The 72,089-nt window shown below is 39.2% G+C and overlaps 2 long non-coding RNA genes, 7 other non-coding genes and 6 pseudogenes across 10 annotated transcripts; all 15 read right to left on the bottom strand.

Annotated features, from left to right (window-relative positions):
• Positions 1 to 21,746: 21,746 nt before the first annotated feature.
• LOC126004984 (uncharacterized) lies at positions 21,747 to 21,815 on the bottom strand (annotated as a pseudogene).
• A 962-nt stretch (positions 21,816 to 22,777) lies between these two features.
• On the bottom strand, positions 22,778 to 26,616 carry LOC126003648 (uncharacterized). The gene is made up of 2 exons (XR_007493817.1): positions 25,134 to 26,616; positions 22,778 to 24,287 (listed from the first exon to the last, which is right to left on the bottom strand). It is a non-coding gene; the product is annotated as an uncharacterized LOC126003648 (long non-coding RNA).
• LOC126004975 (uncharacterized) lies at positions 25,815 to 25,882 on the bottom strand (annotated as a pseudogene).
• LOC126004976 (uncharacterized) lies at positions 26,492 to 26,560 on the bottom strand (annotated as a pseudogene).
• A 2,492-nt stretch (positions 26,617 to 29,108) lies between the features above and the next one.
• Positions 29,109 to 40,116, bottom strand: LOC126003647 (uncharacterized). Of its 2 annotated transcripts, none has more exons than XR_007493815.1 (5): positions 39,528 to 40,116; positions 38,496 to 38,599; positions 35,885 to 35,979; positions 34,311 to 34,398; positions 29,109 to 29,150 (listed from the first exon to the last, which is right to left on the bottom strand). It is a non-coding gene; the product is annotated as an uncharacterized LOC126003647 (long non-coding RNA). The 2 variants fall into 2 exon arrangements; XR_007493816.1 differs by lacking the exon at positions 29,109 to 29,150 and adding an exon at positions 33,416 to 33,522.
• On the bottom strand, positions 32,362 to 32,427 carry LOC126004986 (uncharacterized; annotated as a pseudogene).
• LOC126004977 (uncharacterized) lies at positions 35,687 to 35,757 on the bottom strand (annotated as a pseudogene).
• Positions 40,117 to 41,523: 1,407 nt separating the features above from the next.
• On the bottom strand, positions 41,524 to 41,591 carry LOC126004974 (uncharacterized; annotated as a pseudogene).
• Positions 41,592 to 42,317: 726 nt separating this feature from the next.
• On the bottom strand, positions 42,318 to 42,391 carry LOC126004982 (small nucleolar RNA SNORD113/SNORD114 family). The gene has a single exon (XR_007494172.1). It is a non-coding gene; the product is annotated as a small nucleolar RNA SNORD113/SNORD114 family (small nucleolar RNA).
• A 2,004-nt stretch (positions 42,392 to 44,395) lies between these two features.
• On the bottom strand, positions 44,396 to 44,470 carry LOC126004973 (small nucleolar RNA SNORD113/SNORD114 family). The gene has a single exon (XR_007494168.1). It is a non-coding gene; the product is annotated as a small nucleolar RNA SNORD113/SNORD114 family (small nucleolar RNA).
• A 1,136-nt stretch (positions 44,471 to 45,606) lies between these two features.
• Positions 45,607 to 45,679, bottom strand: LOC126004987 (small nucleolar RNA SNORD113/SNORD114 family). The gene has a single exon (XR_007494175.1). It is a non-coding gene; the product is annotated as a small nucleolar RNA SNORD113/SNORD114 family (small nucleolar RNA).
• A 3,370-nt stretch (positions 45,680 to 49,049) lies between these two features.
• Positions 49,050 to 49,123, bottom strand: LOC126004979 (small nucleolar RNA SNORD113/SNORD114 family). The gene has a single exon (XR_007494169.1). It is a non-coding gene; the product is annotated as a small nucleolar RNA SNORD113/SNORD114 family (small nucleolar RNA).
• A 4,120-nt stretch (positions 49,124 to 53,243) lies between these two features.
• On the bottom strand, positions 53,244 to 53,318 carry LOC126004981 (small nucleolar RNA SNORD113/SNORD114 family). The gene has a single exon (XR_007494171.1). It is a non-coding gene; the product is annotated as a small nucleolar RNA SNORD113/SNORD114 family (small nucleolar RNA).
• A 3,308-nt stretch (positions 53,319 to 56,626) lies between these two features.
• Positions 56,627 to 56,701, bottom strand: LOC126004980 (small nucleolar RNA SNORD113/SNORD114 family). Its single transcript, XR_007494170.1, has one exon. It is a non-coding gene; the product is annotated as a small nucleolar RNA SNORD113/SNORD114 family (small nucleolar RNA).
• A 7,578-nt stretch (positions 56,702 to 64,279) lies between these two features.
• LOC126004985 (small nucleolar RNA SNORD113/SNORD114 family) lies at positions 64,280 to 64,351 on the bottom strand. The gene has a single exon (XR_007494174.1). It is a non-coding gene; the product is annotated as a small nucleolar RNA SNORD113/SNORD114 family (small nucleolar RNA).
• Positions 64,352 to 72,089: the final 7,738 nt, after the last annotated feature.

Below are 72,089 nucleotides of genomic sequence, written 5' to 3'. Positions count from 1 at the left end.
CCCCAGCCCCTGGCACGCAGCTAGCATCAATGCACCCCTCCCCACATGTTAGCTTGTGCGCACACAGAAAGCTGGTTTGCCAGGCGGGTTAGATACTGCAGAGAGGTTGACCGTGTAATGTGCGCCATGAATGCAGCGGACGCGCCACGGACCACCTCTCCCCAGGTACCAAGCGGCAGCGGGCTCAGTGCGGACAGCAGCTCCTCCTCACAGCCCGGGCGCTTCCCAGTCTTGTGGGGTGAAGGGTGGTACCGAGAAGGAGCAGCCCGTGGGTCCTACATCACGAATAAAGCGGATACACTATGGTCAACCGCCTCTGAGATTCCCAGGTCGGGGCATCACCACATCTGGCCTCCCGCTTTCACTCCCAAAGTCTGCTCAGGTCTCCTGGGCTTGGATAGGACACAGATAACCCCAATGAGCAGCCAAGTCCTTCACCGTCTCCCAGAGGCCAGGGATGGCAGAGCTGGGTAGAGAGACAGGGACCAGGGCTGGCCTGGATGGGCATGGTAGGGTAGGGGTTAGAGAGAGGGAGCATGCATGCCCTGGGCCCACCGCCTGGTCCTGTCTCTCGAAGGCTGTGCCAGGACGCTGAAGCCAGACTGAGGGTGTCCCTCGTTGGTGACGGGGCCCGTGGCCGCCCTCCATGACTGCATTTGATATTGAGAAGACGTGGACCGTATTACATACGGCATAGAGACAGCGCATGTCCTACGGTCAACCATCTTTTCAGGTACCGTGGGGAGGGCGGGCCTGGCCGCAGATCCATCCGTCCGCCTCGAGGGCCCTGGACGCAGGACTGAGGGTGGCTGCGAGCACTCGGACTTCAGAACGCCACGAGAGACATCGCTGCCCCCACCCATTCTACCTTAATCCTCCCCACCACCCAGGGTCGCACAGCTGAGGCCTCAGTTTCCCTCCCCAGTGGAAGACGCCCGAATTGTGCTGGCTTGTTAGACAGAGGGGACATGCGTGGTGAGCAGGACACAAAGCAGGGTGTCTGTGGGGTGGACAGGAGGTGCTGGGTGGGGGCACCCTCGAGGGTGCCTTCTCAGGGACCGCTGGGTGGCAGCATCACACAGAAGCATGCTGGGCCGTGGGACGTGTGCGGTTAGTCACAGACATGCAGGTGCTGGCCTCTCTCTCTCAGGTACCGTGAGGCCGGCGCTGAGGCCAGATCCTGGACTTGGTTGGACTCAAGCACTTCACCGACAGGAGCACGGGGAGTGGTAGGGGGCATCAGCGTCTTCATAGAGCATCGAGGCAGCCCCCAGAAAGCCTTGCTCCCCCGAGAGTCCAACCCTAGACAGCACCCACCGCCAGCAACACGATCCAGGCATTGGTGGGCATTGGTGTGGGCACCCACATCAGCCTTCACAGTGTGTTTGGCCTTGGGGTTCTGGCTGCAGGGAGCCTTCCTTGAGTGCTGTTCTGTCTGCCTTCTGGAACATTCCGCCTCTTCTTCAGGGTGGCTGCCTTCCCCCCATATCCACGCGGTCCCTGGAGTTGCCCTGGACAGCTGAGACCACAGACACCTAGACATGGATGCCACGGGGCAGGGGGGTAGGTGAGGGCAGAAGTGCCCACGTTGCCCCTGACCCACTGGTCCAGACGGCTGGGCTAGATACCAAGAAGCGGGTTACCGTCCCACATCCATACTGGGAATGTATGTGGGACGGTAAACCATTTCTTCAAGTACCGCACAGGGCAGTGAGGGCACAGGGCTCACATCGGGGCTCCTGGCCCCTCTCGGGGCTGCGCGAGGCACTGGGTGGGTCACAGATGTGGAGGGACGGGCTGTCTCATTGCTCCAACAGGTAGATCCCAGTAGGGGCGATGAGGTGAGGTGAGGTGAGTTGAGGTGAGGTGAGGAGAGGTGAGATGAGGTGAGGCGGCTGGCGAGGCTCCTCGTGGTGGGAGAAGGTGGGTGGAAAGCATCTCGGGGACGGCCGTGCCCAGCTCTGCTACCTGGTCCCTGGTACCGCGGGCGTCAGGTCACGTCCGGGGGCCCTCGAAGGTGGATTTGGTACTGAGGGTTAGTGGACCGTGTTACATACGTCACGGATAAAGCGTACGCTGTACGGTCTACTATCTCTCTGAGTACCACACAGGGTGCCGACGGCAGCCAGGGGGTCGCGTCCAGAGTTGGGGGTTAGGAGAGGGAGCTGCTGCTGCTGGGTCCACATGCCTTTTCCTCCAAGAAGTCCTCCAGGGCTGCATAGGCTGCACGGGCACCACCGCGAAGCAGACACAGATGGTGAAGCGCATTTCATCTGTCCAGAAATTCTGGTTAAGTTCCCAGCAGGGCCTGGAACGCCACCTTGATGCCAAGTTATAGGCTAGATTGTTTTGGGGGGGGGTGTGAGGAAGGGAGAGGGAAGTATAGGTTGGAGCTGAGGGAGTATGGCTGTGGGAATACTCATGTGGCTGATAGGTGAGTGAGGCAGAGTGAGTAGGATGAGAAGGTCCAAGTGTAATTCCAAGAATGCTGTCCTAGTTATGGGGGACAGAGAGGCTAGTGGTGTTCCAGGAAAGCTAAAGATCACTGCAGGGACAGTGGGACCCACAGGACTGAGGGTTAGGGAGTGGGAACCACAAGGAGACCCTCCATAATAAATAAAACCAACCCAGCACGAATCAGTGGATGTGAAGACAGAATCACACATGGAGTATAAAGAAGTTCTTCAAGAAATGTCAGCCCCCAAAACCCTCTAAGAAATGTCACCCCCAAAGATCCCCAAGAAATGTTGGCCCCTCAAGACCCTCCAAGAAATATCAGCTGCCCAAGATCCAAGAAATGTTAGTCCCCAAGACCCCAGAGCCCTCCAAGAAATGTCAGCTTCTCATGACCCACCAGACTCCCCAAGACTTCCCAGAGTGAACTGAGCTCCTGAGACGAGAGGCTACGCCATCCTGTCCCCAGCGCGTGGCGGTATCTCTCCAAGAGCCGCGGCCGGGGCAAGGCTGATGTCGCCCCCCTCCCATCTGCAACACGACTGGAAGCCCCAAGAGGATGTGTGTAAGGGGGACCCCTTCATCCCCGGAAGAGGGGGCGTCGCACGTGCCCGCCGAGGACGGAGTGGGTCCCGAGAGCCAGTGGACCATGTGACATAGGTCGAAGCATAAAGCCTACGTTCCATAGTCTACCACCTCGCAGGAACCACGCAGGGCACTTCCAGAAAGTTCTCTGGGGCGTGGGGTGGGGGCGCTAGGAGACAGGTAGGGGTGAGGAGAGAAGGGCTGCAGGGAAAGTCCCTCCTGCAAGAACAACCTCTAGGAAAGGTGGGGATGAGGCTTCCTCGATCAAGGGGATGAGCAGAGACCAGAAGTTGAGCCCTGGCTCCACATCACCCTCTCCTCTAAACAGTCTTCCAGGAATGTTAGTTCCCTTCTCATCTTAAAGCCCAAATACTGTAAGATGTCACTGGCCAGAGGGCTGGGGTGAGCTGCTCTGAGGATGACCTGTGTTTGAGGAAGACTACAGGGGGACATGGCTCCCCTCCAGGGCCCTGAAGCTTGTGCCATCGCATCTCCCTCCCCACACCCATTCCCCCAGCAGCTAGAAGTCAAGTCTTTGCAATGGATGATGAATCTGGGGGCTCAGGTGTCACCTAGCCCCCAGGTCTGCCCCCCCCAGCCCACACCAGTCACCCTCACCTTCCTCCAGAACACAGGGCCGTCCTCACCTCCTGCCCAGTCACTGTCCACACGTCCAGACACTGGCTCAGTTCCCACAAAGGACTGGCATTGGCTTCGGCCTCAACAAGGCAACCTGGGGAGACCCATGTGTGGGCAGGAACAGGGGGCAGCTGAGAGGGGGCACTGCCCTGTCAGAGGGGTAAAATGAAGAGGAAGGAGGAAGAGGAGGAAGTGGTGGTGGAGGAGGAAGAGAAGGAGGAGGAGCTTGGGCAGGAAGCAAGAGACCAAGTGTGGGGCGGGCCAAAGCCTGGCTGGCAGGACAGAAAGACGGAAGAGCAGGAAGAGAAAGGAAGACGGGCCAGCTGCAGGCAGGAAGTGAACAGTGAGATTCTCTGACCTGGTCAGAGAGGGGGCATGGGCCCTGCACCCTGAAAGTGCTAGAGATGCACAATGGGAGGAGAAAGATCGCAGACTGGGAGACGTTTAGGGGCCCGCAGTGAAGCAGAGCAAGAGACGGAAATCAAGAGAGCCCAGACCCAGAGCCAGAGATGATTCAAAGAGCCATAGCACATGCTTCACTTGGGTCCTGATCCACAACCCCAGTTTGCACCCACTGAGTATCACTGGGTGCAGCCACTGAACACTGAGCTGGGAGTAGGCTCAGCACACGGCTGGGTGTTGAGCTCTGAGACTTCTCGCTCTTCCCAAAGATGCTGGATGATTCATCAAGAATTTAAACTTCCTATTTGGATAAGCCATAGCAACAGCAGCTGGGAGCAAGAGGAACGTGCAAGATGAGGTGGTGCCCCAGAACGCAGAGGGCACAGGGCAGATGGGCAGATGCCTGCAGAGGAAGAAGGGGTGAGGAAGTGGAGCAAGGCACGAGGCCTAGAAGAACAGACACCCTGGTAGGACACTAGATTGGTGTTAAGGCTGCATGTTCCAATGTTGGGGTGCAGGGGAGGATGCCTGACAATGCTGCAGCAGCCAGCACGAAGATTATTTAGTTTATATTAAAACAATAACTCACATCACCCCGAGCCAGGCCGGGTCCCCTGGAATGGCATCTTTTACCCAGTGCACTGGAGTCTGCAGCAGTGGCAAATGAAAGCAAAGGCAGGCCTAAAAGGCAGGATGAACCCCAAGAATGCTTTACGCCCCCATGATCTTGGGGAGGGGAGTAAGGCTCCCACCCAGCCTCCCTGAACAATCCCCATCTTCTCCCATGGTCTGCTCCCAGGGATTCAGCCATGCCTGGGCTGGCCTTAGTCCATGCAAATCCACCTCTCAGGTGGGTTTGGACGTGGGTCAAACAGCTCAGCCTGGAATCCACTCATGGTGAACCCCAGGGTGTACTGCAGTCAGGATCTCAGAGCCCAGCCTGGGAGGGAGGACATGATGTACCCAGAGAAAGAAGGCATCAAGGGGCAGCCGTCCAGGTAACACAGAGAGGGTCCAGAACCCTGGATGGGCTGTGGGTAGGAGAAGAGCCTGGCTGGAGCCCATAGTCAGGAGGATGTCGGCAGGAGGCCCACGAGGATGCATGCACACTGGATGTCATCATGTCACCAGGAGGATCAAGTCAGGAGAACACGAGCACACTGGTATGAAAACTAAAAAAACACGAAAGCCAGGGATGATCAAAGAAGAGAAGGATGGGGAGGAGGGTATGAGGGTCAATTTCATGTTCTTATGTTCAAACAAATGAAAAAGAAAGAACAAATTATTTATATGCCCTTCAAAATGGGAATTTGTTTTGTTTTGGTCTAGGTCCAAAGCCAACAAGCTCAGCTCTACATTGTCTATTTGATGCATACATTGACTTAGTTAACTGAAAAGAGTTTTTGCCAATGGGTGGACATGGATGCCTTAAAAGAGTCTTAGTTTCCATGCACCTAACTTTGGTCTGCACACACAATTGAACACTCAGACCCGCACATCCTGCAATCACTCATGAACAACAATCTGATTAGCTCCCTATCAGATGGCCTGTGCACCCCAGTTTTGCCTATATCAACCATTGATTGCATTTATCTCCAATAGCTTCACATTCTCTCTACAAAGGCTTCAAAAGGTTGCTGTCTGGACGTATCCACAGCTCCACAGCAGGCTATTCTGTGGAACACCACTTCCATACCACCTACCACCACCTTTTTTACTCAGGGGAACCTCAGAGCAATATGTTTCTGAAGGAAGGACTTGGCCATATGTGAGAACTAGCACTTAATTATATTTTTCTCCTACAGTGATTCAAAAAACTAGAAAATGGGAAAAAAGGTGATGGTAGAGATCTTATTTCTTCTTAAGAAATTAAGACTGTGATAAAAAAACAACTGTGAACAACCTTGTAAACTACAGTAATTGTTAAAAATCTGAAGAAAAAAAAACATAAAAAGATTAACATGAAAATCATTAAGCCAATCCAATGGGCCCATCTATAGCCTAAATAATTGAATTTAGGGAACCATGTACCTAAAAGGACATTAAAGTATACTTGTGGACTTCTAGAAATGGCCTGGAAAGATGCCAAATATTGAATTCTTGAGAAGAATTATTTGGAACTTGCTAGTCTCTGGTTTAACTTTCAAACAACACTCTGAACAGGGCCTCACAGAAAATGATAAAAGGGTGCTGACCTCAACAACACAAGGGACAAGACAGTACTGTGAAAATTTCACAAAAGTGTGAGCAAGATCTTGAAATAAGTTCATAAAAAGCATTAGATAACTTCATTCATAAACAAGACCATGAAATAAACTCTTACCATTCTGAGATGGGATAAATAATCCCATAAAGATAGAATACTCAAGAACATTTAGAGTAGGAATAAAATAGAATTCCTATCATTTTATTTATAGAAAGATAGATAAATATAGTTTGCAGAAATCTCTCAATTCTAAAGACAACAAATAATGAACAAACCACAAAACTTGAAGCAAGTAAAATCATACTGAAGATAAAATGAAAATAAGGGGAAAAGGTGCATTTTCAGTATTTGACCACTGTATTCCAAAGATTTAACCAATGTATAAATCAAAAAATTAAACTATTCAAAATAAAGTTAAATTATAGTTATTTGTAAATAGATTTGTGAAAAAGACTAAAAGAATCAACTGGGGGAAGCATAAATCAAAATGTCCTTACATTAAAATCTGTATTCTATAATTATGATTCAAGCTTATTTTTAAAGACCCAGGAACCCTTACAAAGCAGAATATCTATACAAGAGGGCCCATTAAATGCCCTGACAGTAGAATTTGTAGCACCAAAATTCCTTAGCCACAACAAGATATAACTGTAATTGAAAGAAAGTATACACAATGAAACACAATGCAAACAAGGGTTAAATTAAAAAAATAAGCAACACTTTTAATGCATATAATTCAGATCATCATTTAAAAGCAAGAAAAATGGAAAACATAATTACAATCAAATATTTAAAAAACACTACATATCAAAATAGTGTTGCTGTCAAAGCCACAGCTAGAGGCAAATATATAGCATGAAATAATTTTGTATTTAAACAGGAAAATATAGGGCTATTTTATGAATAGATCAATAAAATAAGTGTAAGGAAAGCAGAATGATGAAATAAAGAATAAAGACAGTGTCAAAGTTGAGCATACACACACACAAAGTGATTGAATTGACAAAGCAGTCCAAGAACTGATTCTTTTAAAATTCCTAAAAAAAAAACCACAACACATTCAAGTTCATCTATTTAAAAAAAGAGGTAAAGGACATATACATACATAAAGTTGAGAATTACAAAGGTGATATAATTATGAAAATATACAGGTTGTAGAGATTGTACAAGGGTAAATGATGGTGTTTGCCTCACATGTGGTTGAACCCTGTTTAATCCCTGACACTACATTGTTTCCCAAGTACCACTAAGATTGACCACAGCCACTCCTAGCAGAGTCATAGTATCTATCAAACTCCACCAAGGGTGACTCAAACTCCAAATATATTTAAATTATCATTATTAATATTATAATCATTTAATAAAATGTTATACTTCAAGATATTATTTCCTGAGGTAATAACTTGAAAACTTGCTACCAGGCAGAATGCAAGGTACTATGACTTTCAACCTCAAACTAGTTCTCTGAGCTATAGCTTTCATTTTAACCATTTACAAATGGGGAATCTAAGAATTAGGAAAAGACACCATTTTCCCAAGGTCAGAAAGGAACTGAGTGATAATTTTTTTTTTTTTTGGTTTTTGGTCACACCCGGCAGTGCTCAGGGGTTATTCCTGGCTCCAGGCTCAGAAATTGCTCCTGGCAGGCACGGGGGACCATATGGGACGCTGGAATTCGAACCAATGACCTCCTGCATGAAAGGCAAACGCCTTACCTCCATGCTATCTCTCCGGCCCCACTGAGTGAGAATTTTAACCAAGATTCTCGACTACAGTACCTATACATATAAACAGTTACTATATTAGAACAAGAAGCAAAAAATAACGCTAATTATTTAGAAATCAAAGGAATCTACTAATTACAGAAGAAATAGAAAAGAAAGTTGTCAAAGAAATGTTCTAGGAAAGATAATCTAGGTTCATTAACACTTCCATGGAAAAGACCAATTTATGTATAATATATGTTAATATTATATATAGATATACATATATGCAATTATACATAATTGTATTAAGAATTAAAGAAAATATTTTACATTTTAATTTAAAATATTAAAATATCTGTAATTCTTTTAACAAACAGCATAACTTTGATGTAGAAACCAATGAAAACTAATATGAAATTTTCTACATGAAATTCTAGTACAGCAAGGCATGTAATGTTTAAAAAAACAATACCATAATCAGACAGAATAACTCAAAATGCTTCAAAGTTATGAAAAATACATCAACAGATAAACAAAGAAAAATAACATGAATAGAGTAAAACAGCACAACATGAATAGAGAAGAACAGAATGAATATTTCTACAAGTATAAAAAAGCATTTATTTTTATAAATTTGTAAACTCAGTCTGATTTAAGTTGTTTGTACTAAATATTTAATTAGCAATAAAACCCTCCTTTAGTAACTTTTTATCATATGAGCATTAACCAGTAATCAGACAAGATTTTTATTAAGTAGATAATGTTTTAGAATATCTAATAGCCAATGCTATATGGCAAGAAAAAAAAACAGAAGAATAAAATTTTGAACAAGTGGCAAAATTTGCATTTAAAAATTATATTAATGACTCTACATGGAAATTCTAAAACATTTGTCTAAAAACCTGAATTATAAAATAATTCAATGAGAAAGCCAGTAACAATATTTCATCTTTTCTATATGCCAGTTAGAAAAATTTAAGAAAAGAGAACTAATTCATAATAAAAATCATTTGTAATTCCTTGAACTAAACTTAATGAAAAACCATTAATTTACCCAATTTGACAAATTGGGAAAACACATTCAACTACAAAATATTATACAAAGCCTAAGTATCAAAAATACAAATATGTTTAAAATTTGTAATTCTAAAGAACAAAAAGGTTTTTGTGTCAGGAAAAAAATCACTAATTTTAATATGATAAAACATGAAAATACTGAAAATAAATGAAGATTACTGTTACCAAATAGTAACATTTACTATAACAACATAATATATAAAAACAAATAATTACTAGAAATATGAATAGGTAAAGCTTATTTGAAATGGAAAGTAAAAGAAAAGCATAAGAAACAAAAAATTTAAAGAATCAAGCAAGCAGTAAGTGTAGAATTAAACTTCAAATTAGTCCTCAGAACAGTTGAAGGAGTAAAGGCAAAATATAAATAATAAAATCATGTGAGAACTAGAAAAACATTAACTATGGGAAAATACTTCCTAAATAAGAAGAAACAATAAGGAATACATACATGTTTAAAATAAAAACATTTTTTTCACTTGAAAACATTTTTTAAATCTGTGAAAAAAATGTGTTGATAAATGAAATATGGGCAGAAGCATTGATAGTACATAATATAATAAGTTATATTCTTTATTTTTCTTTTGGTCTGGGGGTCACACCTGGTGGTGCTCAGGGCTTACTACTGGCTCTGTGCTCAGAAATCGCTCCTGGCAGGCTTGGCGGACCCTATAGAATGCCAGGGATTGAATGCCCTCCCCACTGTACTATTGCTCCAGCCACTATTCATTATCTTTCTAAATCTCCATCTTTCTTTCTCTAGTCCTATTTCTACCTATCTCTATCTTTTTATTTCTATCTTTCTGTATCAATATTTTAATATATAATGTGTTAATAGATTTCTTTTTTTTTTTTTTGGTTTTTGGGCCACACCCGGTAACGCTCAGGGGTTACTCCTGGCTATGCGCTCAGAAGTTGCTCCTGGCTTGGGGGACCATATGGGACACCGGGGGATCAAACCGCGGTCCGTCCAAGCTAGCGCAGGCAAGGCAGGCACCTTACCTTTAGCGCCACCGCCCGGCCCAATAGATTTCTATAATACCTGATTAATAAAGAAACTAGTGTGAAAATTAAATACACTTAATAATAAAACAAGAGCTTGAAAGCTGCCAGGAGAAGAAAACTACAGAATATTATAAATTATTTTATTATGAATATTAATATATATATGAAAGAATTGCATCCTTGAAACATAATGCTATATTTAAGAGCACAGGAGGAAATATCTTAAAGAGATATAAAAATAAAACTGTTAAAGAATGAGATAGATTTTTCTCAAAAAAGTGTCAACTAGTGAAAAAACTACAGGAATATTTGGTCACCAATTAAAGCCAACCAACTTCCATAATTTTATGAACAGTGTAACTTATATAAACTGAAAACAAATGGGAGGAAATTATCCAAGACATTATCCTGGGAATCCCTGGGAAGAGATAAAGATCAGGGCAAGAAGCCTAAATAGAAAAAAAAATATATATATATATATTCAACAAAAAGATAAAAAGGAATCACATATTTTACACATAGGAGCTCTAAATTGGATCCCAGCACTGTTCCCTGAGCTCTTCTGAGGAATCCCTGAGCAAAAAGCCAGGAATCAATCTCTCTCTCTCTCTCTCTCTCTCTCTCTCTCTCTCTCTCTCTCTCTCTCTCTCTCACACACACACACACACACACACACACTCACACACACACACACACATTAATAAAGAGCATAATTGTTTATACCAAAATGCATGGTAAAATATATAGACACAGATTCATCCAACAATACATGCGCATGTAATTAAAATCACCAGAAGACAGTGAGCAAAGCCTACACATTCTAAAAAGGGAGAAAAATAAGTAGAAGATCACATAACAGGGAAGCAAGGAGGTCAAGGTAAGTCTGGATGTGCATGCCATCCAGGGAAAGAGGGATGTGGGGAGGGCGGTTAGTTCTGCAGAGCTGAGGCTGAGCAGGATCCTGGGATACAGAGAGAAGGGGTCCCCTTCAAAAGGATGGAGAGAGTTGTGTGGCAGTGGTGAGGAAACAGAAGCTAGTTGCAATATAAAAATGGTCTAAGCTTTCTCTCAAATGCAAAGAGCCAATACTGGGGTGAGGATCAAATTCTTATGATGATGTGTAATTGAAGAAGGAAATTCAAAAGGCAGGTGACCAAAAGGTGACAAGTGCCATGGGATGGAGAATCCCTGACCAACAGACTCAGCATTGACCAGAAATTGGACCAACATGGGGTTGATGTGAACCTTGTTTAGGATGACCTTTCTATTTGTCCAGATATGACAAATTATCTGCATGGACTATTTTCGAACCTTTATAATAAATATGTAAAGTCACTGAAAAGCCAAGGGGAAAGCGCAGGATCTAGAGTCGGGTTAAGAGAAACAGATGGGGGGCCGGGAAGGTGGCGCTAGAGGTAAGGTGTCTGCCTTACAAGCGCTAGCCAAGGAACGGACCGCGGTTCGATCCCCCGGCGTCCCATATGGTCCCCCCAAGCCAGGGGCGATTTCTGAGCACATAGCCAGGAGTAACCCCTGAGCATCAAACGGGTGTGGCCCAAAAACAAACAAACAAAAAAAAAAAAAAAAAAAAAAGAGAAACAGATGGACACGGAAGATTCAGGTGACAGCTAAGCCTTAATTTTATTACCTTTACATATCCCCATGCATACACACCTATCTAAGCTGGGTAAGTGAGAACATGAGGGTTTTAACATGGTGGAGAGAATTAGTCCTCTCTAATTAATCTCCAAGTTCAGCTTTGCTGGTTTTCACATTCTATAGCATTTTACAATGAACCTTACTTTTTTTTTTTTTATAAGGAGAGAATTGTTTTTGAGTACATCTTGTTTTGGTGGGAAGGCCACTCACAGCTGTGCCCAGGGCTTATCCCTGACTCTATGCTCAAGGATCACTCCTGGCAGAACTGAGAGGTGGACACTAGGCAGTGCTGGGGATGGAACTGGTCATCCACATGTAAGACAACTGCCCTTCACACTGAACTGTCTCTCAGCCTTTCGTTTAGTTTTGTCTCCTGAGACACAGAGCAAAATTCTCGCATCTTGGCCTCTGTGTCCCTGTTGGAGGTTCAGCAAATGTGTCCTGCCTGAGTGTTTTTTGGGGATTCAGCAAATGTGCCCTGCCTGAGTTGTTTTAGGAGTCCCCCAAAAAATCAGACCTTCAGACAAGGCTAACAGAGGGGTATGAAGCCCACCCCAGTTGCTATAAAGAAAGGCGAGGTGCAAACAAGGACACAAGCATGCCCTCAACCCCCAGAAGCAGCTGCTTGAAATAATCCAGGCTCTCAGAGGGAACCCTTTTGTGCATGGCTACTCTACCTTAAACCTTTCCTCGAAGAAGCATGAGAAGTGGGGTTCACCCAGGAGACAGAGACTCCTGCAGAGAAATCCGGGGCAGGGTTTCTTGGAATGGTCAGCTCCCCGCTGCAGAACCACCTACCAAAATAGAAACAGACCAGCAGTGCATCTATGACCATAAGAAGACTCAACAAATGGGGACGCGGAGACTGGGGGAACCCTGAATGTAGTGGATACACACGAGAGCAAGGCAGACACCCAGGAAGTTCAGGAGAATGTCAGGGACCCCCTTTCCAAGAGACAGAGGAGGTGAAGAGAGATGGAAATGGGGCAGGCAGAACCTAGGCAAGATAGAAAAACCTCAGCACCACTCTAGGCTGCAGGGCCACAGAGGACAAGTGGGTGTGTGGGTGGGGCCTGTGAATATTGGGATGCTCAAAACATGAGGGTGCAGTTGTCTATGGTCGAGTGAGCACTCCTGCCAGGCCCATCCCCTGTGTTCCTCCAGACTCTGCTGGCCCATGACTGCTTATCTGGTAACACCATCATTGTGCTATTGTCACTCCAGGTGTATACCCACTACTCCTAACCTGCTCTAGGATAACTCAGGACTTTCAGGGGGCAGGATATGGGGATTAGACTTGAGCAGAAGCATGGAGAGGGGTGGGGCATGGACAGGGATGGGAGATCACAGGGATAGAATGTAAGAATAAGGACTATGGGGCCCGGAGAGATAGCACAGCGCGTTTGCCTTGCAAGCAGCCGATCCAGGACCAAAGGTGGTTGGTTCGAATCCCGGTGTCCCATATGGTCCCCCGTGCCTGCCAGGAGCTATTTCTGAGCAGACAGCCAGGAGTAACCCCTGAGCACCGCTGGGTGTGGCCCAAAAACCAAAAAAAAAAAAAAAAAAAAAGAATAAGGACTATGGGCCCATTGTTGGACAAATGAGTCAAGGTCCAGGGCAGTGGCTAGGAGGGACACTAGATCAGACAGAGGACTGGGGACATGGGATCCATGTAAACCTTAGACACTTCCCTCAACCTCTAATTGGTGCTCTAACCCCCTGCTTGAGAGGGTCTGGCTCAGCCAGCAGGATGGCCCTTTGATTTTATCAAAATTAAATTATAAATACTAAATACAATTATAATTTTAGGAAAATGAAGCCAAAAGAGGAGCACAAGCTCCAGGGAGCAGCAAACAGAGACAAGTGGCCCCACATGAGCACTGAAGGTCACTTGGGTGAGTGGAAAGGGAGAGGGACCCTGTCTCCTTCATGATCCAAGAGGGGCCTGAAAGACATCCTTGGTGTACTTGCCAGCCCCTGTATGTCACCCTGGGGAAACAGGCCACACAAGGCAATCGCAGACTGACTGCCCAGCATGAAACTATTGCTGAAGGAGTGAATGAGTGAGTGAAAGAATGAATGAGTGAAGGAGTGAAGGACTAAATGAAGGAATGAGTGAAGGAACAAATGAGTGAAGGAATGAAGGAATGAGTGAAGGAACAAATTGTGAATGAATTGATGAGTATATGAATAAAGGAATTAGCAAATGAAGAAAATGAGTGAATGAAGAAGTGAATGAATGAGTGAATGAGTAAATGAAGGACTGAGTGAGTGAATAAATCAACAGGACTCCCCTTATTCCTTCCAGTCATGGGTTGAAGGAGGTTCCATTGACTTCTCCAAAGGCACAAGTGGCTTTTTCCTGGCAGGGAAGGGAAAAAAAGTCAAGAGAACATGGACCCTACTTGTCCTGCTCTGGACAGGGCCAGGGTCACTCATGGAGAGGGAGAAGCATATGTGTCAGCACAGCAGGGAGGGAGATAGTCTTGTATGAGGCCACCCCAGGTTTAAAACCAGCACCCCACATGGTCCCCAGAGCACAGTCACTTTAGGTAGATATGTGGAAGACTTGTTCATGATTCCTCCTAGAAAGCCCTTTCCTGCCAGGTGCCACATGTGACCATGACAGGCACCATGCCATGTGGCAGTCAGGCTACCCGCTCTTATTGAACCAACTCAATATCCACAATCATCCAGTGAGGCCATCTAAACCTTTCTCTGGGCATGGTCCCCTCTGACTTTTACTTCCTTCAAATGAGCCCCTCTCCTACCAGTTGGACCCCTAGTCTCATGCCATTGTTTCCTGGTCACCCTTGGAACGATTCACAGGTGCCTGGTAAACCCATGCAACAGCTAGAACCAAGAGGGTTGAGTGTGGCAGGGACACAGGGTGAGTTGCAAGACCACAGCTGGGTTATTTTTGAGCCTTCATCTTGGCAGAGGTAAGGGTAGCTTTTGGGAAGACCTACAGGCTTCCATCCCACCATGCCAAACCAATGTTGCCCAAGCATGGGCCCATGCCCAAGGCAGGCAGAACTGGCAGCATTTGGCATCCCTGTTGGCACAGTCCACAGGAAACTGGATGCTGGGGAGAATGTTCTTTCGATTGCGTAAAAGGAGGCCACAGACCAGTGCCACACAACACACGGTTCTTAGAGAGGTGCCAGGTTGGCTCCCAAGGGCCACCCAGATTTCCACAAAAGCACACAACTTTGTCCATTCATTCATTCATTCATAAACTCGGAGTCAGGAAGACACAGAGAGAATTTGAGCCAGTTCCAGGCTCTCAGGCACTTGCATTGGGTAATGACAAGTCAGACCATGCCTAAGGGGTTCTGGTGGCTGTTTTGAGAATGCCAGGAGGTTGGGCGTGGCGACATCCTGATTGTGGTAGTGGAAGGCATCCAGGCCGAGTTCATTCACCCAATGCTTCCCTGACTCGCTGTAGTGTTGACTGACTCACAGGCTGACTCACCCATTCATCCCCAGAGCACTTAATTTATTCCTGGATCATGTACTCACTGATGGGCTCAACGACCGTCCTCACTCTCCAATTCACTCTCCTGTTTATCCACTCCCCCTAATAGACTCATTCATGCCTCCAGTGGCTCATTCATTTGATCCTTAATTTGTCTCATTTGCTCGCTTATTTACTCATTAGTGAGTTTCTCCCATTTTTCTTCTCATTGCGTACCTCATCTATTGGCTCTCTTTCTTTCACTTAATTGGTAATTAAGTCACTCAGCAACTCTTTCACGCATTCAGCTCTAAATTCCTACATGAATTCCCTAACCAACTTATGGTCCCTCTTTACCAATAAGTTTTCACTTAAGCATTGATGGACTGCAGATTTAGGGCGCGATCAACTCTGTTATTCACATGTTCATTGGCTAGTTTTGCCTTCATTTACTGGCCGATTTCTTCTTTACCCATTCATTTCCTTGTTGGGATTTATCCATGGACATGTCTATTCTCCTTAACTCTTCTGCCTCAATACACTGGCCTTGGGATCCATGAAGCTTGCTCACTCATTTCTATACTCTTTCACATTACTTTCTTTCAAGCCTTAGTTAACTCAAAGATTCATTTACTCAAACATTGAAGAAAGATTTCCTATAGTGCTCTTATGTGCTAGGCATCAGGGGCAGAGCAGAAAACTCAAGGAACAATGATTTCTCCTTCATACAGCTTACAGTGCTCCATTAGCTTAGGACTCACTGAGAGGCAGAGTGAGCCAGACACCTACCATCTTTGGTTCTGGAAAGTTCATCTACTGGCTCTATCTAAAGTGATCATGTCAGCAGACCTTATTTTACTCCTTAACAATAAAACAATTATTTTAACAATAAAACATTATTTTACTCCGTAAAAATCCTGGTCCAGAAAACTATAAAAATGAGTAGTAAAGATATCACCACCTCCAGAGAAACTGGGTCAATAATGGCTGTGCCCAAGGTAAGGAAAAAATTTTGGATTTAAAAAAATCCAAAATATTTCAATAGTCCGTGCATAGCAGTATAAAGTATATGGAATTAAAGTAAAGGTTGAAAATAAAAGATAAATGTTCTATTTGGAGGGAAAAACTGTACTCATTTTTAATCCTCTCAAAACATATTTTCAATGGTGACAAATAGACTTATCGATGTCAACCACAACTGTAAGATATGTAATATCTAATATGCAATGCAATGATATATGTCTAATATACATATATACATATAATAATATATAATACCACAAATAATAATTTCAGAGCCATAAATGCACCCCAAATAATCACAAAAACACTGAATAACATCTGATATTGTCCCTGTTTCGCATAAGAGAACAGCTTAAAAACCGTCTACACAAATGGGTCTTTAAGAAGTAAACTAGATTGATCATATTTCATGTTTTGTAACTTTTAAGAATTCACTGCAAGCTTCTTGGTCATTTTCTTTAATATAGATTTTTCTTTTGTTATGCATTTAACTTAACTAACTTCTGAAATAGAGTTAATTGCCTAGAATGTGCCTCCAAACAAGTGGACCATTTTTTAAAAAATAAGTCATTTTATGGACCCCTCGGAGTGCTGAAAGACTTAACATCAATTTTTTTTTCATAGTCACCACTTTCTCATGGATGGCTGCTGTAACTTTACAAGTATATTTACTTTTAATTTTTAATTAAAATTTATTCAACAAAATAAGAACAAGATCTGATCAGGACTACAATGTCTTTAGAATCTAGGAAATAACTTTTTTCAATTAAGTAAAACAAATGAACCCCAAACTTTGTCAAAGCAAGTTCTTCATTTTGGGGAGTAAAGGGTCAAAACCCTTGGTGTTCACCTGGAACCAGAGTCAGTTGCAAGCAAGTCAAGTGCCTTATTCTTGTACAATTTCTAAGATCCAAGACAAACTTTTATTATTGATGCAGGCATCCATGGTGTATGATTGGACATATGATTGCCTGAAACTATTTATTCTTTTTACAGGATATATTGCTATAAGCCATAAACAAAAGGACCAAAGCAAGAGTAAAAAACCATAAAATTTTTACTTACTCTGATCAGCAGGTATGTTCTTACACCTCAGTCAAAATCTTCACAATTAAAGACCGATTCACAGCTACCAGGAAACCACTCTGGGATACAAAGCAAAGAGAGAAAAAAGACACCCCTCTTTAGCTTATGTGTCATCCCTTTCACAGAGTAAAACACTGTAATTTTCACAATTCCTTCCTAAGTATCCCACAAGAGCCCAGTGCCAATGAGGACCAAGCGGGTAACTTATAAAACCTGCATTTAATGACTATATCCAGAAAGCGGTAACAACTTGAACTTGTCCTGATTCTTAATAGAACAAAGTACTGAAGAATTAATCATGGTATTCCTTATTTCAAACCTAATCTCCAATTAGATTCAAGTTGCCACTTCTTTAAGCTATATGTAAAACTATATTTATATACTGATACATTCATGAACTCACTGATCATCTACAAATCAACACTCAGGAGCTCTTTCCAGTCTCAGAACTGAATTTTGAGACTTGTCATACACTGGTTCACTCTTTTGCAAGGACCTCAGTGCTTCAAAACATTTGATCATAATTTCTATTCAGATGCATTCCATTCACATCATTGGTCCAGGCACTCTCTTGCTGAGAAAACATTTCTCCAAGACAAGGGTCAACCACAAAACCCATCTCAATTGAATTAAAATGGAGGCACAAGAATTCTTGGTGAATGAAACAAAGGAAACACAGTGGAATTGCATTCCAGAAACTGTCTTACTTGTATGACTTACTTTCATGGCTTGAGTTGCTACTTTCTAACAAGCAGAGGAGGAGAAAACTTCTTGACCCAGATTCGATCCCCAGCATGCCCAGAGCCCGCCAGAAGTAATTTCTGAGTGCAGAGCCAGGAATAACCTGAGTGCCACTGGGTGTGGCTAAAATTAATTTAATTAATTCAATGGTTGATATTATATTAAAGTTCATTGATTAGGGTCTACACAATAATACAGTGGGTAGAGTTTTTTTTTTTTTTTTAGACTGAGAACCAGAGTGCTTCTGAGACATGGTGGCCTCCATATCGCTCATCTGAGCCCTAGGACCACCCCTAAATCTTTGGCTTCTTTTGTGAAAATGAAATAAATATAATTATTTCTGCCAAGCAGCTTTATGTTGGTGAACAAACACATTGCTAGATTATTTTGGATAACTCATTTTTTCAAGTAGGAGAGCGATGTTTAAACTCAGTTTAAACTCAGAGATGTTTAAATTCAGAGACTTAGCCCAGAAAGACAGAAACATCATTGCATATGTTTTTTTGTTTGTTTTCCCCTTCTTTTTTGGTAGAGTGAATGGTTAGGCCACAACCAGTGTTGCTCAAGGGTCTGCTCCTGGCTTTGTGCTCAGGAGTCACTCCTGGCGGTGCTCAGGGAATAGAAGCAGTGCAAAGAATCCAAAAAAGGTTGGCTATAGGTAATGAGTGGGCCTTACCTCCATCTTTCTTAGCCCAACTTGGAAATATTCAACATTTTATTCTCAGGCAGTTGGTTCTAAGCTGAGTGGAAACGCTAAATCATAACCATAATTTAAAGACATGGTCATTACTGTCTTTACCCTCCCAACTCTGGCTAGTCATTCATTTTCATAGTGTAAAGAAAACCTTTATCAAAATACCTCTATCTCTGCAGACACTCAAGCAAAGAGTCCATCCCTCTTCTTACACCGGCAACCCCCCTACACCTCTAGAGTTTCACAGAGGAAATCAGTGACCATAAGAGCCCAAGATTAGTCACCTAGTTATCCCTAGTCTTTAAGTAGGACTTAATCTTTTATTTTATAAATCCTGACTTAATCTCATAATAACACCACCAGGGATCAAAAAACCTAAGCACAGCCCACATGAATATTGGGGTACTGGTGCCGCTCTGACAGGATGGGCATCTTTGCCAAGAGCAGTGTGCAGGGATGTGCACCATGACAGGTGCCCTAATTGGTCTGGACATGTTTTCCCTTCACCGATTTCCCACTGGTGAAACGCTTTATGCACTAATTCATTTATTGAAATCGAATAGAGCCATTATCCATGACTCTCCAAAGGACAAGGATTGCATAATTAAATCTTCTGAATCACCAGCTATTGGGCTTTGCCTAAAGAGCAAGAACAGCATTTCATTTAGTGTCTGAACTTCAGATTTTCAGACACACGTTATTCATTAAACGTGACTTCTAACCTGTCTTCAGAACTGACAGCTAGCTGGGGACCCTTTCTTCTTAACTTACATTTTAGCTGTGCAGTTATTTATTAATTTCCCATCCACTAAAGAAATATTCAAGAATTGAGCCAAAGAGTTCAAGAGCTCTGACATACCTAATGCCTGTCTCTGAAACCATCTCCACACACACTGGTTCTCTCTGAAGTTGACCAGATTACATGAACCTTCAACATAATGGCTTGTGTCAATCCCCATTTTGGGACGACTTGCTCTGATTATTTACCACCTATTTCTTTTTTTTTTTTTTTTTTGGTTTTTGGTTTTTGGGCCATACCTGGCGGTGCTCAGGGGTTACTCCTGGCTGTCTGCTCAGAAATAGCTCCTGGCAGGCACGGGGGACCATATGGGACACCGGGATTCAAACCAACCACCTTTGGTCCTGGATCGGCTGCTTGCAAGGCAAACACCGCTGTGCTGTCTCTCCAGACCCGTATTTACCACCTATTTCTTAATAATGCATTGGTCACTAAAATGAACCAGATTAACTTCCTTCCCTCCTTCTCTTTCCCTTCCTCCTTCCCTCCATTCTCTCCCTTCTTTCGTCCCTTCTTCCTTCCCTCCATTCTTTCCCTTCCTTCTTTTATCCCTTCCTCCTTCCCTCCATTCTCTCCCTTCCTTCTTTCATCCCTTCCTCCCTCCCTTCTTCCCCCACTTCTCTCCTTCCCTTCTTTCCTACTAACAAAAGAAAACTTAAAGAGGCAATAAAATGGAGGGTTACTTGAGAATCTCTAGGGAGGCAAGAAAAAGGCTGGAGAGCCTTTAAGATATTCTCTGAGAGAGGAGGAAGAGGAGGAAGAAGAGTGGAGGAATGAAATGGGGAGAAGAGGAGGAAGAAGAGAAAGAAGGAGGAGGAAGTCTGCTACAGAAAGAGGCAGGGGGAAGGGCAGGATGGAGTTAGGGAACTAGATTCCATTTCAGTCACTCATTTGAGGCCATCCTCCAATGCAGGAGACAATGAAAAGACTGAATTCTGCAGAGTCACTCAATTTTCAGTCAATTATTTATGTTTAATACATGTTGTATATGCTTATAGATGAGCTCATGCACCACTGAGGATAACATCGAAGTGAAAATGGTGAACACAAGGAAGAAAACAAACTTCTAGGGGACAGGACTAGGGTAAGCACTAGAACTCATCTCTTAACCACAAGTCCTGGGTTCAATCACTGGAATTGAAAAACAAAACAAAACAAAGAATCTTATAAATTCCAGACTTCTCTGGAATTTAGGGTCCCCCAAAATAATAAAAGAAATGAACCTTGCTTTGTATTGGTTCTGAAATTCTGTGTGATTATTGTGAAAAACTCAGATATGGTGATTTATGCCATCATTAATCCAATATATCCCTATACTTTCCTAATTTGCTCATTCATTCTGAATTCATTTCCTGTAGACAGAAAATTCAATTCCTTGGGAAGTTCAAGTTCTATGATTTCTAAACAAGGAGCAGAACCCTAAAGAACTTTATCTGTGTAGAGATTCCTTTTCTACCAGCCATTTTCATGTGACTATGCTCATTTTCCACACATGAATTCAGCATATACTTAAGGGACATTATCTATACATAGACTATTCTCTCAATATTTGTCATCAATTCAGTTTTCACATGATCCAACAATATATTGTCTTAATTATTCTTCACTCATTATTGATATTTACACCAGTGATTAATTCCATGAACTACTTAAAGACACATTAGTTAAGGTAAGAAAGGAGCCTCAACTATGGCTCACCTTTATCTGACAATGAGCCAAAGTTCACGTCCGGAGGATGCTTCTGTCTGGGCCAATGTATCTGATTCTGCAGAGCACAGAATAGACAGTGAGGAAGCATCAGACACAGACATTCTAGGAAATGACACTAGGATTTCACCTTTCATCTAGCCAATCATCAATGAATTGAAATAATTTCTTTTTTATTTTGTGAGTAAAGTTACAAAATAATTTACTTTATTTTGTGAGTAAAGTCACAAAATCTGGCCACTGATAAAGAACAAGAATAGTGACTATTAATTATTATACAACCCTATTATTCATAGTCAGATACTAATATCTTAGTATAATGATCCTCTTATAGCTATTAGGATTTCTGGCACAACCACACATTTTTACATAGAGGTTATGCTTTCCCACTTCCATCTTTATTTTTCTTGCAAACACATAAGCATGAAGACCAAAATCAGCTCCTTCAAATCTCATGTATCTTTGTCTAGGGAATTTAATAGAAAATAAGAAAAGACCTATTGTTGTTGGATCTCAGCATTCCGGACAGTCTTCATCACAGAAGACTCATCACATGAGCTGTCATCATCGATCCAACAGTCTCTCTCTCTCCCTCATTCCTCTCTCTTTCTTCTCTCTTTCCCTCATCCTTCATGACTCTTTATCAGTGCCTTTCTTCCCTTGGATATAACTGCTCTGTGTGTGTCTAGAATCATTTTTCCCTCAATGTGGTGATCTGACACATGTTACATTTAATGTATGCACTAATGAACACAATGCTTCCTTCATATAAGTTCTGTACTTCTCAGTGGCTGGCCTACTCGGATGTTCTAAAACATTTTTCTTAGGTATGTTGAACATGAAGATGAAAATAATGACAGACACACACCTTTGTCATCTCTCACCTTGATTTCGGAGCCACCAACACAGAAAGATACCAAGGGAAGACTCGAACCAGCAGGATTGTTGGTTTTGAGAAACAAAGCATACTTGAGGATGAAAAATATATCCTGGTATTCATATCAATGGTCTCTCAAGTCCACCTTTCCTTTACAGAGATATTGAAGTACTTAAAACTATAATGTAAATACGTTTGTTTGTTTGTTTGTTTTTTGTTTTTTGTTTTTTTTTTTTTGCTTATTTCTGGATCTCAGGTCCAGGTTGACTGCTGGTGGGACCATATGGAGCTGCTCACAGCAAAGCAAGTGTCACTGCATTATCTCTTCCACTTGATCTTATTTCCTTTTAATTTTTTCATTTTGAGGAGGGGCCATTCCCGACAGTGCTCAGGGGTTACTCCTAGCTCTATGCTCAGGAATTATTCCTGGCAGGCTCAGGGGACCATACGGGTTGATGGAAATTGAACCCAGGTCAGCCTCATGCAAGGCAAATGCCCTACCCACTATGTTATTTCTCCGGCCCCAAGGTCTTATTTCCATTTAACAGAAGCAACATTCTCCAACCTGAGATGAAGCAAAAGATTGAATCTTCCATAATCATACTTCAATGATCCTTAAGAAAAGAGATTATAATAGCACCCATTTAATACTTCATGAGCTTCAGTGTTTTATTTTTTTATTTATGATATACTTTTTCTCTCTACATACGTTCAGAGTTGCACAATGCTTTACACTTTTTCCTTTATATTTTCTTTAGAGTGCTAATATTTATTCATTAATATTACTAATATGAGTACATAGAGGAACTCCCAATAAAAACATGCTTTACTTTACAAAGTCTAAAAGAATAATAGTGTTGAATAACCTGAACTTCTACCTATTGGTCATTGCTAGCAAAGATTTATACAGCATAGATTCATACAATCCATTCTCTCTACATTACAAACCATCAACCCAGCAACATAGATTATATCATATTCATTATTGCACAACGGCCCATTTGATTTTATGAGTAATTCTATAATATTTGATTATATATATATAATACTACTATGAATACCTATCACTAAAAGAGCCAGACAGAAAAATACATTTAGTCATTTCTTACTTTGGTCTCTCTTCTATCATGAAAGCTAACAATCATCACAATCATGACCAGAAGTGTTATTAGTTTGCCTGTCCATGGAGAGAAAGTGGTGAAGAGATTGAGAATGCCACACCATTTAATTGGAGTTTCCATCAGTTATTTATAACCATTAGGCATTGACTCATTTATAAGTTCTATTTCTTTCTGGATTTTGGACTACACCTGCTGGTGCTCAGGGATCACTCCGGTGGGTGCTTGGAGGACCATATAGGGCAGCAGGGATTTACGCTAGATTGGCTGCCTTCTAAACAAATAAGTTGTACTATCTCTGCTGTACTATCTCTCTGCTTCCCTATAATTATTTGTAGTTAATGAAACAAAGTTGGAGTCTGAAACTGGCTCAACCAATGAATAATGATTACATTTCACTATCAACATCAAACTACTAATGGACAATATATTTGGTCCATTCTTTTATCTATTCCAGTGGTTATTATTTTGTTACCTTGCAGATTATTATATTTAATATAATACAGAGTATTCTTCATCAGTAGTCATTTCGCACCTCATCTTATTCTTCTATTTTGCCCATTTAAAACCTCACTAAAATATTAAATGCAAAGGCAAAGAGACACATACAAATATCTACAGTATTAATCTACAGTATCCCTGGACACATTGATCAGATACATTTGACGCAGGACTTCAGAATTACAGGCACAAATTCTTCATCAGCTATAACACAGGCTACTAGGAAGTGTCAATGGAGATCTTGATTTCCATTCATTTTTTAAATGAATTGATTACCTATTGATTACTATCTATTGATTACTAGGAAATCAACATTAAGTTCAAAGCCATAAAAGAAGATTCCACAGCTCTCAGAGAATCCCATAGAGAAGAGATTCTGCCCTTCTGTAACTGTGCTGGTATTTTTCTTGATTGTCAGCATAATGTCCTTGGCTATCAGATAGTGAAAAAATAGTCATTTTCTGTGCTATCTGGTCTTGATTAATGAACTAGTGCATGCACAAAGTGGGTTGTCCTGGGGGAAGGTCACCATCAGCACCAGAAGCTCCATCCTAGGGGAGGAAAGTGCAGAAGGTGAGCAAAGCTCAGAAACCCTCCCAGGAATCCAAATTCCTCTCCTTTCATTAGGCGGGTAACTCAGGATAGTGCTGAATTTCCAGGACACAAATGAACTTCCCACCTCAAGTTCATCTCAGGCTTAAAATGGTCTTTTCTCTTTTCTACATCTAGATCGTCCTTAATTCAAGAAGGGAAATCCAAAACACTTTATTCTCTTCATATTTTAGCACTTTGATGCTATTAATTTCTCCCTCTTTTCTAAGGGGTGGCCCATATCAAATGATTCCAGAGGACCACAAGATGTCAGAAATGAAATCTGAAGTCCAGGCTCTGTGCCATCTACCTAGTACATCTGGTTTTTCTTGCCTCTCCACATATTTATAAGATTAATAAGACTTCCATGCATCATCTTTAATTGTTTTGGTATTTGTTTACAGATCCCTTCCCTGATGCAATGAGGACAAAAAGGCATGGCCTTTGGGGATTGACGGTCATCGTCACATACATGCATTAACATCATACCCGAGTCATGAGCTGGCCAGAAGCCCACCTCCTCTCTGTTTCTACACTGCTAAGGAAGAATTATGAGCCCCCAAAGTCCATCCTGGTCCTGTTGCCCTCAACATGTTAGTAGTATTGTTTTCCCATAACTATGTGAAATTAACCCCACCACCACCACTTCTCATGCCCTGTTGAACCAAGAGCAGGCTTCAGATGAATCCCATATTTCTCACTCAGGCCCAGTTAACACTCTTTGAGAGCAGCTCCTACTTTATATTTTTATTAATACTTGTAAACAAAACACAAACCCATAGACACAGGTTTTGCTTATTACTCACATTTCTCTCCAGGCTCCTGACTGAGATGTGACCCCAGAGCTTGGGATCAAGGAAGATTCCAGAAGTGGAGTGTCAGTTCTGAGGAGTGCAGAGCAGAGAAATGACGAAAAGAAGGTGAAACACTGTTTGCTGGTGATCTTTGCTTGTCACCTTTCACAGCACCACTTGACCAGGCTATCATTAATTGGATGTAGATACGCCTTTATTTCTCTCAGGGAAAGCAACTTGGAGTTGGCCACTGGCCCAGAATCTGTGGTTAGTCTATGGCTTTGATGCCTGTGCCATCCTTGGTCTAACAAGTATTTGGCATGAATCACTTATTTTTAAGGTGTGCAGGGAAGGGAGGGTTATGCTTCATAGTGCAGAGGGGCTTTTGTGATAAATGGAATTGAATTTGGGGCACCTATGTGCAAAGCTTGCCCCCTAACCCTTAGTGATATCTGTCTAGTCTATGGGTCATTTATTTTTCATATCTGGATATTCATAGCATGTTACTGCTCCCTCTTGCCTCCATTGGACAAGAATTCATCATATTCATCTGCATTGTCTTCTATAATTATTTATAGAATTTTTGTCAATGTAATAAAAGAATAAAAATAGGTAAACAATAAGGCCATAATGGAAGCCTTGGATATGTCTGAAATTTGTTCAACAATGAGGATGGAGCAGATCTGGTTGGCTTTGGAGCTCAGATTACCACGTATTCATCGTAGAAGACTCATACGCCACCAATAGTCATCACTGATCCAATATACCTCATCTCCACATCCATATCTCATTGATAAAGCTATGAAGTCACAAAATATCTATTTTTTGTTTTGCTCTGAGGCTACACCAGTGATACTCAAGGTTTAATCCAGGCTCCTGTGTCCTGGGATCACTCCTGGCAGAGCTCAGGGACCATATGGGTCCCTGAGAATTGAACTCAAGTCAACTGTTTGCAAGGCCTTACCCACTCTACTATCTTTCTGACCTCAAAACCCATTTTAATTCCTAAAATACATCCCAAAACTAAGAAGGGTCTACATAAACTTCATATGAATATCAAGCACTCTCAAGTATGTTTTATATTCCATAGTTTTACACATAGTCAATACTTCACACATACTAATATTTCATACTAAAATACGGGTGCAGCATAAGTGATAATTTTGCACATTTGAAAGAAGTTGAGAAGAGAACTTTCTTCGAGAACTCACATCAACATGAGCGTCACTCCCCAAACTTCGAGCCCAGATATGGCCCCTCAGCTCCAGGTCATCCGCGCTGAGAAAGATATCGTAGAGCGAATGACAAGAAGAAGACATCATTAATATTCCTGATCATTGCAACAGAGTACTGGATTCGGCTGCATTTCAGTGGGCCTCAGACTCCCACGCATTCATCGTAGAAGACTCATACGCCACCAGTGGTCATCATTAAGCCCATATTGCCCTGAGGTGGTCACACCCATATTCTTTTGTGTGTACTTTGGGCCACACCCAGAAGTACTCAGGGATTACTCCTGTCTCTGTGCTCGGGAATTACTCCTGGTAGTGCTTGGGGGACCATATGGGAAGCCAGGGATTTACCGGGGTTGGCGTTGACGGCATGCAAGGCAAACGCCCTACCCTCTGTGCTCTCTCTCAGGCTTCACACACTCATATTCTTAAACTCTTTGTTTCCCATGAGCACACCTTCCACTAATCATGCAAGTATAAGTAGTAAAACTCAGTATAATATAAGCATTAAAAATATATGAATTATATTATAAAAGATATGTATTTTTAAATATAGTTAATAAACATAAGTTCAAGGTTGTATAGATATAAAAAAACATTGTTTTTATAAGTATATTGATTACTTAGTCTAAATAGATTTCCGACTTTCTAAGAAGCGAATGGGTTACCTGAAATTGACAATGTCCCTGAAATTCTTGAAAAGTCACTAGACGGCCTGATGGAGATGCAATCCACAGGCAGGCCACCAGGGGGCATTGCTTCAGTGAGCACTAGGACTCCATTCTGGGGAGAAGTACAATGTGCAGTTGGAGAACTAATCTAAATATGAAATAAATAAATCCTAATATCTTGAACATTTACCCTCGTTCCAAAAACTGACGTCAAGGTCCTTACACTTATTTTCTATACACTGATAGTACACTGAACTCTTTAATTAAAAAAAAATCCTGAAATCTTAGGAGGAAATTTGAATTCCTTTTCCCATAATGCCAAGTTTTGATGCACCCAAGGGGAAATGTTTCAGTCATTCAGGGGTACCCATCATCAGGGGACAACAAAGGACACGAAGTAAAGAATGGACTTTATTCCCATTCTCCAGTGATAGTCGATTATTAGTCAATGATTGGAGTAAATTTGGTATCTGAGTAGATTATTCTATTGTCCAATGATATTAACACATGGAAACTGAGCAAATGTTCAAAGTAAATATTTGGGGGCTGGTGATGTGGATAAGAGGTAAAATGCACCTCATATGTGGGAGGTCTTGGGTTTAATCCCTGGCTCTGAAAAACAAAAATAATACTGTACGGGGCCGGAGCGATAGCACAGCAGTAGGGCATTTGCCTTGCACGTGGCCAATCCAGGATGAACCTTGGTTTGATCCCCAGCATCCCATATGGTTCTCCTAGCCAGAAGCAATTTCTCAGCGCATAGTCAGGAGTAACACCTGAGGATCACAGGGTGTGGCCCACCCAAAAAGCAAAAAAATATATTGTATAGATAGATTGCACCTATGGCTCAGTCTTCCTATAAACAATGAAAATGAATGTGGGTCTAGTTGTTTTGATCATCATAGAAAACTCATATGATACCATCATCAGTCCATCTTTTTCTCTTTCAAATCATTTCTCATTGATTATCAATACATACTACTTTTAGTGCTGTTTCACAAAAAGTAAAGGGGCTTTTAAGGCACTTTATCAGTATATAGACTATTCTCATCTCAACATCTGTCATTATCAAGTCAGTTTTCACATGACTCAACAATATATTCTCTCAATTATCCTGCACTTATCATTGATATTTACACCTATGAGTAATGAACTGCTTTAAAGATACAAAGTTAAGCTAAGAAAAGAATCTCAACTGTCAATCACCTTTATCTGATACTGAGTCAAAGTTCACGTCCAGAGGATGCTTCTGTCTGGGCCAGGCTTCCAACCTTTCAGGGCAAAGAATAGATGATGAGGAAGTCAGGTGTTTCAGGCAATAGCCCTAGGATTCCACTTTTCCTCTAACTAATTATCAATTAATTGAAAGAATTCCGTTTTATTTTCTTATCAGTAAAGTCATAATATCTGGTCACTTATAGAGAACAAGAACAGTGACTACTAGTTATGAATTATTCGTAGTCAAATACTAATATTCTGGAATGACTATCCTCTTATTATAGTTTTAGAATTTCTAGCCCAACCTTACATTTTTACACAGAGGTGGAACTTTCCCACCTTCACTTTATTTCTGTAGCAAACACACAAGCATGAAGACCAAAACTAACTCCTTATACCTTCATATGTGTCAGTCTAGGGAATCCCACATAACAATGATAAAGGATTGGATGTCTTTGCTGTTGGATCTCAGGGATCTGGACAGTCTTTATCACAGAAGACTCATCAATGAGCCACCATCTTCTACCCAACAGTCTCCTTTTCCCCCCTCATTCTTCTCTAAGTGATTCACATCCATTAATAAAACTTAATACCCTATTCTTTACAAAAGACAAAATGATATCCCAATCCTTCAATAGAATAGCCATGTCTCAGTGGTTAAAAATGTTCTTTTATATGATTGCATTAATATTTCACAAATTTCAGTAATTAATGTTGATGTATACTGCCATCCTGCCATTCTATAGTACCTTTTTAATAATGCACTGGCTATCCAGGAAATCAATATACCTTAAAAATAATACCTAAAAACAATCATCTTTCTCACATTGGTGTGGCATTTAAAAACCGTGAAGGGCCTCCACACTCACCCTATGACATGATGCCCAGCCAACTGGAATGTGGCTATTCTGAGAAAGACAAAGAAGAGATGGAAAAATACCATTAGTAAAACTTTATCCCAATCAAGACCCACCTACACAGTTTATTTTCTTGGTTAGTTAGGAACTATGTGCTCCCAAATGGATGCCTCAATAATTGAGGAATAAAAGATTTTCATTATGAAGAGGTAGTACAGTGGATACAATACTTACTTTGCATGCTGCTGACCCAAGTTCAATCCCCAGAACCATCTTTGATTCCTGAGCCTCAACAAGAGTGATCCCTGAGCACAGTCAAGAATGATCACTGAACACATCTGAGGGTGGCCCAGAGCATTTTGGTTTGGTGGTGGCGGTGGCAATGAACCCAGTAATGACCTCGTACATGCCAGCAAATTCTCTCCTGCTCCTCTCCATCCTATTCCCCTTTCCTTGGCTCATTTCATCAGTGGTTTTAATTTTATTAATAACATATTTTGTTTTACTGAATATAATTGAATCTAAAAGGACAATACATAACCCTATACTTAGATACATAAATCCATAATCTTTTTATTTGTGTTGAAAGTTCTATCAGTAGTTTATAAATAATTACAAATCCAGAACTATGAAACCAATGTAAATAAACAATCTATAATTCTAACATCTTAGTATAAAATCAATTCAATGGCAGAAATATGGAATTTATGTTCCATGTTGGACATCATTTCAAAAATTGTGCTACTCACCCCTAAGCCCTATATTAATAGCCACAATCACTGATCCATATTTAACACTTCATCTCTGCTTATACAAATCTCCCAATGAATAAATTAATTCATTGATTGAATCATAAACCATACTTCTCAAAAGTGAATCCAAGAAGCGGGTTAAAGAGACAGCACTAGCATTTCAGAAGTTGCCCTGCCCCCATTTAAATTCCTGGCATCTTTATATATGATCCCTCAAGCACTGCCAGGAGTGATCCCTGAGCACAGAACTGGAAGAAAACCCTGGGTATAAACAGGTGTGGTCTAAATACTCAAATTCAAATTTTTAAAAAGGAGAGATAAAGATGGCCAACAGGAATATAAAAGGATGATCCACATCACTACTCCAGGAAATGAGAACCAAACTCTCTAGGAAGTAGCCCTGCATGCTATTAAGATGATAATCACCCAAAAGACAAAAAAAAAAGGAACAAGTCTTGGGGAGATTGAGGGCAAACATGAGCCCTTTAGATTTTGCTGAGACTTAGTGCTCGCAGGGAATAATGGGGTGTTGCCTCAGCCAATGCCTCGATGGACTAGCAGGAAACTGGCTAGAGACAATTATCTCACTTTCTGTTGGGTCAGGCATTTTAGAGACATAGAACTCACAGCCACCAGCTCTCATAATTAATCCATTCAGGACCTTTCTAAATGTTCCCCTATCACTTACTTTGATATTGGTAATAATTAATTTGTTATAATAAAGATAAATGCATAATTCATAACATGACAAGAAATGGTTGACTAAATGTAGCTTCTGTCAAATAGAACCTGCACCACACAGATCCTATCTCTCCCATCCTCCAACGTCAGTGTGACATCCTATCAATGAAAGTTGCACAACACGCCTGCCACATTCATCATAGCACAGGATTAACTTGCCTCTAGATTGATCGCTTTTTAATGATACCCAGATAATCATTTCAACTGAGACCAAATTCCTTTCCTGACATGAGCTCAGCGGATCCATCAACATCATGATTGGGAATATCTGTGCAAGATTGTATTGAAAACTTTTGGGAGATCGTCCATCAGGGAAGTTTTCGTTAAGAAGAGTAGAGTATTACTCATATTAGGCTCCATCCTCTAATGAAGGCAGCCAGAGAGTTCGGAAAATGAATAATGTAGGCTTGGACCAACGACACCAACATCTCCATTCTGCAGTACAGAGCAGACCCCGAAGGGCTGTGAGTGTCACTGGTCCTGACTCCCACTCTTCTATTACAGGCCCAGGGGGTGATCAGAGATTTTGAGACTCTCTAGGTTAGTTTCACAAAACATCGCAACTGACAGAAAAATGAGTGGTGATCCCTACTCATCCTGTCCACACCGGATTCTTCCACTATTTCAACTGCAACCCCCAGAAATTTGTCTGCATCCTCAGAGGGGTCTGGTGGAATAAAAAAAATTAATATTGAATGAAAAGCACTCTAGTGAATTTTTTCAGATTTTTCACCATCCCCATGTTGTTTACTTATAAAGGGGTCACAACCCAAAGTGTAAGAAAGTCAATAATTTCAGCGAGAGGTGACATTCTCACTCTTATTTTTTTCCTGCTGAGTCTTTTGCGATATGTAGTAACCAACTAACCCAGTCACTTTCGGGGTGGGGTGGGGAAGGTGTTTGAACAATTGCCTAATCACTGGTCTCATTTTATTTGTAGACTGAAAATGAATAAAAAGGGATCCCAAACATAACCATTGTCTACCTTCACATCTGTAGAAATGGTTCCTAGGAGTGGTCTTGGAGGACTGAAATCTGGATATAGTATAGGTCATCTATGATTGATACAGCACCAAGCAACCTGATTGGGCCATCATGTATTCATGACTAGCCCTTTAAAAAGCACACTCCAGGAGCCAAAGAGATAGTCCAGTGGGTAGGACACTTGCCTTCTATGTGACCAACCTGTGTTCAACTTCTAGAACCCCACAGAGTCCCCAGAGCTCCACCAGGAGGAATCCCTGAGCCAGAAGTAAATCCTGCCAAGTGTGACCCAAATATAATAATAAAAAATAATAATAAACTAAAAATAAATAAAGCCCACTCTAGTCCTGAGTGGTATTTGACTATTCACTGGTTTGTGGAAGATCACTACTGTCCAGGGAACTATATTAACATACATACAAGAGAAAAATGTGAGCTCTTTGTTTCTGGCTTCTGCTCTCTCACTGGGCTGGGAACTAAATTATCAGAGATAGCTATGGAACACTTTGTTTTCTTTTAAGGAAAACGAAACTTTGAACTTACTACTGACCCAGTAAGAAACATCATCCAGGTTGCTCTCCACCATGTCCTCTCTGGACAGCAGCTTTTGAACCACATATTTAAGGTATTTTGTCCCCCAGCCCTTAGCATTTTTAAAAACTGGACAATGCTTCATTAGATACACCAATGCTTATTATTTTCTGTGTTTGTCAAATGATTTTTTTTTCATTGCTCCCATTGTAATTGCACAATGAAAATGCAAAAATGACTGAAATGTTCATGGGCTGGACCTCAGGGCTTGGTCATCATCACGCATGACTCATACTCTGGCAGGTACCATCACTGGTCCATGAAAGCCCATGTTCTCTTAGCAAATATGTATGGATTTTAGCTCTGAGCTCCCAAATCCACTAAAGGTGCAATCACAAGCCCCACAAAGTATCTTTTTGTTTTGTTTTGTTTTGTTTTTGTTTTTGTGTCACACCCAGCAGTGCAGGGGTCACTCCTGGCTCTAAGCTCAGAAATCGCTCCTGGCAGGCTTGGGGGACCAAGCCCCACAAAGAATCTTGTTCTCCCTCCCTTGCATGCTCTAAACTCAGTCTCCAGGGAGCAATTTACACTCAGGGCTCCTCAAGCACAGGAAACTATCAATGCCTCAAGTTAATCCCAACTTCATCACTGGGATGCAATTCATCTCATTTCAATATGGAACCCACTTAATACTGACAGTTAATGCCCTAACATGAAATACCCAGATCCAGAGCAGAATTTTGCCATGACTCATGCGGTTTCATCCTTCAACACCCCAGATTTAACCACTGAGCTGGTAGCCCTGACAAGCTCATCTACATCAGGAGAGCAGAACAGGACATACTTTGCAAAATTAGTCAGAAGACATTTGGCCAATGAACCTTGCATTCCACATATGATGAACTCTGCTACTTAAGGCTTGACTGATTGGGTTTTTTTACTCTGAAAAAAAGGAACCACATGAAAACTTGAAATTGGCCCCAAATAATAGAATTGATTCTGTGATTTTTTTGTTTGTTTGTCTGTTGGGCCATCCAGCAGCAGTTCTCAGAAATATGTAGTCCCCCTGTGCAAAGCATAAGTTCCAGTCTCCTGTCCCCTAAAACTGACTCTATTCTGTGTCTCTATTTTGTAGAAAAATTGCTAGAACACTTGATCCATTCATTTCTTCCCAAATGGCAACATTTTCCATTTTTAATAATGTTTTTCCCCATGACACACATATTTGATCAATGTCTCACTATACTCTTTGTCTCTTATATTTATTACATGCATCTATTATGACTCATTAATGATAAAAATAACTTATACTTCGAACAGTATTATCATTGTAATTTCCTGAGATTTGTCTGAAATCCTATGACATAATTCAGATTACTAGTCCATGTATGGGCCTTTGGGTGTTTCATTCTTGCCTGTATTAGTGAAATGATTGATCCATTGACAAAAATAAGAGTGATTTACACACACAGAACTAAGATCAAGGTCTTTGAATGTCTCAATATCTGCCTATTTACTCACTGGCCACATAAGTGTATATTTGTCAGTAATACACCTCAATGCTACCCAATGTATATATACGTATTATTTTATTTTTTTTTTATTTTTTTTGTGGTTTTTGGGTCACACCCGGCAGTGCTCAGGGGCCACTCCTGGCTCCATGCTCAGAAATTGCTCCCGGCAGGCACGGGGGACCATATGGGACGCCGGGATTTAAACCGATGACCTTCTGCATGAAAGGCAAACGCCTTACCTCCATGCTATCTCTCCGGCCCTTATACGTATTTTAAATCCTGTGTAACATTGGGAAGATGGTTGGGTAACATTTGATGATTTAAGAAATAATATTTCTTTCTGGAAGTTTGGAATGCTGCATGCATTAAATCCTCAAATGAGTGATACTGGAAATCTCAGTGACTAAAATAAGATGATAAAAAGAGTGACAATAGGGCCCGGAGAGATAGCACAGCGGCGTTTGCTTTGCAAGCAGCTGATCTAGGACCTAAGGTGGTTGGTTCGAACCCCAGTGTCCCATATGGTCCCCCGTGCCTGCCAGGAGCTATTTCTGAGCAGACAGCCAGGAGTAACCCCTGAGCAACGCCGGGTGTGGCCCAAAAACAAAAAAAAAAAAAAAGAGTGACAATAACTCGGCTACATTTCAAGAAATAATTGAACAAAATAAACAACAATGACTATTCTTCACCTTGGTCTCATCCCTGACATGGGAACATGACTTTGAGGATGATCTTGATCTTGATGACAGAAGAAGCTGGAATCCCTCAGCAACTGTACTGAAGTAGCAGGTAGAGATGATAAAAAAAAAAAAGGTGGAGTCTCTCTCTCTCCCTTTCCTCTTTCTCTCTCTCTCACCCCCACTTGCATCCATACACTGGGTTTCATTAGCTTGTACGAATTTAACTTTTTCTCTTAATAATATGAGCTTCAGAATCGTGATTCACAGAGAACAATATCATCTGTCATTGCTCATCGAATCCTTGGTAAAGAAACGAAGCTTAATGGTACATTTATGAGCTCTGGCAATTTTGATTACTCTTCAGTTTCCTCACAATATAGTTTAATCAATGAACAATACTTCATTTTCATCATCCCAATGTACAGGTTTGACTGTTATTCTGCCATCAGTACTTTAATAATGTTGAGAGCTAGGAGAGAATAGCAGGAACACTAATGCCCCCAAATAAGAGCCTTGGACATTCCTAATTGCTGGGTTACTGATGTTTTTAACCAGTCCCACGTGGGTTGGAGGATACATGCTCCTCATCATGAAGAATCACATGCCAGTCATCATCACTGGTTCAAGACTGACCCTCCACCCCTACAACAATCTCTATTAATTGACTATGATGGAAACAGACACACATTACCCCAAACTCATGACTAAAAGCCTTGAGTCCCCTTTATCTTCCATCCATACACTCATTTCCACAGAGATCAAACACCCATGAATGCAACTGAATGTTTCATCTACAGATTAATCATAATATTATTTCATAGTGGTGATAGCTGATAGGAGACTATTTGGACTGCCTTGATTATAGTGAAGACTTGTTAATAATAATAAATGTAATGCTTTCAAAAACACTCAGCCAGCAGCAATATGATTAACTCAAATGGTTTGAATGTTCCCAATGCATGGGTGACCAGAGAGCTTGTGAGTGTGTTCAAAGTTATAACTGAACTCGACGGCACCATTCTGAGGAGCACAGAGCAGATCAGAGAAGAACATGTTGAAATTGAATGGCCATTGGGCCCTCGCCCTCTGAATTTTGTTTCTACTGATTGAGACATTCACTTCAGGTACTTTGACTTCTTCATGAAAAATTAGTATCTCAGACATTTAGGTCAATTCTCTGTTCTTCTGACCTCACTACCTACTTTTACTATGGGATGATGCTCCATTTTGACTTCTATTTTTGATTTAATTGCTTTAATTATTCTAAACACATTTATAAATATATGATAGAACACAAAGACTAAAAAGTCCTAGGTTTGTTGTCTTCCTGACTTCTAGTGTATGGAATCCTTTCAAACAAAGAAAAGGAGTGGCATTTCTGTTTGATGGACCTCAGAGTTTCAGACACATAGGACTCATCATCCATGTTCAAATGCCATACATCATCATTGGTCCATAAATGGCATCCTTCCTCCTCATATGTTTCAAAATTGCTGATGAGATCACTCATTCACATTGATTTTTCAGGGACAGGCTGTTTCTAAATTATCTGCACATGCTCCAAAGAGTAAGTTCTTACTCACATGTTCTCGGTGCTCTTGCAGTATAGACACAACCAGGGAATTTGTCAACATGGAAGTTTACCACCTGCAGAGCCAATTAAAATAGAGCATAGCAACTGAAATGACAAGATGATCCATTGATTATTTATGGGCTGCACTGATCTGTTTTTAGATATTAATTGATTTTTCATTATGTATATGCATGCATAGGCAGAAATGTACTCACTATATGTCTATTAAAATAAATGAAACAACCTCAAGCATAGAGATGAAACAAAATAATATAAAAATGGGGCCGGAGCAGTGGCGCAAGCGATAAGGCATTTTGTCTAAGGTTTGATCCCCGGCGTCCCATATGGTCCCCCAAGCCAGGAGAGATTTCTGAATGAATAGCCAGGAGTAACCCCTGAGCACCACCAGGTGTGGCCCAAAAACAAACAAACAAACAAAAAACCCACCACCAACAAAAAACTGATTACTAATTGGGACCACAAAGATAGTCCAGCAAAGAGGTGTGCGTCTTGCACTTGACCTACTCAAATTCAATCCCTGTCACATCAGCTGATCTCTGGAACCCCTCTATAAGTGACCACTGAGTACAGGGCAGGAATAAGTCCAAGAACTGTTGAATGTGGTCCAAAACATCCCCCAATGTTGGATTATAATTATTCATGCCTATATAACCTGAGCAAAAGAGGTAACATCATTAATGCAATTATTTTCTTTTTACCATGCAACTGAAGGTGACATCCCCTGTCTATAGATTTCTTTGGTTTATTATTTATTTGTTGGCTTTGGGACTATAGCTGGTGATGCTCAGGGCTACTCCTCACTTGGTGCTGAATAGGGAATCAGCAAACATCCATCAGGGGATCAACCAGAGACTCCAGACTACGAAGTCTGGGAACTAACCAGCCTCAGGATTGATTCTTGAGTTAAAATCACTGACTTCAGCTTTAGTGACTGATCTATTTTTCCTTTCTAAAATACAACATTATTTCCATGATTTGATCTGACCACATACTTAGAACTCACAATTCCTTCATCTTTTTATTTTCCCGTGTGTTTATTTTTAAATAATGATTCATAATGGAGACATTAATAATAGTTAGTGATAGAGTACCTTGTGTACTTTAGTGTGGTGAAAACACAATAACTTTTGTACATTAAAATTGTAAACATTAATAATATTATAACAATGCTGCCTACACTATAATAAAGATAAACCCTTAAAAAGAACAATTAGGTTAACTATATGGAACTAGCATAAAAATATGAATTCTGTGGTGAGAGAGGAATTACAGTGGGTGAGGTGCTTGAATTGCATGCAGAGGACTCTGGTTTGATCCCAGAATCACCTATGCCACCCTTTCCCCAATACTGTCAGGAATGATCCCAGAGCACAAGCCCAAGGGTAAGCCCTGAGCACTAATAAGTGTGGCCCAAATCCCTCTTCCCTTTGGACCAAATAAATAAATAAAAAACAGCAAATCTCTATCCCAACATTTGTGCATGAAATTATTTAAAAATGAGAAAGACTAATTAGATTTTGCATTGCGTTTCATAATTTCAGATATACTTGGTTTTTTTCAACAGACTTTCCATATTTATTTAATAGCCTGTTTTTTAGTTTTGGTTTTAGACCACACCCAACAATGTTTAAAGGCGTACTTCTAGCTCTATGATCAAGGATAACTCCTAGTGAGGTTCAGGGGACCATGTTAGGTGCCAGAAATCAAACTGATATTGGTCACATGCAAAGCAAATGCTTTCCTCTCTCGGGATTCCTACATTTATCAAAAAGAAAAAACACTAACTAGGGGCCAGAGCAGTGGCGCAAGCTGTAAGCATCTGCCTGTGCACATTAGCATGGGGAGGACAACAGTTCAATCCCCCAGCATCCCATATGGTCCCCCAAGCCAGAAGTGATTTCTTTGTTTATTTCTTCAGATATACTTTTATCACCAATGACTCATATGACCAGTCATCATCAGTGGTCCATGATTGGACTCTTCTTTCTAAATGCAAAGTTTTTATATTAACATCAACCAAATCATTAATTCTTTTTTTTTATTTTGGGTCACATCCAGCGGCACTCAGGGATTACTCCTGGCTCTATGCTCAGAAATCACTCCTGGCAGTCTCAGGGGACCATATGGGATGCCGGGATTCAAACCACTGACCTTCTGCATGAAAGGCAAACGCCTTACCTCCATGCTATTTCTCCAGCCCCAAATCATTAATTCTTAATCAAAGTAAAGTTAAGGTAAATATTATAAATTTCTATCATCTCTACAAATCATTCTTCACAAGGATATCATCATCTCTGTTCATAGGTCTCAATGAAATGATCATTACCCGTGACCCAAAATGTTTCCTATATTACTGGACAAAAATTTTCACTAAAACCATATATGCCTTTAAAAAAATAAAGACCCTGGACCAGAAAGATAATATAGCAGGTAGGGTCCTGGCCTTGCACATGTGTTTGATCCCTGGCATCTCAAATGGTTCCCTGAGCAGAACTAGGAGTGATTTCATAGTGATTGCTGAGTCAGGAGGAAACCCTGAGTGTCACCAGGTATGGCCCAAAAATAAACAAACAAAAAAGACCCAAATCTTTGTTACTTACCAGGTCGGTTTAATTTTTGACGCTGATGCTACTGAACCATGTTGATCCCATTAGAATCTGCAATCAACTCCAGGTTTGGTTGTGAACAGACCAATCAGAGAAGGCTAAAAATAAGAGATGAAAACATGGTTCCCATTAATAAATATTTCCCACTATGAATAAGCATCATCTGTAACTCCCACTTGTCACTACGCTTCACTATCCAACCCATCTTACATTCAGCTCATTTGTTTTTTAATTCTAATCTATATTCACCTGATATTTATTTGGAAAATATTTCTTAACCTATTTTATCATGGATCATGTCATGCTGGTTCATTAATTCTTTGTTGATTTGATATGCTAATATATTATAAACAGAGTCCACTGGGCCATAAAAAATTATTTTTTTATTTTTGACACATGTCTCTAGGAATCTTCCATGAAGGTAAGGGAACCTTGGCACTGGACCTCAGAATTACAGATAAAGTCATGACCATAATGATCATTGGTCCATGTCAAGATTTGAGTCACACCCAGCTATACTCAGGGCCAACTCCTTGCTCTGTGTTTAGGATCATACTTAGGGAACCATCTACAGGGTTGGAGATCAAGCCAGAGTCATCTATATTCAAGGAAAAAACCTGAACCCCTGTATTATCTTCTATCCCCCATAACAATATATTTTATGTATCCTTCAATCAGTCTACAGAATAATATTACACTCACACATTTCTCATAGCAATATAGATGATAACCCAAAACTGAACCAATGTACAAGACACAAACTCCCAAGCAGAAAAGAAAAATGATGCACAAAGTAGCCCTAACAAAAAGAAAGTGCCACAAAGTACCACAGGGAAGGAGCAAAAAGAGTGGACCTAAGTGAAAAAAAATCCAGGGGAAATACAAATACCAGCTCATTTCTATAATAGAAAGAGGCAATAACAATTGGATGAATGAAACAAAATAAAATACAAACCAATATTGGGATAAATTAGTGATTCCCAGAAGGGAACAGGAAGGATTGGGGAAATTGAGACACATACTCACCTGGTGGCCAGGGTGGTCTCTAGAGAGAAGCTCAGGACTGCAAGGTCTCAAATTCGATGTATGAACCACACAGAGAGCAAGAGAGAGAGTCTTACTGGTCAGCACCTGGCCTCAGCTTGTCTGCTGCAGCCTTCAGGCATCTCTCATTTTCAGTAGGGATCTAGCTTGATACTCGTGAGCAAACTTCCATTCAAACTCAACCATCTCTTGTATGGAACCCTTTAATCTCTTTGGGACTTTATGAACTCTGAGTTCCAAGTCCTGTTACTATGTTACTCATCTATTCTCATCCTACAATCAATATCCCCAGAGCACCAAAGGCTGGCTCTTGACACTTGAAAATTCCACTGGTATAAAATTTCAAACCCTTTTGTGATGGACCTCAGAAGATCAGAGCTGTTTCAATCACTCGGCAGAGTTCAAGATGATTACAGGCACATCATTGGTCCGTATACGTTTAAATGTAACTTGTATGTTCCCTTTATAGAACATAGGCCCTTCATCAGAACCAAAAAACATACCAGTATCTCCTATGTACCCCTTTCCTTGTAACAACTATTCAACCTGCTTAGCAGTAACAAGAATAAATGTTTTCGGGGCCGGGAAGGTGGCGCTAGAGGTAAGGTGTCTGCCTTGCAAGCGCTAGCCAAGGAAGGACCACGGTTTGATCCCCCGGCGTCCCATATGGTCCCCCCAAGCCAGGAGCGATTTCTGAGCTCATAGCCAGGAGTAACCCCTGAGTGTCAAACGGGTATGTCCCAAAAAACCAAAAAAAAAAATAAATAAATGTTTTCAAAAAAAATAAAGGGAGGGGGATCAAAAAATGCTTCAGGAAGAGAAATACTATAAATCAACAAGCTATAAAGAAGAGTGTTACAAACTTGATAATTACTGAAATATTCCTATGTATATCAATTATTTCATAAATATTAGTTTGTCGTTGCTAATAAAGACTTTGTTTTTATAGATTTCCATAAGCCATTATGGTATTTTATTTATTTTTGTTATTTTGTGGTCATAGCTAAGAAGGCATGAACCACTTCCAGCAGAGTGCTCAGGAGGCACACCAGGTAGTGATGGGATGGGAGGAGCAAGGTGGCTACAGAAACTGAACAAGAGCCGGTTGCATATAAAGCATAGATTAGGCCATTCTTTCTTGAGCCTGATGAACTCATTTGTAACAAGTGTTCCAGAACAAAAAATGTAGGGTATTTCATACTTTCCATACTGGGAATTAACTTTCTAGAAATAATAGCCCAAATCTTGATTCATACTTGCCTTGATTGAGATCCTATACATGGTCACAACCACAGAGTTGGGAACAGACCAAGATCGTCATTTAACTCAGGGGTACCATTACTATTCTTGTCCTGGGAGCTTCACTTCTAAGAACAGGAGAAAAAAACAGAAATTCCAATAGTTGTAGATGAACCAGCCCAAGGGTCTTGCTTGGCAAGTTCACCAGTACTTGCCTTATTCTGTGCCATCAGAGAAAATGGTTGCAACTATGAAGCAATGGACCAAGATGGCTGCAACCTTTTTTCAAAGGCACCATTTTATCTGAGAGCAGATAGAGAGTAACAAAAATGTGAAAAGGCTGATGATGCCCAAAGGTCACTCACTGGATCCTGCCCAAATCCCACAATACAAAAATTCATACATGAGAAACTATTTCTCCCTGAAGAATGTACTGTAGCCTTCTTCCAGTCACTAGGCCAAAACTCCTTGTCTATCAAGGCATGGTGGCACTGTCAGAAATCATTAGCTAAGAAGAAAGTAAGCCTTCCTTGCCTCTTAAAGATGGGCACTAATAAGAAACTTTAACAGATCACTCTGGACCATGTGACAGCACCACCATCTTCATCTTTTGATCCCTTGGTCCCTTTCCTCTTGATGATTTCATGTTCCAGTGAAGAATATGAGGAGACAAGTCAATCACTGACATATATTTGGAGCCTCAGGCCACACAGAGCCAAGGACAGGTGAATCCATATCTTTGGACCTCAGAATCCAACGTAGTCATCGTTAACGACTCATACGCCACCAGTGATCATCATTGATCCAATAGTGCACCCTCGTCCTTGAATTCATTGTTGCACATCATTGGCCAATTAATTTGAGAATTCATTGCCACTAATTTCATTAGGAGTAATGATGGTTTATTGGATCTCAGGAAACCTAGATATCCCAAATTGGGACGAAGATTCACCACTACTTTCATGTCACTATTTTGGGCTCTGCCAACTGTCTCCCAAATGAACTAATTGATAGACTCAAGCCCATGATTCCTATGTACCAAGGGTTCTTCTCTGATGGAATTTCACACCTTTCAGTGATAGTGGGAATCCAATTTCTAGAAATCATAGCAAAATGTAGAACCCAAACTTTGACCAATACTTGCCTTGGTCTCAGATCTTAGAGTCACAACAACGGAGCTGGGGACCAAGAAGGTTATTCAATATCATGGTATCATGGCTACTATTTTTATGAAGATTTCAGTTCTGAGGAGAGGAAGACAGAGAAATAGAGAGAAAAAAGGGAAAGTCGAGATGGGGAATTCCAGAAGTTGGAGATGAAACCAGAGGAATTGCTTGGGAGGTTATACAGGATGTCACATTGGGACATTGGGGGAAAATGTATCTTTTTGTTTCTCCTGCACAACAGACCATAAAAATCTTGCCTATGGCAACATGTAGGCTATCACTTTCCTTGGAACTGGCCCCTTTGCTCCTTGATTCTTTCAGAATAAAAGGCTATGAAAACATAAGGGACAAATTGGGTCCCATCTGGCTGGACCTCAGATCCACATGTATTCATTGTACAAAACTCACACGCCACCGCCAACTGCGAACATCATTGATCCAATCTCTCCTTTTCTGCACAATTTCCACATCATCAGGGCATTAGCTTGGGAACTAACTATGTCTGACTTATGGGTTCAAAGTGACTGAGTATCTGCTGGACACAACCCCAAAGGATCCTCACATTGCAAATGGGAATCCAATATTGGTGTCTCCTCAATTTGCATCTTGTCAGTGATTCTCAGTGCTGCCTATGTGTAGTACATGTGACAGTCAGTCCCATATTCACTGAGTTCATCCTACATATGCCATTGAGAACAGATGGGTCTTCATTGATAATGTCACACATTGTGAATCACTTCCTGTTGCCCCTAAAAATTCATAGCTCTAAACCCAAATGTGCACCAGTACTTGCCTTGTTCTGTAATGTCAGAAGACTCAGTTGCACCTATGAAGCAACAGGCCAAGATGGTGGCATCATTTATTCAAAGGTGCCATATTCTCTGAGGGCAGATAGAGAGTGACAAAGATGTGAAAAAGTTGATGATACCCCAAAGACCACTGGATCCTGCCCAAATTTTTCATTGCAGAAATGTGCGTTTGAGAATTTTTATTTCTCTATTAATCCCCACTCTCCACCATTCATAGCAAAGGCATAAAAGTGTTAATATTTATGCCAATATTTATCTATTTTTATCTGAATAAGATAAAGTTAAAATCTTACAAGTGACTGAGATCAAGACTCAATGATTATTTACACTGTCTGTAGTGCTCAGTCAGAAATGTGAAATATACTAGATCCTCTTCATATGCATTCTTACTAACATTTCTTAATTTTGTTTTTTGCTTTTATCATGTGCAGAGCCAAGAGTAATCCTAAAAATTTCTGGGTATGACCCCTCCAACAATAATAAAATAAACATATATGAATCAAAAAAATCAGGTATGAGAACATATAATAACCTAACACATGTCTAAAAACATTTGCCTTAATTAATGCCTTTTTCAGTAAATATTCTTTATATAAAATATTAACTAATAAAAATATCTTTCCAATATCAGATTGGTCACTGAGTCATATTGAACATATATATTTAATAATGTTTTAAATTGAGACATATATGGATGTAGATACTACTTAATAAGCATAATTCATACTTTACTATTATCAATATTATTGTATGGATCTCTTCATTTATTTTTTTTGTGGTGGGAAGGATCAAACCTAATGTTTCACATATACAAATAAAGTACTCTATCACTGAACTGTAACCCTCTTTTACTTCATAGTTCTCTGCATAAAGTTCAGGGATTAATTTTTCATAATTATTCAAAAGAATTATGCATGTGTAAAAACTTATCTACAAAGACACAAAAAATAAGAGCAAGCAATACCCTACGTCCACCTATTGTCATTTGCTACATGGATAGATCTGTCAATCAATGTTGAATGTAATCAATGTTGAATATGCAAATTAATAAAATGTTAAAATTGCTATCAATCTATCCACTTCTACAGTCTGTCGTTTGTACTGTATCTCACAATGCAGTAAACACATCGGTTAAAAACACTCTAAAACAAAGATGAGCATTGATTTGTTAGATTGACTTCTGTGCTGAATCATCAAAAGGGCTGCCATGGTATGACTCCCCATGAAGGGACTTAAATCTATTTCAGGAAGGTCCATCCTGAAGAATCCAGAGCAGAGAAATTACAGCTATAGATCATCTTGAAGTTTCTGCTTCTTCTCCTCTTTTGATTTACTCAAGCATAATATGTAATATAAAGATACGACCCTGAGTAAAGATACCCTGAGTAAAAATACCTTTACATTGCTTAAGATCAACAGTTTTTAATGATATTCTGGGTCTTATCATCTGTGTAGAGTTGATAAGGCTTCATCCTCTCTTCTACTTATTCTTTAATGGATTGCTGTCTCACCATATATATATATATATCTTCGTAAGACAGAGATCACTGAATCCAAAGAATATTCTTTCATAGTGCTAATGATCAATCTAATCGAGCACTGACAAAAGGGTCAAAAGATTCTGTTTCGTTGGTGTTGGGACCTCAGACTTCCAGACACATGGCGTTCATTGTCCATGACTCATCTGCCACCGGTTGTCATCACTGGTCCAAGTGGGGGTGTCTAGCTTCATTCTCAGGCAAGCATCACCCAGGACTAACAACTTAGTACTCGAATTACAAAACTCAAGACTCAAAGAGCCTTCATTGCTATCACTTCTTGAGTTTAGATAATTCAATATTTATACATTAATTAATCATCCTCATTATGACAAGTGATTAAGCAAAATTATGCTCTGTCCACTGCTAACTTACTCATTGGTCCCTGATATCTTTCTATGTAATTTTTTTAAATATTAAGAATTCACTATAAAAAACACTGAAAGTAAAACGAATAAATTGTCCTTTACTCACGTAGGTTTCCACACAGCGACAAATACAGAGATCAGTGATCAATGTGAAATACTTTTATCGGCCTGGGTAAGTCCTTCCTAAAGAGAATAATTCAGAACAGGTGACATGATTAAGATATTGCTTTTAGTTACCCGGGCATCTTTATAATATTACACAGTAATTGGTATACATTAGATTATCCTTTCATTTTAACTGCATTTTTATTTTTTGTTTTGTTTTGTTTAGGCCATATTTGGCAGTATCCAGGATCTACTCCTGACTCTGTGCTCAGGATCATTTAGAAAAGACATCAGGAAATCATATGTGGAAATTAGGAGACCAAGGTTGATTACCAGCAAGCAAGTGCATAATCTGTTTTTCCAGCTTCAGTATACAAAACTTTCCACTAATGCCAAACACAAATGTTAGCCATCATGTTAATAATTGTTTCTCGAAACACATAAAAAATAATTGTTTCTATAATCACTGGCATTGTTGGCTACAAATATCTTATTAATCATCTCTCTTGATAGAAATGTTGATTAATTTAACATTTATGTCAATTTTATATTTATTATGAAACCATCCTTGGGTCATTTAGATTATATATACATATATATAATATTAATCCTCTATACTATATATACTGTGATAGTTAATAATACAAAGGAACAAGCATGACAACAAAATAAAGACAGAATTGATATTATATAGTTAATATTACAATTAACATAATTGATCAAACCTGAATAGAACCCTATCAACTATACTGGCACTATACATAAAATCTGATATATAATCTAAGTGAGACACATAATGGACAAATGATCCCCATTTCCCTAGATTTCCTTTTGAGTTAGACCTCACAGTTCTAGACATATTCAACATCACTCAGAACTCCTAGAGCACAATTCATCCTCAATGATCCAACCGGTCTTCATTTTCATCACTCTGCATGAATTAATCTGCCAATTTCTTAATAATCAAATGCTTGATTTTTAAAAAGGAAACTGATAAAGGCTATACATATCCCTCAGATCAGTTTAACCCTATCACTTGCTACTAGTTATCCTTGATGGTTCATGTCTGATCAATCAAAATGATGTATCAGATGATAGCGCATTTATCACTAGACTACAATAGCCTTTCTTTGCTTGGCATAAATAACTCTTCTTTCATTTAAAAAACAGGCATACTAGAAGCAAGACAATCCCCTAACTCATACTGCTTAGTGTCCCTGAAGCAGATGCAAGCACAAACTTTGCGACAATGGAAGATGCTTCAATCAATGACTATCCATTCTATAGACAAAGCCAAGAGTTGCCTTCTTCAAATTAATTTTGATTTCACATTTCATTTAGCTTGTCTGCAGCTATTAACTTTTCATAATATTTATGTACATTTCTCTTCCCAAAATTAACAACCTTGCCCATGAGGGTGATCATTAACAATAAGAGGAATTAATCCTAATCAGTGCCAATGTGTTCCTTAGACAAAGAGTAATAGAGGTGTTCATTTATTTTCTAATGGATTTCAATGAAGTCAATTAATAGCCAAAGTATCTCTCGCCTTGCCACATATATTCAGAGTTAAATACTGCTTCAACTTTTTTTCACACTGACTAATTTATGTATTTGCTAGGAACTCATAACTGACCAAGCGAAATAACTGAAATGAGAGCTCTGTGTCTAGAATCTGGTGAGCAGTGTGGCAATGGTACTCAAGGCATTTCACCCTAGTGTTCGTAGGACTGTCAATCATGATACTTCCAAAGGGAAGAAACAAACTAGTTCTGAGTAGTCAAAGAAGCAGATTCATAACTATTACTCACATCTGTCCAAAGGATCATTTCCCACAGAAAGAATTAACTAAATTTCTGATTGACTAAACCTTAGGGTTCCAAATGAATATCTCTTATTAATGGATCATCCTGCCTCCTATCTAGATTAATTAATGTCTGACATTAATCCATTTTAGTCTTTGAATTCAAATGAAAACTGAATACTACATTTTACATCAATGAGCTCCTAGAATAATTTAGTGACAATGAATAAAAATACTTTTTCCCCCTTACTTGATCAAAGATGTAGTGAACTGGCCAACATATGACCTTCATTGATTTCATTTACCTTTGTATATTCATTTAGTCTCCTTGATAAGACGTAAACCACCATCCCAGAAGTAGCCACTTTGCTACTGACAGAACTTTTATGCTTCTAAATGAAAACATTGGGTGTACATTCTGCCTCATACAAAGCACATATAAAAACAGACAGGTAAGACTATATTAGATGACAAACAGAACAGGCTAGATTCAGACTTTTTCTTTTTTTTTTTTTTTTTTTTTGGTTTTTGAGTCACACCCTGTGACGCTCAGGGGTTACTCCTGGCTATGCGCTCAGAAGTTGCTCCTGGCTTCTTGGGGGACCATATGGGACGCCGGGGGATCGAACCGCAGTCCGTCCTAGGCTAGCGCAGGCAAGGCAGGCACCTTACCTCCAGCGCCACCGCCCAGCCCCCAGACTTTTTCTTTTTAAATTGAGCTCAAGTCACCATTGTTACTTGTACCTTCAAACTTCATAGGGCATTTTGATGATTTGAATCATTGAACTTAACTGGTAAAGAAAATGATAAAAATCAATACCAAGCCAAAAAATAAGAACTATGACTATTTTGCCCACTTACATGCCCTTTCTCTGGGTCTAGATATTTCTAAATTATTTTTGTTTAAGAATTAGGCTCAGGAGTCCAAGCATAAAGTTCAGTTTCTACTTCTGCCCATATTTGTAACCACCTCTCTGTACCTATGTGTTAGATTACACCTTGATTTTTCAAAACAAAGGTAGTACCTGGTTTTTTGTATCTGTTTATTGATAACTTAGTTTCACACAAAACAAAGATCATCCCTAATGCCTTTGTATCTATTTGTTTACAACTTGGTTTTACCCCAAAACAGAGATTGTCTTACATGTAAAGATGGGAGGAACTGGCGCAGAATAGCCTGAGTTATCTGTCCTTACTCCCACCTGGGATTGGTCTCTAAACTCAATAAAAACCAAAAAAAAAAAAAATATATATATATATATATTTTTTTTTTTTTAAAAATTTAGTTTTGAGATCACACCCAGCAGTGCTGAGAGGTTACTCCTAGCTCTGTACTCAGGAATCACTCCTGGCAGGTTCAAAGGACCATGTGGGGTGCCAGGGACTAAAGAGGGGTCAGCCATATGCAAAGCAAGCACCTACCCACTGTACTATTGCTCCAGCAATAGCACCTATGTTTACTACAAGCTGGAGGTTCAATTACAAAGTAGGTTCAACAAACCTGCTTTGTAATAATAGTGTCAGTTTATGTAGAATAACATTTAAATTTCTAATCATGGAAGAATCCTCCATGGGCCATATTTCTCCCTGCTTATCTCTTCACTGATCGCAGCTTTATTTGTCTATTCAAGGACTGAATAGTGAGCTATTTGATCAGATATTTGAACTTGATATCATATGCATATGCTCAGAGAAAAAATAAAAAATCCAAAAGCAATCTAAGATGGATAAGTTCTTCATGTATCAGACTCTAGATGTCCACCTACAAATCACAAAGGGAACCTCATCGAGACATATAAATATTAATCATTATTTTTGCATCTCCCTGGGCCACAATTTGCTCCCTTTGAAATAACTGACCAAGAGTTATAAATTATCTATCCACAAGTAACAATTAATCAACATCTATAAATTAATGAATATCAGATGATACTTTCCACAATGTGTCCTTCATAGGAGCTATATGGATTTTAAAGCCAGATTTTAACTCATTTTTAATAAAACAGTGAAGAGTATATTTGATACTAACTTGTCAAATGTACATTTCAGAAAGACTCATATTCCTTTTTCTTTTCATTCAATAACCAGTCAATTATTTATGTAATGTTTCTTCTGTGAATGAGATTAAACAACCAGTTGACATCTACCAATCTAAAAAACTAGAATTATTTATAATTGCTTGCAAACATATCAAAAAATTGACATGGTCTTTATCAATATTTTTCAATGACATTCAGTGATACAGTAATGCATAAAAATCATCCACTTCTTATTAAATTCGTTCATAATTATTAACTTTTCAACTTCCTTCTGCCCATATTATAAATCTTCAAATAACCATGTTTCATTTTATAAAAATCAATTCACATACCATACAATCAGTTGTGTGTATACCCAGAAACCAGATACCAGAAAATTCTAAACTTTTCCAATAAGTTCATTTCTACTGTGGAGAGAAAAGGCCATGTTTGAATAAAGGACCTCAGAATTGTAGATGGCATTAATCAATTTTCTTGATTCAGACACCCTCCAATCTCATCATTGGTCCACATATGGCACACTCACCTCCATTCACCTGGTCAATCAGAAGCTCCCAAGAATAATTGATCCACTAAAATCTTGGTCTACACTAATTTCTTACAGAGCCTTGATGACAGATCTCAGCAAAAGAGTTATTTCTAGTTAGCACCGGGAATTGAACTAGTCTATGATTGGATCCCATTCACTGAATAAGTTTGATTTTCAGCATGGCATAATGAAGAATTAAAAACCACATTGGCATACTAACTATCAATTAAAATCACAATGGTATCCCCAAATCAGAATATAGATACTAACTTCTACATTCTAAGCCACATTTGGCAATATTCAGGGCTGACTGTTGGTCCTGCACTCAAGAATTACTCCCAGTGGGTCTCAGGGCCATAGGGAATACCAGGGATCAAATCTGAGTCTCCTATATGCAAGGCAAGACCCTTCCTGCTGTGCTACATCTCTCTGGCCCAATGATGTTCTAAATTCTAAGAAATTCCTCTAAACAATCTAAATCACTACAAATATGGAAATGCTTTCACTGGCTGTGAAGCTCAAAACACAGGATATATGGTATTTATGGCATTTACTGAAATGCTTTGCACATAAAAGATCAATAAATCTTAATTGCATGAAATTGATTTTTATATTTTTTGCTTCGTTTTGGTGTCACATCCATTAGTACTTGAGGGTTATGTGTAGTTCAATGCTCAGAAATCCCTCCTGGCAGGCTTGTGTGAGCCACAAAGGATGCTGGGTATTGAACCATGTTCAATAGGCCATGTGCAAGGCCAAAGTCTTCCCCACTGTACTATCTCTTGGACCCCAGTTTCTACTTCTTGACCCCTGGAGCTTAATCATTTTGTTTATATTTCATGTTCTTAGGTTGTTTGTTGTTTGTTTGGTTGGTTAGGGTGTTTTTTTTCCTTTTAGGTATTGTTTTCTTTTAGGGTCATACCCAGTGGTGCTCTGATCTTACTTCTGAATAACTCAGGAATAACCAAAGTGGTACACAGGGGACCATATGAGATGCTGGGGATCAAACTCAGGTGAGCCAGATGCAAGGCAATGCTTTCTCACTGGCCTATGACTCTCACTCCAATTTATTTGTTTTTGTTTGGACAGATTTCAAAAAGAAGAAGTGCAAATTTAGACACTGCCATTGACCCACTAACTCATGAAAATCATCAACCACATTCTTTTGTAATTTTCTTTATAAATTAAAATTGGTTAAAACAAGAACATTCCTCTTCATTCTAATTATATTTTTAAAGTTCATGCTTAGGCATTTTCAACATCTAACACAGCATGAAAATTTTCTAATTATTTTTTTCCTAATTATTGTTTGTCTGAGGTCCATACCCTGAATACCACACCCAATATTCAGGAATTACTCCTGGCTCTGTGCTCAGGACCAGGGATCCTGGAATTCAAACCTGGGCTGCTGCATGCCAGGCAAGTGTCCTATCTCTTCAGTCTCTCTATTTCATTTTTTTATTATTGGCAAATTAACTTATTATTACTAAAATAAGCTATGATATGATAAGTAGGACTTATCATACTATTATTTCATGTATGTATTTCATGTATGTATTCATGTATTTATGTATTCCTTTTTAAAAAAATCACAGCAAAAATAAATACATAAAATAAAAAAAGCCACAAGGGGGGAAGCCACAAGAAACCCACCACCAACTTCAGAAATATGGACATTTCTGCCCATAGCTTTGCAAAGAAGGAATAGCCTTAGTTTATTTTTTAACTCACATTTTGGGGAATGTACTAATGTATTTAGTTCATTAGTCCCTTTAATAACTTGATACTTGATAGCCCTACTCTGTTTATATTTTATTCATACATTGATTTACCACTAACAATACGATCCATATTCATGAACAACTAAAATACCCAAGATACAATCTTTGACTATGTCTAACTTTCTCTCAAATAATTCCCCCAGACAAAATGCCCCTCAGAATTGCAGGCTGAGTTTAATGAAGATATTTTATTCAAGAGCCCCGAGCCTAGTTATCATTGATTCAAACTTTGGATCTGGTGTCTTTACTTAACATAATGTTTTCCATTTATGCATTGATTCACGAATAATAATACAACTGATGTCCATAAACTAGGAAAATAAAACTAAAACCTAGATTCCTAAGTAGTCTGTGAAAGGTCATTTTGTCTTTGGGCACCATATCATAGCATTTGCACTTAGGAATTAATGACCTCTAGACCATACTTGACCTCTTGCGTTTAATATTCACATGCATCTTTTTTTTTATTTGGAGGAATGTTCAGGGATTACCCAGTAATGTTCAGGGATTACTTCTTGCTCTGCACTCATAAATTACTCCTAGAAGTTCTTGGGAGACCATGTGGGATGCCAGGGATCAAATCAGGGTCGGCTACAAGCAAAACAAGTGCCCTCCCACTATACTTTGGCCCCATAACACCATATTTTAAAGATGATACAATACACTGAATTTTATGTCCTAACTTAAAAATACCAAATGTTTCTATTTTCTTATATTCTGTACTTCAATAGGTCAATAATCTATAAAGATATATATGAATACATGCTTGAAATCAACTAAATAAAAAAGGAGATAAAATATTTGAATATTCTGAAAGTGCCTGAAATACTTTCTACCTTTTGTTATGATTAAGTCAGTCACAATGAAATGGTTTTCTTTCCATTTCAAATTAATAACCTATTTCTACCCCTAGACAGTACATAGGCATTTTTGAATTGTCTCTGTATGTAACAATCTTCTAAATCTCTAGGTTAAAAACCCAAACCAAGTTCCTAGAACATATGTCTTGAGTGTTACATGCAATAATCTTTTTTGTCTTTAAACAGAGATTGGCTATGTACCTCAAAAAATGTTCATTCTGGAAGTCAAAAGCAAATGCATTTATATTTAGCTATCTTCAAGGAAGCATAGAATAGAAAAAACTCAATCAGGCTAACTTGGTAGCCTGTTTTCAACATTTGGAAAGACATGTCCATTTCATACTTATTATGTTTCTACCTTGCACAATTCTTTTAAATAATAGAATGAACACAATTGGACCTAGCAGTAAACCAAAAGAATAAGTAGAAATACAGGTGATCCCTTCTTCTAATTCCTGTACATAGAGTTAAAAGCCAAGAAGCTTTGCTTTGATTGAACTAAATTGTATGGATTTATCCTCAAAGATGGGAGATTAATCTCACCAATAGTCCATGTTGGACCTACATATTATAGGTCTTAATTCACTCACTGATTTATTACTAATAATAGGAGCATTCCTTCCCTTTTTCTAAAAGAAATACCCCCCCAAATTTCAATAACCCTCAAATATTGCTCTTTCCAAAGATCCAGCTGCAGCCACAGAGGGAACAAGAGCTCATGTTTTAAAGACAGGTGCTGGGGAAGACATGAGGAATCAAAATATTTACAAACAATCCCATGCTGTCTATGGCTGTGTTCTGGCTGCCTTGTCAGAAGTCGTATGGGGATGTCAATGTATATATTTGGTCACAACTCATGATACTTTGCTCAGCATGAATCACACCTGCATTGGATCAGGATTCCAAATAACATTTGCTTTTGTCCTATGTGATTTTCCATGGGGACAGCAACTGGTTGCTTTAATGTTGGCACAGACAAAATGGCATAAAAGATAACACGGATCATAAATGTGTTTGTATAAAATGGTTTTCTCCTGGCTCCATGCTCTGCCTCTTTAACAATAAAGTTACTCAATAAACTCTATGCAAATGCATTGCCTTGTCTTAATAGAATGATCAACTGGCAATCTGCCTCAACACAAAACAAAATTTTCAACTCTTAGGTACAGATGGCCATATATTTTGAACTAATGTGATAAGAGCCTTGACTAATTGATGGGCACTTAATTACCTAATTGGTGGGGACGAAGACACCCCAAATTATTCCTTTCATAACTGATGTTTAGTTACATGCCCTCCAAGCCACTCACAGATCTCTCATTCTGTATTCCTTGACATACTCTGTTCTTGGTGGGCTAACTGCATTAGAACAAAGCAATTCATTCCCCCAAAACACAAAAGCCCAAGACTAGCATGCTGTGGGCAAATTTCCAACCAAAAGAATAATGTGCTTCTCTGTCATGGACCTCAGAGTTGCAGATGGGTTTAATAAAAATTCCTGTTTCAGAAAACCCATGACATTCATCATTGGTCCATGCTGGGAAATTTGGGTTTTCTATGTATCAACTGATTTACTGATTCATGATATGTCTTACAACTTAAAAAGCAAAATAAAACTAACAACAACAACAACAACAAAAGTCTCCCCAATCCAGATAATTGAATCTTGGCCTACAATGCTAACAGACAAGATTTTAATTGGCCCTCAAAGTCACATGAAGGAATGGGGTAACATCCCTTTTTTCTTTGAAGCCCAAAACCACTTTCTATATTACTCTTTTTAATTTAATTTATTCACAGGATGGTTTAAAATTATTATTAAAAATAATAATTAAACCACCATATTTAGTCACCTCTGACCTTACCCCCAAGGGATTCCCAGCAATTCTATCCAAATGGGAACACTTAAACCAACCAGAGTAAACAATAAAGAATAATATTTACCTGCTTAGAGAAACATATAGCACAGCTGCTTTTCAAATGATCTCAGTTGTGCTGATTTGAATCACTTTTTGGTTTATAACGTGTTCCCATGACTGAATTCATACTTAAAGAGTATCTGATCCCATGTAAGTAGTAAACAATTACTACTTCCAAAATTCTTCAGCTAACAAACACTACATGTGCAAACTATCCAAAGAGTATAAAAAAGAGGATTTATTTAGCTGAGTTTTTATGCTCAGAACATCATTTTTTGATAGAATAGAATTTTTTGATAGTCACACTGGGCACCATAGGCAGATTGTTACTAAATTTACATTTCCTTTTAAATGCATCAAGGCAAAACTACATCACAATAAACCTCAGATCATCATCATAATAATAATAATGTTTTATTATCCCTGTATTGAGTTTGTAGGTATAAAGAGTCAAGTCTAAGAATATGATCTGACTACAAAAATACACCTACATAAAACTTCTCCTTTTCATAATTAAAGGAAAAATAACCAACCACAAAACTCAAACTATGATCTACTAACTATGGATACTAACCAGCAACTAACAAGCAGAAATACTAACAGGCAGAAAAGGACCACTTATTGATTTTGGTGGAGTAATTATCATATTCATATTTTATTCCATACTCTTTGTCCACAAGTAGACCTTATCTATTAGGCAGTTTGTTTACAGACAGACTGATTTAATCCAACTGCACCAGTCCATATAGATGAACCACATATGATCAGGAACAAGGATACCTGAACATCTATGAGCCCATTGCTACAGAGACTAGTGAGGAATTATCTTTTTCTGATAGACATCCAAGTTACAAGATCAAAGACAACAATCCCATCAGCAAGATTATCTCATTAGCCAATGATCATCTAAAGACAAAGACTTGATTCTTTTGCACAAGAAGGGAATCCAGTTAGGAATTAAAATTCTCTGAGTACAAAAGCAAGCCTGAGGGGCCAGAGAAATAGCACAGCTAAGGCATTTGCCTTGCATGGAGAAGGACAGTGGTTCAAATCTCAGCATCCCATATGATCCTCCCAGCCTGCCGGGGGCGATTTCTGAGCATAGAGCCAAAAGTAGCCCCTAAGTGCTGCCAGGTGTGACCCCAAAACAAAAAACGAAAAGCAAGCCTGAGACCCAATCTATCCTCGGTCATTCAATTTTTTATAGAGTTATAACTTGGTGCATCCAGCAACTACAAATCTAGCGACTTCGGCCACTATGGCCAAAGCTGCATCTGCCATCTTGAAAAGCGCTTCCCATCTTAAAGAGTTAACCACTCAGATCAAGAATATCCCAAGAATATATTAAACAAATATAAAAAGAACTCTGGAGAATAGTCTGCTCTGAAAATAAGCAAAAAAAAAAAAAAAAAAAAAAAAAAAAAGCCTTGCTCACTGTAAAACAGTCTTAATTGGACAGCACTGAATTAATCACACATTTTAATTCACGAATCACTCCACTCCTGGCTCCTAATTGGCATTCCTTCATTTCATGTATTATTGAAGCATTTATTTAATTGAAATCATTTAGTCGGGGTCCCATCAATAATGCCCATGGAAGCCTGGAACAGCACTGACGATGTTTATTGACATCAGTCTGTATGTCCCAGAAGTAACAGCCCAAGGCTTTGCAATTAAAGAATGATTAAATCAACTGTGTGCTGTTTATTCTAGGAAAAAAACCTACTTTTCCAAACAATGAACATAGAATTAGCTTTTTAAAACTGAAATGTGTCAAGAGGACTCGATTAGTCCTACGCCCCACTTCATCTCATATTCTCATCATTTTCCCAGGAATGACATTTTGTGTTTACTAACTTAAATGTTATGATTAAATAACATGCATGCCAATAAATCCATTGCTCCACACCAAATAAAAATTCTTAACAATTAGAGATATTTGATTTCACTTACTATCCAAATAGAGAAAAGCCACTAAGAACAACAGATCTATCCTTGTTTTTGTTGTTGTTTGTTTGTTCTCTTGGATTTATTTATACAGAACCGAACAGGGATTCGTGGTGTCACTACATCAGACTCCACGATAGGTACTTTAAGGACTCACTAAATTACTGTTTTTATTTAATTTTTCCAGAAATGCTAATGTGGTGTCCTCATTTTTTCTCAGAAAACTCAAAAGGGATAAACACTAGCTCCAAAACCAAACTGCAACAACTTGCAAAGTTCCAGGTGTACTTTTCAACAAACAGAAGAGACTCGATAAGATTATTATTATACCCCTCCCCATAAAGATCATGAGGAAACCAGGCAAAATTGGATCTTTCTATCAAAAATGTATTACTAATTGGTCCCTGGCTTTACTGGTTTTGAAAAAGAACACAAAGATATAAAATGACTCCTGCTTTCTCTATAATCACTATTTATGGACATGACTTCCATTATTTAATGTGAAGAATAACACAGAATAATCATCACCATCATCAAATAAGTTTTAAAATTGGATTTATTCTGATCATTGTCACAGAAGGCATTCTCTTGGTCTCTGCTTGGATGCCAATTAGGTGGCTATTTGGCAAACGAATTTCTATAAGAAGCTGTGTTTTCATTTCTCTAAAGCCCACCACCAACACATAACATCCCGACTGCTCGGTGCAAATGAGTCTGTGTTCCCGTCCAGAGCAGTCAAATTGACTATTCATTTATTGAGAGTCAGACGCAATTATATTGGAACAATAACCACTATTTCAGTCCATTTTTCATTATCTGTGCACGTCCTCTATTTTCCATGCATTGACCCTTTGCTTTCATTTCTGAGTTGGCCTGATAATGGAAATACAGATTTCCCCAACCCTCTGCTCCCATAGACACAAACTTCATAGTCACAGGTGATTTTCTTACATGGCTACTAGCCAGGCACCTTTTGTGTGGACCTCAGAGTTGCCTATGGGTTTAATCAAAAGTCCTGTTTCAGATACCCCATGGTACTCATCATTGGTCCATGTACAACTGGTTTTTTACATCTCACCCAGTTATCTGGCCTGTCCCCTATCCATAGTAATAGAATCACAAGATTCTGGGAATGCCACTTTCCTGTGTGGCTCTTCTCTCTGGAATAACCTAAAGCTCCTTTGAAGATTGACCCAATGAACATGTGAGATTAATTCATATCCAGGCTTCCTAGCTACCTCACCTTCCCCCCATCAGGTCTCCCAGGGAATTATTTTACTTGATCTTATTTCATAGACAGTTCAATGTGATAAAATCGCTGACCGTCTTTCAGCAATGTTCAAACACGGCACCTTGAGTTTGGTGAATGGTGAACAGAAAAAAACCTTCTCCTACAGAGCTATACTACTATGGAATGTTCCAGAAGTTCTTCGGAGAGGAAAGTCAATCATCGTGTTCAGTGATTTAAAAATGAAAGAAAGGACTGTGTTTGATTCATCAAATCAACTGTGCCAGTGAGATGAAACAAATTCTGTTTTGTTTTGTTTGGTTGGGGTTGTTTGGTTAGACATTGTTTGTTTTTGTTTTTGGGGTCACACTAGGCAGCACTCAGGGGTTACTCCTGGCTCTATGCTCAAATATCGCTCCTGGCTGCTCAGGGGACCATATGGGATACCGGGATTTGAACGACCATCCTTCTGCATGCAAGGCAAACGTCCTACCTTCATGCTATCTCTCCGGTTCCCTAGACATTGTTTTTGAGTCAGAGTATATTCCCAACATTGGTCCACTTACAAGGACTGAGGTTTTCCAATAGAGATAGTACATAGATGTATTCTTTTCTATCAATAGATAATTTATATTAAATAGAATAAAATACATATAATATTTATAATTATTCTAAAATATTCCTAAAAAATTCCAGATTTAGGTCACCAATTGACAGTGAAAACTTGACAACTTACTCACCTTTTTCTGTGTTGTGTGTGTGTATTTTTTTTTAACTACAGCATTGCATGCCCGTGGGAAGTGAATTTCTTCTGTGCTATGGCCATTCTGCAGAGGAAAATTGAGAGTGAACCCTTTTTTAAAAAATACATAGTATGAGCTAATAATTAATTATATTGTGACACATTTTAATCCATCTTAATTAGCCCTCTAATTAAATTTTACAAATTATGACAGTCACTGCTGCTGAAACCTTCTGCAAGAAAAATACCCAAAAAATGATCAAATGGATATTATATTGCAGCTGTTCTTTATTAAAATAACATGAGTTAAAAATGACTGAATATTTTAGAAGTATGACGCCTCCTCAAATATAAGTTACCATACTACAACAACTACCAAACTATATTTGAAAAGTTCAGCAGAGTAAAGAATTATTTGATGTAACTTTTATAGAATATCCACTTTTAAATCCTATTTTATATCTTCAGTACTGGTTCATTTTGACTTTCTATGTCTATGAATTAACCTATTTAATAATTCCATTAACTCTATTTGACCCAATATTCATTATATCGCTCTGTATCTTTTTTGTTGTTGTTGTTTTTTGTTTTTTGTTTTTCAGACCACACTCGTTTGATGCTCAGGAGTTACTCCTGGCTGAGCACTCAGAAATTGCCCCTGGCTTGGGGGGACCATATGGGACGCTGGGGGATCTAACCGTGGTCCTTCCTTGGCTAGCGCTTGCAAGGCGCTTACCTCCAGCGCCACCTCGCCGGCCCCATCACTCTGTATTTTAAGTCACATATCAAACCAGATAGCAATTAAGACCTAAAATCTGACATGCAAGGATTTTTATGTAGCTTCTCAAAAATGAGAGGGAGAGAAAAATATGTCCTTTCTATAAACATCAGAAATGAAAACACAAATGACTAATTATCCCAGTCTCATAAAACTATCCTCTCTAACCTGGGCTTTGGCATAGTTTAGTTTAACCTTTTGAATTCTTTTTTCATTTTTAATTCTTTATTATATTCTAGGTCATATAATAATAGCACTATTATTAAATTGCTTACAAAGTTAAGGGTGCTGTGAATACCAAGAAACTAGAAATAAACACTGAAGGATAGTTTCTAGCTTCTTGCTAGTTATAGAAATAACAAAGTCATGTTTGGGTTGTTAATAAAATTGAGCATGTTTAATTTGATGCAACCTGCTACCATATGGATAAAACCCTGATGGAAATATATACTCCATCAATGATCTGTGTGTGTATTTCCTGCTTCTTTCAAAGGTAGATATAATAAAAGCAACTCTGGGAGAGAAATTCATATCAGGGATTACGTGTATTCAAAAAGAAAGTTTGGTCCTGGGAGATAACACAGTGGGAAGGGCATTTGCCTTGCATGTACCCAACCTGGGTTCAATCCCTGTCATCCCATATGGTCCCCTGAGCACCATCAAGAATGAGTTCAGAACCAGGAATCACCCCTGAAAATTGTTGTCTGTGGCACCCAAACAAAAAAAGATTGATGTCTCTTGCCGTATGAAGAAATTGAACATAAGTAATGGACTGTTATATATCTGCAAAAAAGAATGCATGGATGAGCTAGGAGGAAATGATATTTTGATAAATAAGTCAAGAGAGAAATATATACTACTGTGTCATTTACTCAAAAAGTCCAATTCAGAGTGGAGACATGCTACAGATAATGCTTTGAATGTGTGAAGCCCTTGTTTAGTTCCTAGCATTGTATGTCCCTACCCAACAGCCCCTGAGAATTGGGGATACTGGATCTCCGGCACCTAATATATGGTCCCATGAACTAAGAGTGATCCCTGAGAGCAGAACCAGGAGTTAACCCTGGGCATCATCACCAGGTGTGGCCCCAACTCAAAAAAAATTAAAAATAAAAATAAAAATGTACAGAAGTGAGAGGGCAGAGAGATAGAACAGTGGGTAGTATGGCCCAAAACCTAAAACTAAAAAAAAAATCCACAAATGTTTGTGGAAACAAACATTTTTTTAAATATCTGCTACCTATGAAGAACAGCATCAACTTGAAGTTGCTTTCATATGTTCTTTATCTAAAAGGGTAAAGTCCCTAATTTATACAACTGTGTGTGTGTGTGTGTGTGTGTACTTTTTTTTTTTTTGGCTACATCCAGCAGCACTCAGGTTACTCTTGGCTCTGCACTCAGAAATCACTCATACCAGGCTTGAAGGACCATATGGGATGCTGGGGATCAAACCCAGGTTGGTCACGTGCAAGGCAAATGTCTTCCCATCTATGCTATCACTTCAGACCCCAACTGGAGCAATATGTCTTTTAGAGAGAACTGAATAACTCTCAAAGACACATATAACCATCCATATACACAATGAGCATATGGAAACTCTAAGAAAGTAATAAATCATGCAATTTTGTAGTCATAAAGGATATGATGCTAAGTGTAGTCAGTAGGAGTGAAAGGGACAGACCCAGAATGATCCCTCTCATACATGGAACCTAAAGATATGGTGAGGCAGCAACAAAAACCCTAAGGCAACATAATAGGAAAACTGACCCACACAGTTAAATTGGAGGCTTGGGGTGGGTTTAGGGTGTTTGAGGGTAGAAGGACCACTAAGAATTAGTGTGGTGCTGGAAAAATGAACATGGGAAATCATGGATAATAGTACTATAAGCCAAAAGTAAATTCCAAACTTTTAAAACATGAAAAATAAAATACATGGCACCACACCACAGCAAAACCATAACCCAGGTAAGTCACTATTTTCTTGGAACAATATAACTGCCAAATAAATGACTCCAAAGCATGGCTTCATTAGAAAGTCTCCTAAGGTTGACTGAATCAATCCTTCATTTGCATATCTTATTCATGAATTCACATATAACTCTCCTTATAAATGTAGCTACCATTCTCAAGAAGCTCAAAAGACCAAGAATTAGATGGGCCTTGTTTCTCAAAAAAAAAAAAATGGACCCCAGCAACTTTTATGTTTTTATTAAAAAAGGGAAAACAAAAATTGGCTAAGCCAAAATTCTTTTTTCACACACCACAGGAAACTGAACACTTGGTACTTGTTTATTGATTTCATTACTGACTCACTAACTAACAACTAAATCAATACACAAAACATCCTCAAATCCCAATGATAAAAACTTCAAATTGTTAAGATTAGCAGATGAAGCTCAATGTCACACATACAAATTCATTAACTTGCTGGATTTTTGACATCTTTTTCTTTCATTCCTTTTTCTGGGGGAGGGGAACATAAGGTGTTCATAACTTGCTCTTGGCTCTGTGTTCAGGGATCACTCCTGGTGGGGCTCAAAAGACTTTATGAGAAGAAAGGAATCAAACTCTGATCTACTGTATATGAGGCAAGTGCCCTACTTGCTGTAGTGATTTTATACTCACTCCAGAAATTCAAATCATTCTTATAAAATATCAATCTATCTAAACAATCAATCTAAGCATCAATAGTACAATAAATCTTATAAAGTATCAATCTATACTTTTCAATTAATTTGTCTACATTGAACATATCATACAGAAAAGGAATAGAGTCTACCATCATGTGCCCATTGGAAAATAACCCACATCAGACATTATTTGTAGAGAAAAAGGAAATTAGCAATGATTTCAAACTAAAGTGCAATAATATAAACTCTGAGATTTAAATATTCTGTCATATTTTTTTATTTTGTTTTGGGGCCAAACCCAGATGTTCTAAGGGCTTCCTCCTGGCTAAGCTTGGAGATCACTCATAGCAGGGATCAGGCTGATAGACAGACAGACAGACAGATAGATAGATAGATAGATAGAGATAGATAGATAGATAGATAGATAGATAGGATTAGGCCAGCAGACAGACAGACAGACAGACAGACAGACAGACAGACAGACAGACAGACAGATAGATAGATAGACAGACAGACAGACAGACAGACAGACAGACAGACAGACAGACAGACAGACAGACAAAATATAGTGTCAATAATTGAATTGTTGGCCAACTACATGCAAGGCAAGTGCTTCCCTGGCAGGGGTCCTCAAACTTTTTAAACAGGGGGCCAATGGTCCCTCAGACCATTGGAGGGTCTGACTATAGTAAAAACAAAACTTATGAACAAATTCTTATGCACCTGCATATATCTTATTTTGCAATGAAGAAACAAAACAGATACAAATACAATATGTGGCCCGCTGGCTATAGTTTGAGGACCACTGCATGTAGAGTATTTTTAGAATTATTCTGTTATTAGTTCTGTGCTTGTTGTCCCACCTGGATCTTCCAGGTGGGGGTGATTGAGTGAGAAATAAAAAGGGGGAATTGTAGAGTATTAGAATTATTCTATGAATACTCTACACTTCCTCACTGTACTACCGCTCCTATCTCAATATATTTGCTTAACAATCTTAATTGAGTTGTCTCATTGGAATTTGGTTCATAAAATTTCAATCATGGTCCAGGCAGGGTCTTTCAGAATTTCCTCTATATATGTGTCCTTTCTTTCCCTAAAATACTAAAAACCCATGAATAAATCTCTCAATGAAGACCTTGAATTTTGGTTACTATACTTTTTACCCAAAAAAATGACAGCTAAGACTTTTATCAATAAAATTATATATGACTGTGACCTCTGTCTTGAAGTGGCAGAAAACTGAAAAGACTCTAAACTGGATGGTACTCAATATGTGGTATTGGATCTGGAGAAGATGAAACACATACAAAGACATAAATCTGTGATTTCCCCAAGCTGACCTTATTAATCAATAGTTCATTGATTAAATTTCAATTAAAAATGAGACCGATAAGCAGTCTACATTTTCAAGAGTGTTACAAATACTGCACTAGATTAAACAGAAAGTCTAATTAAGGCTACACTTTAATCAGGGTCTTATGGTCTACTTTCACTCAACTTTACTTTCTATATTGATTTATATTACATTATTATTTATTCATATTTATACTAATGGCTCATTAAAACAACTTTGGGGTTTACTTTTGAGTTTGGTTTGGTGCCTACACCTGGATCAGGAGTTACTCCAGGTTTTGTGCTCAGGGGGTGACTCTAGCTATACTTGGGGGAATATAGATACTGCTGGGGTGCCAGGAAAGTGCCTTAGCCTCTGTGCTATCTCTAACTCAGCCGGATTTTTACAGAGAAAAACCAGTAACATCAACCTACCAACGACCTCAACTGCAATACAAAAGAGGTAAGTTGGCTTTTCCGCTTTGCTTGATCATCAGTGAGAGGCAAGAGGAGAGACATTTACTTTTTTTAAAAATCCATGTTCCTGGCCGGGCGGTGGCGCTGGAGGTAAGGTGCCTGCCTTACCTGCGCTAGCCTAGGAGACGGACCGCGGTTCGATCCCCCGGCGTCCCATATGGTCCCCCAAGCCAGGAGCGACTTCTGAGCGCATAGCCAGGAGTAACCCCTGAGCGTTACCGGGTGTGGCCCAAAAAAAACCAAAAAAAAAAAAAAAAAAAAAAAAAATCCATGTTCCTTATTGGTTCATGTTATACCCCAGTGATTCTCAACCATGGATAATGTTGCCCCCCAGAGGACATATACCAAAGTCTGAAGATGTTTGATTTTAACTTTCACAACTGGTAAAGAGGGATTGAGTTCATACCTAGTAAGTTGAGATCAGTTTGGCATGGGTGAATATCCTACAACATACCGGAAAGCCCCCCCACCCCCACCAATAAAGAATTGTCTACGCCAAACGGCAAGAGTGATAGGTAGAAAAATACTGCTTGCTCTCTTTCTCTCTCTCTAAAAATATTCATTTAGAGGTGAAGATATTTTGTAGCTTTACTTGTCTTATTCTCAATATCCATAAGCAAATGAATTGGAAATCAAAATAAAATTCACTGTGTTCATATGTTCATGAATTCTAGACATGACCAACAAGATCAGATTTCATGTTTTTGTTATTATTTTCTATTATTATGGAACAACTTGAGAACAGTTTCCATGTTATTGTTTTATACTCACCAACGTACTTACAGCAGAGGATCAGTACCCCATCACCATGACCCCCTCATATAACCCCCATAGATAGCTGTGTTGGCACAACCTAGAAATGTATCTCTAAAAGAAATGTTTTATCATTTGAGTTTTTCTTAACATTCCACAGATGAATGAGATCATTCAGTGATGGGTTTATTTTTCCCTTCTTACTTAGCAGAATACCTTCCAATTCTACCCAGGTTGTACCAACCAGCATCTCCTAACAATGAATAATGATAACAATATGGACTTATTGCTGGTTTTATCAATATCATCACTATCCAAAGAGGCATCAAATCAAGTCATGTTGGTCTAGACCAGTAGTATAATGGGGAGTCCACTTGGATTCAATGCAGTCAACCTGCGATGGATCTATGGAATCATGTATGATATCTGGGCCCATCACAAGTGATCTCCAAGCACTGCCAGTTATGGCCAAAAAAAAAAAGAACAAAACTCAATTTATGCTGGAACAAAGTATTTTAGAAATAGTTCAGTAATAAGCAAACCCTCCTGCTGTCTACTAATTAGATCACATATGGCTCTCTGTCTTTATCATATCTTTAGTAATTCCCTAACTGTAATACAATCCAGACATATAGAATTTATGGCCTATGACCAAAATCCTGAATAGTATTCATTTCTGCCTTAAGCTCTGACCTCAGAGTTACAGGGTTTAATCAAAACCATTGATTCAGGGACCCCAGAATACTCATCATTGGTGCAGAACTTGACATCCCTCACTGTACTTAATCACACTTTTGCTTATTGATTCACTTTTTTGTGTGTGTTTTTTGGTTTTTGGATTTGGGGCCACACCTGGTGATGCTCAGGGGTTACTCCTGGCTATGACTTGGGGAACCATATGGAATGCTGGGGGATTGAACCGAGGTCCGTCCTAGGTCAGCCGCATGCAAGACAAACGCCCTGCTGCTGCTCCACCACTCTGGTCCCTGATTCATGTTTTTGTCTCTCTTACCCTAAGCATATTGTATATGTGATTCATAGATGATGATGCGTAGGTATTAGTCAATATGTACATCCAAAAAGTTAACAGCAATATCCTAGAGGTTACTAAGCTGCATTGACTTGGCTGTCTTCTCAATGGCCTAGTAAATGTCAGCCACCATATTGTGAGGATACTCAAACCATCCTAAGGGATTCCCGGAGAACAGAATAGCACATTCCCACCACCAGTACCAACTTTCCAGTTCCCATAAGAAAACCATAATCCTACAAGGACCAGCAGCAGATCTCAGGTACTGACAGAAAGAGTCCAAACTCAGGTAGAACTGACCACAGCACTGGTCCACTCTTGGACTCCTGCCCCAGAAAAAAGCAGGGTTCCCACAAATGTTGATGTGCTTTTTTTTTTTTTTTTTTTTGTAGTTTTTGGGTCATACCTGGTAGTGCTCAAGGGAAACTCCTGGCTCCATGCTCAAAAATTGCTCCTGGCAGGCAAGAGATACCATATGGGAAAGCCGGATTCGAACTTATGACCTTCTGCATGAAAGGCAAACGCCTTACCTCCATGCTATCTCACCGGCCCCCTGATTTGCTGTTTTAAGCCACTAGGTTAGTGGGTAACATACATACAAACACCAGAGGGTGAACAACCAACCCATGTCAAAGAAGACATTTTTAATTTTGTAACATTTTACTTTGTATGGAGGAATTTTAGCATTTCTTCAAGGTAAAAGAGCTGGGGGGGTACAAGACAGGGGGAAAGAAGAAACCTAGATTAGCATCCTGGTTTAAGATTTGAGGAGGATTGGTTCGTTTTATGGTGTTAGTATACACGTACTAATATGTAATAATAGTAATGGTATTTATAATAATATAAATGTTTTAGTAATGAGATATATTTATATTTTATAAATATTTTTAAAATGTGTAAAAAAGTATAAAACTGAATTAAAAACCCTCCACTATTTTTAATAGACCTTGGTTGCACAAAATTGAGTTAAATATAAACTTGGGTGAGTTTTCATTATTTTTCTCTGAGTTACAACCTTTGCTTTTTTGTTATTAATGGCTTCAGTTATTTATTCCTTTGGCTTAATTTTGTGGTTAGTAAATACCTTAAATTGAGGGTTTGAATTTTGGCCTTTATATATGAGTCCCTACGTTCAGTACTCAGAGGCAAAACTTAAAATCTTTATTATTACTGATTAAATAAGATTATGAGATAAGGGCCGGAGAAATAGCATGGAGGTAAGGCGTTTGCCTTTCATGCAGAAAGTCATGTGTTCGAATCCCGGCATCCCATATGGTCCCCCGAGCCTGCCAGGAGCGATTTCTGAGCATGAAGCCAGGAGTAACCCCTGAGTGCTGCCGGGTGTGACCCAAAAACCAAAAAGAAAAAAAAAAGATTATGAGATAAATAAAAATCCAAGAGGAGGTTCATAAAGTCAAAACAGGAACCGGAGCAATAGGGATAGGGTGTTTATGTTTGTGTTTATGTTTACCTTGCATAAGGCTGATCCAGGATGGACCTCTGTTCAATCCCCAGCATCCCATATGGTCCCCCAAGACAGTAGCGGCTTCTGAGTGCATAGCCAGGAATAACCCCTGAGCGTCACCAGGTGTGCCCCTCCCCCCCCCAAAATAAAACAGAAAGTCAAGACAAAGGCTCTTGCCTTGTACATGGCAAAATTGGTTCGATACCCAGCACCACATAGGGTCCCCTGAGCCCTGTCAGGAGTGATCCCTGAGCACAGAACAAGAATAAGCCTTGAGCATTACCCTGTGTGGTCCCAAAAGTAACAAAAATAAAGGTAAGGGAAAATTTTTTTCTTGTTTCAAATTTTTAGTAATAATTTCCAAGAGTTGTAGTTTAAGTCATAACACTATTGTAGTACATGTATAAAGATCTGTACGTAAAAAAAAAGATCTGTACGTCAATTATACCTCTAGAAAAAAAGATAAATGGATCATGGAACAACATTAATTTAACATTTTTATTCATCAGACCCATAGTATCTAGATGAATCAAACACTTTGGTTTTTATCACATTCCCATTATTGACCCAAAGATGGCTCTGCTTTTGTAAATTGACTGTGTTTAATTTTTGTTTTTGTTGCTTTAGGGTAACACCAACCCAAAAGTACTCAAGGATTACTCATGGTTCTGTGCTCAAAAATCACTCCTGGTAGGGGCTCAAGGGACCAAATGGGATATCAGGGATGAAAACCTTCCTCACACCTATATTCATTGCAGCATTGTTTACAATAGCCAGATTCTGGAAACAGACTAGAAGCCCCTCAATAGATGAATGGCTAAAGAAACTATGGTACATATATACAATGGAATATTATGCAGCCGTCAGAAGAGATGAAGTCATGAATTTTTCCTATATATGGATATAGATGGAATCTATTATGCTGAGTGAAATAAGTCAGAGAGAGATATAAACATAGAATGGTCTCTCTCATCTATGGGTTTTGAGAAAAATGAAAAACATTTGTGTAATGATTCTCAGAGACAAAATAGAGGGGGACCAGAGGGTCTAGCTTCTGACATAAAACTCACCAAAGAGATTGTTGGGTGCAGTCAGTCACAGAAAAAAATTACATTGAGGACTATCATAACAAAATGTGACTGAATGAGGGAGGTAGAAAGTTTGTCTAGAGTACAGGCCAGTGTGGGGTGGGGAGGAGGGACACTTGGGATATTGGTGATGGGAATTAAAAGAAAAAAATAAATAAAGCTTTAGGTTTTTAGCTATCAAAAAGAGAAAAAAAGAATAGAAAAAGAAACCCAGGTTGTCCAGGTACAAGGCGAGCACCTACTTACTGTACAATCACTCTGGCCCCAAGTGTAATAAACATTGCTAAACCCAAATTTGTAACTACTAAATGAAATAAAATAAGTTTAACAAATGCTACAGTCCCCCTGCATCCTCTCTCACCAGAGTTCGCAGCCTCATCAATCATTATTAAGGACCTTAATAATCATGTGTTGCTGAATGTTCTATGAAACACCACCAAGAGTTGCCTTCCATTACACATGAAGTAACTTGTTCATGTTTTCTTCATATATGCTCATCCCACCAAGAATTAACAGCACACATCTTTATCAAGCGATGGATTTAAGTGAATTGCATTGAAAAAGCTTTTTAACTGTGAAAGGGCCCTTAATATGGATAAAATAATATGTATCCTACATAGTTTGATTTAAGTAGCATTAAATCAGACATGTTAAAAGTCTCCATTCTGAGCTGGTCAGTGTGGGTGTGACCTTGGCTTTAATTATCAATATATCCATCTAATACTTTGAACTACACAAGCAACATCCCTAAACCAAGCCTCCAACCCAAGCACATCAACTGGAGCTATTATCCTCATGAATCTCTTTTCTCCTTAATCACTGAGTTTGCAAGTCATGATCTTTAGCACCAGAGAGTGATTTACTCAATATGGTGTGTCTACTGGGCAAAGCAAAATGCAGACTCTTAAAAGGAAGAAAAGGCCTCAGTTAAGTCAACTTTTTAGGCAAGTTAGACTTAAACCACTAGCAGGAATACAGATTTGTTTCATAATCTCATCATGGCTTTATTCATTAAATTAATTCCTCTTTTAAGTCATACAATGAACACCAATAAGATAAGAACCATTAGCTATTATAAATAAATATCTGTCTACATCTTCCCTATTCAAAAATTTCACAGCTCAGTGAATGTTTCTTCGTGGGCTCTACTTGCATAAAATTGGATAAATGTACATCTTTGTTTTATGGCAAAGTCGCATGCGTGATGCACAACTTTTTTCTGATTTTGAAGTCTAATTTTCATTTATTTATTCATGTATATAATTAGGCAAGAAATAGATTAACTACCTACCCATTTTTCAAAGAATATCTCCATAGAATTTTTTGTGTGTATTTTACCTAAAATAGGAGACATCTATCATTTTCTTTCTTTTGTTTTTCCCTTTTTTTTTTTCGAGGTAACATTTGTTTAAGAATTATAACTTCAGGGCCCGGAGAGATAGCACAGCGGTGTTTGCCTTGCAAGTAGCCGATCCAGGACCAAAGGTGGTTGGTTCGAATCCCGGTTGGTTCGAATCCCAGTGTCCCATATGGTCGGTCCCCTGTGCCTGCCAGGAGCTATTTCTGAGCAGACAGCCAGGAGTAACCCCTGAGCACCGCCGGGTGTGGCTCAAAAACCAAAAAAAAAAAAGAATTATAACTTCACACCTCTTCAAAATATATGTTGTGATACTGGAACCTCCAATAAAGTCTTAGGACCCAATGGCACATTTCTATTTATCTGCCAACATTTATGTCTAAAAGAAGTCATGAAATTATTTGGTTCCTAACAGATATTGTTCATTGTCCTGTTTCACATTGTTTTGCATAATATCTATCTAAATAAACTCCTTCCTTCCATATAATAGCACAGTTATAGCAAAGTAAACAGAGAATCTAAGATAAGAATATTGAATATCTTCTTATGTAAAAAATATAATGCTGAGCATCACCTATTACTAAGAAAGTACAAATCAAATCTACCATTAGATCCCACCTCACTCACAGTCATGAGAAACACATCCTGGGGTGATATTCTAACTAACAAATGTTTTCCAACCTCCTAGAAATAAAAAAATCTTGACAGTAATATGGAGGGGGGAAAAAAGACATAATTGATGGGATGAAGCAGCTTTTATGGAAAATGGTATTAAGTTTCCTTTTTAAAAACTAGAAAGGGATATTCCTTATTATCCACCACCTCAGTGTTATCTTACAATAACATTCTATGATCAAAGTAACATTATTCACAATTGGCAAAGCAAGGAATCTATTTCCCATCCAAGGATGCAAGATTGGATAAAGAAGTTTTGTGGCATGTATATTCAATGGAATACTACTCTGCCATTAAAAGGATTAAATTATGGACAAAATGAGTGGTCTCATGGAGAGTAACTGGGGAAATTAGTGGAGAAAATGAATATTGATGGGGGGATGAGTATTGGGTCACTGGATGAATTAAACTCAACCATTAACAACTTTTTAATGCTATATTTCACAGGTATTTAATAAAAATTCTTAGTTAAAAAATAAAGGTGTCTGAAAATTGTATGTCTAAAATTCAACTATGAAAAACATTGTAAATAAAAAATGCCTTAAACAAAAAATCCAAATACACTGAGAAAAGAAGCATAAAAACACACATATTTTCATATTTTGATATCAGTTTGATCTTTTTCTGTTTTCAAAACAGTTTAATTTATAAAAGTATAAATTTGTATAAAAAGTATTTGTAGAACTGATGAGCAAAGTTTATCTGAGCCACATTTCTTTCTACATAATTTTCTCAGAACTTTTACTTTTAGTATGTAAAGTGATGAATAAAATATTACAGATTATCTGGTATGGAATTTAAAAAAAAATAAAGGCATATGTCCTGTGATTATTTGTGATTATATGAAATGAGATAAGGAATAAAGTTAAAGAAAATGAGGAGATATCCTCCAATATATGAGGAATAATGGTAACAAAAGCAAATGAAGTGGCAAGAAGCAACAAAACAAGCTCCTAAGAGTCACTAAAAATAATAATGGGAACCTGAGAGAAAGCGCAGTGGGTTGGAGTAATGGGTCTAAAGAAGTCCATTAGGGGGTGGCATTGGAGTCCTCAAAGGGGGGGTATGTGTACAGTGAGACCAGGACACAGAGAGGCAAGTGGGTGCACAGATGAGGTGTGCAGAGTTAGGATAGAAAACATAAGAACCCACTATTAACTGGATCATGAATCACAGAATAAGTCTACCATAAAGTGAAATTTAAGAAATTCTGTACTACTGTAAATGAATGATACACCAATAAAAAGGTGAAAAGAATATGAGGATGTAAAAACTAAAGACTTTTAGATGACACATATGTGTGTATAGAACTTAATTAATAGAGTTTGATTAATGGCAGGTGACCATAGAGTCCACATTGATCTAGGACACATTGTCAATATTGATTTACATGGTCTCAGTATTGAATCAGTGCTTCTTTCTAGAACTTTTTGGTCATTCTCTAATTAAGACAACAATAAAAAGCAGTAGTTATGACTTCTTAGCTATGAATGACCCATATTATCTTTTGGAAGGATCTAATGCTGTGATCTATTTGTTGAGGGAAACCCATTGTATCAGACAAGAACAAACATTTTGGAGCTAAGTAATTAATAATATAACAGGTAGATAATGGCTTTGTGAGTAGCCAAACCAGGTTCAATTTCTGGCATCCTGTATGGTCCTCTGAGTAGTGCCAGGAGTGATCCCTGAGTGCAGAGCCAGGAGTCAGCCCTGAGCAGTACTATATGGTGTGACCCATGTAAAATTAATATTTACACTCATGGCATAATTAGATACTTTGGCCTGTTGTTGAACACCTTACCTTCACATGCTCACACATCCTTTAAGATCATACATACAAAATAAAAAATTTTAATTATAAATAAAAAGATGGAAAAGAAAAAAATTGCAAATATCTCTGAAAGTGTATCTCCCACATTTTCCTAAGAAATCATCAATTGTACAAACTTAGCCTCCACTATCTATGGTTTATATCCTATTCCTATAATGGGTTATATACGATAGCATTTTTATGCATTTATGTGACTTTTATTACTGTAAATTTTATTCATGAATATTCAGGAACAAAGTCACTTAAGACCATAAACTTTGACTGCTACTTACTATGGTGCATATATTTTCTATTTTAATCACTTATTTACTAAATCACTATGAGAGCCAATCTTTATATTTCTTAAGCACATAGGCATTAAAGATATATCCTTAGGCTTTATTAAATCAACTATAGTATATTAATCATTAAGGTAAAAAAAAAAGTAGTCTCTAAAAATAATGAGGAGGAGCCAGAGAGATAGTATAGTGAGTAGGGTGCTTGCCTTGCATGTGACAGACCCAAGTTCAATCCCATGCCACAACCCATTTGGTCCCCCAAGTACTGCCAGCAGAAATTCCTTAGTGCAGAGCTAGGAGTAAACCTTGAGCATCCGTAGGTATGGTCAAAAAATAACAATAAAAAAAGAAAATGAGGATACAGGAGCCATAGTGGCAGCACAGGAGGTAGGGTGTTTGCCTTGCATGCAGCAGACCTAGGAACGATCCCTGGCATCCCATATAGTCTCCCATGCCTGCCAGGAATAATTTCTGAGTGCAGAGCCAGGAGTAACCCCTGAGTGCTGCCAGGTGTGTCCCCAAAACAAAACAAAACACCAAAATTTGAGCTGGAAAGATAGTATGGTAGGTAAAATGTTTGCCTTGTACATGCCTGACCCGGGTTTGATCCCCAACACCCCATATAATCCTCTGATCCCCTCCAGGAATGATTTCTGAGCACTACTGGTGTACCTTCCACTCCCCCAAAATTCTCCTAAACCCTGTGAGCAATTTGGTAGTTACCAGCAGAAAAGAGGTAGGAGGACTTGAGTGAAAAAAATTAGAGGGTG

The sequence above is a fragment of the Suncus etruscus genome, chromosome 3 (assembly GCF_024139225.1).
Source record: "Suncus etruscus isolate mSunEtr1 chromosome 3, mSunEtr1.pri.cur, whole genome shotgun sequence".
Taxonomy (NCBI): domain Eukaryota; kingdom Metazoa; phylum Chordata; class Mammalia; order Eulipotyphla; family Soricidae; genus Suncus; species Suncus etruscus.
This window is presented reverse-complemented; position numbering and strand designations above follow the sequence as displayed.